The sequence below is a fragment of the Sorex araneus genome, chromosome 5 (assembly GCF_027595985.1).
Source record: "Sorex araneus isolate mSorAra2 chromosome 5, mSorAra2.pri, whole genome shotgun sequence".
NCBI lineage: Eukaryota > Metazoa > Chordata > Mammalia > Eulipotyphla > Soricidae > Sorex > Sorex araneus.
The window spans coordinates 143,116,027-143,187,220 of record NC_073306.1 but is presented as its reverse complement, the minus strand read 5'-3'; the positions used below and the strand labels follow the sequence as shown (position 1 = coordinate 143,187,220).

At 48.0% G+C, this 71,194-nt stretch overlaps 2 protein-coding genes across 8 annotated transcripts; one reads left to right on the top strand and one right to left on the bottom strand.

Moving 5' to 3' along the window:
- Positions 1 to 2,490: 2,490 nt before the first annotated feature.
- On the top strand, positions 2,491 to 4,597 carry TMEM271 (transmembrane protein 271). The gene has a single exon (XM_055139715.1). It carries the CDS (start codon positions 2,626 to 2,628, stop codon positions 3,751 to 3,753), a length of 1,128 nt encoding a protein of 375 aa, XP_054995690.1. The 5' UTR covers positions 2,491 to 2,625; the 3' UTR covers positions 3,754 to 4,597.
- Positions 4,598 to 18,870: 14,273 nt separating this feature from the next.
- Positions 18,871 to 55,392, bottom strand: PIGG (phosphatidylinositol glycan anchor biosynthesis class G). 7 transcript variants are annotated; one of them, XM_055139713.1, is made up of 13 exons: positions 55,029 to 55,385; positions 54,038 to 54,243; positions 51,981 to 52,190; positions 49,535 to 49,723; positions 48,388 to 48,529; positions 41,707 to 41,919; positions 37,104 to 37,321; positions 36,512 to 36,793; positions 33,354 to 33,808; positions 24,962 to 25,153; positions 21,582 to 21,891; positions 20,570 to 20,733; positions 18,871 to 19,540 (listed from the first exon to the last, which is right to left on the bottom strand). In XM_055139713.1, exons 1-13 carry the CDS (start codon positions 55,180 to 55,182, stop codon positions 19,330 to 19,332), a joined length of 2,946 nt encoding a protein of 981 aa, XP_054995688.1. In that variant the 5' UTR covers positions 55,183 to 55,385; the 3' UTR covers positions 18,871 to 19,329. The 7 variants fall into 7 exon arrangements, 3 of the variants coding, with proteins under 3 accessions (XP_054995688.1, XP_004617493.2, XP_054995689.1); XM_004617436.2 differs by having other exon boundaries at positions 18,871 to 19,543; positions 55,029 to 55,380; XR_008630263.1 differs by lacking the exon at positions 21,582 to 21,891 and having other exon boundaries at positions 19,408 to 19,543; positions 55,029 to 55,387.
- Between the last annotated feature and the right edge of the window lie 15,802 nt (positions 55,393 to 71,194).

The following is a 71,194-nucleotide window of genomic DNA, read 5'->3' as shown; positions in this document are numbered from 1 at the left end:
TGCTCATGTGCTCCTGTTCACATGAGTCAGCTGGTGCCAGTGCTGATGGGGAGGGCAAGTCATGCAAGGGCCTGACAGCCAAGCATCATCCATGGGCGGACCTGCAGACACACACCCAAGAGCTGTCCTCTGCCAGGGGCTGGGTAGTCCAGGAGACCTTGGGAAGAAGGGGATGGAAACAGGAGTGTGGAGTGGAGGAAGACTGCGGGGTGGAGGAAGGTAGGGTGCAGAATGTTCCAGCGTTACAGAGGTGGATTCTGAGAGGTGGGGTGCAGGAGGCTGTAGGCATCAACTCCCGTTGGAATCCAGGCTCTATGCCACTGACTGCTCCTCCAGACCTCTCCTCTGGGGCGCGGGGGGCTGGGTAAGAGCACAGTGCAGGGCCCTCTGTGGCCTCCGGAAGATGGTGTGCACTCGGGTGTCAGTGATTACTTACTCGGAAGTAGTTGCTTTGGGGCTGGAGCCCGAATGCAGCCGGTAGGGCGTTTGCCTTGCACACAGCTGACCCAGGTCGTTCCCTGGCACTCCATATGGTCCCCGGAGCACTGCCAGGAGTCATTTCTGAGTGCAGAGTCAGAATAAACTCCACCAGGTGTGTGTCCCTCCCCCCAAGAAAAAATAGCAGCTGCCTCTGAGCAGAGGTTTCAGGTGACTTGTGAGCAGGGATCCGCAGGAACAGGCTTGGGGAAGGTGCAGGGCAGTGAGGACCAGGGAGAGCTCAGAGGACGGTGGGGAGGGATGGGAAGCTGGAGAAGAGTAGGCATATCTCCTGTCAGCTGCCCCCAGTCCAGTCACCTCCGGTCTTGTCCCAGTCGCTTCTGTCTGCGCTAAGAGGGCAGGCATCTGCCTCTGGGGGGTGGGGGGTGGAGGTGGGCCCACAGACTTTGCCTCCTCCAAACCCAATCATCTGGCCATGACGTTTGCAGCGAGGAGCGGCTTCTCTTCCTCCTCCTGGCGGTGGAGGAAACCGTTTCCCTGGAAACGGAACTAATCACCGGCGCGCTCACGAGTGGGAGCCATGACTGTCGCACAAGCTGACTCACACACTGTCCGTTTAAAGGTTGCAGAAGCGGTTATGAGAGCGGTTCCTCTGCTGCTTTCCCGGCGAGGACCCGAGGCTGGGCCTTGCGCACGTGCTAAAAATACAGGGGCGCCTCCGGGCGCTTTCCCAGTCCACCCCCCGTGAGTCCAGGGAGCGCTCCGCGGGCCCTGCGCACCGTCGCCGGGCAGATGGCTTCGTGCAGTGCGGGAGCCCGAGCCCACCCCCACGCCCGCCCAGGCAGCTCTCCACCGTGCCAGCCTGCGGTGTTCACCGGGCGCCCCGGACGCGGCGTCTCTTAGGTGCGGGGGTGTGTCCCGGCCCCAAGTCTCCCGTGGGTGGCAGCAGAGGGGCGCGCCCTCCAAGCACCCACCTCCGCTGCAGCGGGTTCCCTCGCGGCCGCCGCGCAGCACCCAGCACCAAGTTACTTAACGCAACCCCAGCGGCGCGGTGACTCATGCGCTCCGGGCCTGTGGCAGCAGCCACCGCGCCCGTGCAGGAGAACCGGGGCGCAGGCCACCCGAGCCTGGGTCCCTTCAGGTCCTTCTCGGGCCGCCCTTAGCGAAGAGGGTGGAGGGCCCAAAAGCGGGCCCCACCGCAGCCCGCCCCGCCTCCCGGCCGCCCGCCGCTCCCCGGACTCGCTGAGAATGACTCCCCCACCCACTCCTGCCGTCTCCCCGCAAAGGCATCAACCGATGCGGTTAACTCGTGGAAACTCCTGCGTGAACTCAAAGCCCACCGGTGTAAAGCCCAAAGGACTCGATTTCACGCGCTCCCCAGGGCGCCTCCTCTAGCCCGGCGCACGCACGCCACCCACCCGCCGCCGAGCTGGGCCTCCCTCCCCGCAGGGTCTCGTACCCAACCGGCCCCCCGCCGCAGAATCCCGCCCCGCGCCCCAGCAGCCTTCTTTAGGATCCTCCCCTCCGCACCCCGTCTCCCGCACTCTCCTCTGCCCCCACCGCAGCCCTCCCCAGACCCCGGCCCTCCCCGCCCCTCTCCCCGCGCCCCCTGCATCTGGCGTCAACATCCCGGGCTTCCCGGCCCCCAGGAACCCCGGCGGCACAGACTCCAGGGCGCAAGAGGTGGGCGGGGCACAAGGGTGGGGCCTGGAGGGGTGGGGGGCGAGTCTTGGGGGCCTGGTTGGGTTCCCCATGCGGCGGGGAGGGGGCGGCAGCGGCGCGAGGGAGGCGGAGGGGCGCGGCCAGAGGGTATCTTTCCCGGCGGAGGCCGCGGAGGGAAGTCCTAGGGGCTGCGGGGGCCGGAGGGCGGCGCCAGGGTGAGGCGCGCGGGGCGGCGGGCGGGGTGGGGGGGAGCGGCGCGTCCTGGGAGGGGCGCCGGCGGCTGGGGAGGGGGCGCGCGCGCCCTGCGGTCCTCCGCGCCGCATCGGTTCCCGGCGCGGGGCCGCGGCGGCGGCGGGCGGTGGAGGATGCGGGCTCGGGCTGCGGCGGCGCGGGTCCGGGAGGACGCGGGAGGATGAGGAGGAGGCCGGCGGTCCGGCCGCGCGGCGCCGGGAGGAGGCGCAGGCGGCGGGGGCGGCGGCGGGCAGCGGCGGGCGCGCGGGGTGCGGGCCGGCTTGGGCGCGGAGGATGAAGTGGAGCGTCCGCGGGGCCTGCGCCGCGCTCTCCTCCTGCCTGCTGCTCGCCTGCGCGCTCAGCGCCGCCGCCGTCGGCCTCAAGTGCTTCTCGCTGGGCTCGGAGCTGCGCGGGGAGCCGTTCCGGCTGGGGGCGGCCGCCGGCGCCTTCTACTCGGGGCTGCTCCTGGCCGCCGGCCTCTCGCTGCTCGGCGCCGCGCTGCTCTGCTGCGGGCCCCGAGACGCGCCCCTCGCGGGCCCGGGCTCGGGCCCGGCACTCGGAGTCCCCGAGGCCGCGGCGGGGGCCCCCGAGGCGGCGCCGGGCGAGCCGGGGGCCGCGGCCGGGCCCTCGGGGCCGGTGAACAGCCAGAACCTGCTGCTGCTCGGCGTCCTGGTCTTCATGCTGGGGGTGCTCAGCGCCTTCGCGGGCGCCGTGATCGACGGCGACACCGTGTCCCTGGTGGAACGCAAGTACTCCCACTACTGCCTGCCCCCGCGCGCGCCCGCGGCGGCCGCGGGCCCCGCGCCCGCCGGCCCCGGCCCGGCCCCGGCCCCGGGCGCCGCGCGCGCGCGCAGCACCCTGGACAGCGCCACGTCGGCCAAGTGCCGCCAGCTGAAGGACTACCAGCGCGGCCTGGTGCTCTCCACCGTCTTCAACTCGCTCGAGTGCCTGCTGGGCCTGCTCAGCCTCCTGCTGGTCAAGAACTACAAGTCGTCGCAGGCGCGGCGCGGCCGGCGCGGCCGCAGGAGGGGTGGCCGGGCCCTGACGCGGCCCCGCGGCGGCCCCGGGCTCCGCGCGCAGCCGCTCGCCGCCTCCAGGGCGCGGCGGGGCCGGCGGGGCCGGCGGGGCCGGCGGCTGCAGCAGCGGCCGAGCGAGGCTTCCATCCTGTGCCCCGAGGAGTCCGACCTGAGCGCCCCGGGGGACTGCGCGGGCTTCGCGGCGCACCACGCCGTGTCCTACATCAACGTGGGCGTCCTCCGCGCGCTCGACGAGGCGGGCGTGGAGGTGTGCTGCGGCGGGCACCCGTCGGTGGAGCTGCCGGGCTACGCGCCCTCCAACCCGGACCTCGACGCCTCCTACCCCTACTGCTGCCGGCCGCCCTGCGACGCGGCGCGCCCCTGGGAGTCGAGCCGGGCCTGCTGAGCCCGCGCCCCCGCGCCCCTGCGCCGCGGCTCGGGGGGGGGGGGCGCAGAGCAGGCCTGGCCCGCGCCACAGCCGACACTCGCCCTCCAGCGGCGCGGGCCCTGCGTCTGCGAGGCGACTCTCCTCTGTGTCTGTTCGTGTCCGGATTCCATCTTGAAGTTTACAATCAATGGTCCGGGGTGGCTCGCCCCGCCGCACCTCTCCTCGGCAAGCCCGCTTCCTGGGCTGGGGGTCCCGGGGGAGCCCTGCTTGCCCCGCGAGAGGACAGACAAAGCGACTGCAACTTTAGGAGCGAAAGACGTGGAAAAGCACCAACAGCGACACTTTGTACACGGATGTGCCTGCTTTTGTCGATACTTTCTTACTGTAAAGCTCTCCATAAACAGTGAAAATGTTTGGTAAATTTATTGCGATTTGAAATTGGTGAGTTCCTTTATTAAATTAATTGCTATGTTACTGGAAATATACATCACGTTGCAGGTACAGGATGTCTACACACAAATCAGTTTCGGGGCGTGATGGGTGAGTTTCGTCAAATGTTGAATTTGAACAGTTGTATCCTGGTGGCTGGTTGACTAAATCCAGGCTCTTTCAGAAGTTCTTTCTGTGTGTGTAGACTAATGCCGGGTCCCATAGCCCTCCCCTCTTTCTTTTCTTTTTTCTTTACTCGCTCCGAGGTTTCTATCAGCTTAATTTTTGTTAATACATACATATAAACAATCCAATCCTATTTTGGAAAACCAGTTTTTTTTGTGGCAAAGATTATTTTCCTGTTAAATCATTAATTTGGTAAATTCTGACTACTATAGCATCTCATCGAAAATATACTCCTTAAATAGCCTTACATGATGTGAAGGTCATACTTCTAGACTTCTTGGACACACATGTGTGCTGGCTGTGGGCTGCTGGGAGGGATGATCGGGCTCCTGGAGTTGTGGCTCAGGAGAAGGGAACTGCAGACTCTGCATGTGCTCGGGGCAGAGCCACAGCTGCTCCCACGGGGTGGCCTGGGCTGGGTTGACTAGCACAGAAGGTTCCAAGAGCCACTGAGAAAGTCCCTCATCCCTCAGCAAGTGAGGGAGCAGCTCCCAGTAGGTGACAATGCAGGCAGGGGCAGGGCAAGCAGCGTGGGGATGGGAGTTCTCTGTCCTTGGGTGCTTGCTCAGGGTTCTCTAGCCACAGTGACCAAAACCCCACCCCTCAGCATCAGGCCAGGCTATGAAGCTGCCCGAGAGAAGAGCCTGTCTCCAGCCAGAGGGATTCATAACCGGGACACCAAGTCTGCGCTGCTGCTTAGACTATTACAAAGAAGCTTGGGGGTCTCACCAAGGAGGCAGTCGGCCAGTGACCCCCTCCCCTGCTTATTCTGTTGATGCCACTCAAGGGCAAAGGATCTCCTGTGGCCAATTCACTAGGCTCTAAGTCACGGGCCTCTCTGAGACTGGTCCATGTTAGGCCTCAGGACTCGGTGAGATTGAGGGGTTCCCAAACTTATTTGGCCAACCAGCCCTTTTTAAGGGAAAAAAAAATCACTTAGCAGACTTGCTCATTGAATCCATGTTCTCCCTTGAACATGTACTTCCTCTCTTTCTCTCTTCCATCTTTTTTTTTTTTTTTTTTGCTTTTTGGGTCCCACCAGGCAATGCACAGGGGTTACTCCTGGCTCTGCACTCAGGAATTACTCCTGGTGGTGCTTGGGGGACCATATGGGATGCTGGGAATCGAGCCCCGGTTGGCCGCGTGCAAGGCAAACGCCCTACCCGCTGTGCTATCTCTCCAGCCCCTCTCTTCCATCTTTCTAAGCACCTTTAATTCAGTAAAAACTATCTTGCTTCACTTAAAAACAACCACCACCACCACCACTCATAACCTCCCTGAATATCCATTTTCTTTAAGTGAACAGATAGTACCCCCACCCCACATTGCTCCAGGATACAGATGCTCCCCCAGACCGACAGTTCCTGTGGGGAGTACTGTCACCCCCTTTGAGAGACACTGATTTAACCCAGCCAGTCTTGCTCCTCTCCTGCCCCCATACCACCAGGGCACAAGCCACAAAACTGGGCAAAATATGTGATACATGTAGCAAACACGCTTTTTAGACAAGTTCCCTGCCCATCACAGTCAAATCAGAAAAGTGGTTCCAGGTGTTTCCCCTTCCCCAAGTCCAGCTCTTCTCTCGGAGAGTAGAGACCTCCCACACAATGGTGAGACCACCCAGAGCTACATGCAGGCCGGTGTGTGTGCAAGGGTTGAGCACAGAACTGCTCCTATAGAGAGGGGCCTGTCTGCTGAGAACAAACATGCTCACAGCACTGATACAAGCCCCTGGAGGAGCTCACAGGACACCATTTGTGTAGCTTATTGTGCTATACATGGTCTATCAGTACTTCAAAATTGTTGCCAGAATCAGTGCCCTCTCTAAAGTTTCAGACTTTCCTTGATATAGAACAGAGGCAGAAGGCAAGCAGAAGGGAGCATCCACTCTAGTCAGAGAGTGGGGGAGGGCAGGGAGCAGGGAAGCATCTGGGTCTTGCCCCTGACCCAGTGGACACAAGCTCAATCTCTTCCAACCAAATGCCAATTTGGTGAGGTTTTTAAGTGAGTGTTTGGGATTGGGGGGATAGCTCATTCTTTGTGTAGAGGAGCCCCGGGTTCAATCCCAAAGCACCGGTGGGAGTAAACCCCAAGCACTGAGCCAGAGTGTGGCCCTAAAACCAAGACAAAAAAAGTGAGTGTTCCAAACCCTAGGAATACTGTTAACTTTGTTTTGGATATTTAATAATGTGGGGCACCAGGATTTTACTTTCTAAAGCTTACTAGAGGGAGTGAAATGAATTTTTATTCCCAGTACCTCTAAATTCATAGTTCCAGAAACACAAAGCTGCCTCCTAACTAGATGACTTCCTGCTGACCTTCCAGCTTCAGTCATACAGTCCTGGAGGACAGACAGCTCATAGTAGCACTTTGTGGAAGTTTTAAGCTTTGCCTGAACAGATTGATTTTTATGTTCCTAGGAAATTAACATCGGCTTTTGTACTTTCTAGTGGTCCTCAAGACTTACTCCTGCCCCGGGTTCAGGGATCACTACTGGTGAGCTTGAGGGGCCACATGGGGTTCTGGGAACTGAACCCAGGTTGTCTGTGTTCAAGGGGAGTCCCTACTTGCTGTCTACAGCTCTGGCCTCCAAGGTTTTGCCCTTTCAATGAGCCTTATTTTTGCTTTTTTCAGACTCATGATGAACTATGAAACTATAATGGCTTGTTAAGAGTCCAGATCAGGAGTTTATTATGACAAATTATTATGACAAGACATCAAATTAAACATATTCTAGCCTTATGTTCCTTAATTCTGATTTGTAAGTTATTATTTTACTACTCCTGTTATTATTATTATTTTGGATTGGGGGTCACATGTGGGGGTGTTCAGGAGGGTTACTCCTGACTCCATTTAGTGGTCACTAATGATGGTGTGTGGGGGACCATATGCCATGCCAGGGATCAAACCAGAGTTGGCTGCATGAAAGCAAGCGATTTAACCCCTATTCTCTCTCTAATCCCTGTTTTAAAGGGAACAATTAAGTTACGAGAACACATGAAAGAGTCAGTGATGTGGCTAAGAGGTAGAGCACATGCCTTGCTTGTATGAGGCCCTGGGTTTGATCCCAGTGTGCAGATTAAAAAAAAGTATAACACATGATATGGTTACCAAACATGCTATGCTGTCTTAGCATGATGAGCAGGCATCCTCAGGCTTCAGGTTTGGGGATACAAGCTTTCCCTTTGTCAGAAGGAGTGCTCTGCCCAGCAGCCCTCTGATCAGCACAACTGAATGTGGACTTAATTCAATTAAACAGGCATTTAATTTAAAACAAATCTGTCCGGTGGTGTTTGTGGTAAAAGTTAAACTACTGATGATTAAACGATTTTTTAAATTTCTTTTTGTCACACCCAGTGTGTTTGGAAGCCACTAGGGGGCGATGTGCTGCTGGGATGGAAACCCAGGCTCCTGAATGTTGAGGGGGAAATCCGGCCTGTGAGTAGGGGCTTTGCTCTTGATGGTGTAATAACATGGGGTAGGCAGAACCCTCAAAAGTGCTTACACACACACACACACACACACACACACATGCACATGTGTATACACATATAGCTGTGTGTATGTATATATGCACACATCCAAAGTTCACGCACAAAGCCCAGTCTCCTGAGTGGTGTCTGAAGGCTGGGCCAACAACTCACATGGAGTATCCAGGACGCTACGTGGAGCCTGTCCTGGGTGGGATGACCTGGCTGTGGACTGCGGCATTGGAGGATGTGTGGGTGGGCCGTTAGTCCGGAGGAATCCAGGCTTCTCAGAGGCTGGCACACTCTGTCCCGTTCAGGGAAGCAGGATGGTGGAGTGGCCTCAGCTGGATACCAGTAAAGCACCCCCCCGCACCCTCACCCCCCGCCCTGCCGTGGCCCAACTGATGCTGACCCCTTCCGTTATCTGGTTATCTGTGTGTACTGGCTCCTTCGAGCAAGGTTGTGTGTGACCACACTTTCTCCAGTGCCCTTGAGGGGCATTGCTTGAGGGGCATTACTGAAAAGCACTGTTTCCTCACTAACATGTGAAAGGAAACTAAATGCCAGAGACTTTAAGAAAAGGAATGTTTGGCATAGGAATAGTATAAACTGTTTAGTTGGTCCCTATTTTCTAGTGGCAGAGGAAGCAACTTAATGTTAGCTGCTATTGAATTTGCTTCCTCCTAACACAGTAACTGACAGGAGCAAAATATGATGGGAATAAATGATTTTTCTTAGGGAAATGGTGTGCTCTTGTTCCAGTTAGGGCCCTTATAAGCGTTTTCCAGGAAAAAACTGATGGTTACCTCCAGAGTCGGGCTCATACCCGTTTCTCAAGCTTCCTGTTGGGGTGGTTTTTCTCTAGAGAAATTCTGGGCTCCAGTCTGCCTGACACCCTCAAAGTTCTATTTTTTGAGTATGAAATCTGACAGTAAGGTCTGAGAGATAGTACAGTGGGTAAGGCATTTTTTTTTTGTTTTGTTTTTTTGGGTCACACCCGGCGATGCACAGGGGTTACTCCTGGCTCTTCACTCAGGAATTACCCCTGGCGGTGCTCAGGGGACCATATGGGATGCTGGGATTAGAACCCGGGTCGGCCGCGTGCAAGGCAAACGCCCTACCCACTGTGCTATCGCTCCAGCCCCGGGTAAGGCATTTTCCTTGTTAGTGGCTGACCTGAGTTTGATCCCTGCCATCCTAAACGGTCCCCCGAGCCAGCCAGGAGTGCAGAACCAGGAGTAAGCCCTGAGCATTGCTAGGTCTGACCCCAAAACAAAAACAAAAACAAAAACCTCAAACCAAAATGACTGTAGAGCCAGCCAAATCCGTGTGAATGCACAAGAAATCCGTAAATGAGCCCTTTGCTCTCGTATTTCTGTGTATCTCCTGATCCTAACAAGCCCCACGTGAGGCAGATCAACTCGGAAGATCCAGGATATAACCCTGGTATGGGTCAGCTCAGGCCCTGTGCTGTCTCGCCTCACGTAATTACGCATGCATGCTGGGCCCCTCACCCCACACCTGCTGCTCTTCCTTTCTACCTTCACCCTACACCTGCGGGCCACCTCTGTGCCTTGCTCATTTATCCCTCCCAAAAATTTTTGTGCTGTTTTCTGCCAACCCATTATTTCCTTTGACACTATTTTCTTTTTATGAGGGTGGGGTGTCACTCCTGAAGGAACTTGGGGACTTTCCTGGCTCTGTGCAGCGGGGTCGCTCCTTGTGTTGCTCAGGGAAGTGTGGTGCTCTGAGTCAAACCTGGGCTTCCCACACCCCAAACTTCTACTCACCCTATTATCCCTCAGCCGGTCTGCACTCCTTCTAAGTTGTCATCTGAAGCCTCCCTTCAGTGCTCCCGGTGCTCTTTCTGAGAAACCTTTAAGAGCTTCCCTTTTCCCTAACATATGTCAAAGCTGTGGACCTGACCTAGCCTGACCCTTCAGCCTCTGTAACCAGTGAAAGCTGGGACAGACCAAGAGGGCTCGCTTCCTGCTGTGGCCACAGGTAAACAGATGTGCAGAGGGGCCGGTGCTCCTGGGCAGCAGAAACCTGTGTGCACTGGAGCACCATGCCCTGTGTGGTGTGATGCAGCCAGAGAGAGGCTGGGGGCTGGGATAGATCTGTGGAGCGAGATGTTCCAGAGGGGCGAGCCTGGGCCGGGAGGGACCTCTGCTGCCTGAGGCCTGAACTGTCTGAGGGAGCCTACTGCTACACTCCCCCTAACTTGGGACTTGCTACCTCAGGGATGTGAACTCTTTCAGATCTAGTTACTCAGAGCCCAGGCTACACAGGGCCTAGCTGCTCTGTGCTCCTATCCTGGTGCCACCCTATCCCTTTGCAGCCCATCCCCCGCCACTCCTGGGCAACAAGGCAATATAGCCTCTGACACCCTTGCTGCCTAATCAGAAAGCTTAAAGGGGGTCATGCTGGTGGGACTCCACAGGGAGCCTACCTGCACGCCATTCTGTGCACATCACCACCACCATGGAGCTGTGTCTCAGGGCCATTATGCACCCTGCACTGGGGGTTATGGCGCCCTAAACACGGGAGGCAGTCAGTACCAGCTTGACCAAGGCTGAGAGGACACTTTTTTGTTTTGTTTTGGGTCACACCCAGCAGGGCCCAGGTACTCATATTCCTGGTTCTACAATCAGGGGACCCTCCTGGGGGGGTCTTGGGACCACTGGGATGCCAGGGATTGACCCTAAGGTCCACTGCATGCAGGCAAACACCCTACATACTGCACTGTTGCTTCAGCACGAGTAAGAGAACACTTCTGTGCCCATGAGCTGTGGTCGAAGGCTGGGTACTTCTGTGTCCATGAGCTGTGGTCTAAGGCTGGGTATTTCATGATTTTAAAACTCTGGTTGTGGGCCGGGAAAACAGCTCAAAGGGCTGGACAAATAGTTATGAGCAGGAACCCCAAGATTGACCCCCAGCACCACCTGTGAGCACTGCTGTATGTGCCTCCCAAACACAAAACAACAGAATTATGGAAGTGTTTTTGCTTAAGCCACATCTCCAGTTTGAACTAAACTTACTTCAGATGTTTGTTATGTGGTCTCACATGAAACTGTCACGTTCCCTACATGCTTCTTTTACCTTGGACATCAAGTACTGCACTCATCTTCCATGCATGTTCCCATTACAGTCATCCAAACTGACACAATTAAAACACTCTCCCCCACAGTGTTGATCCCCATGTCTGTGATTTTAAAGCATTTACTGTTCCAGGAACTGCTGAGGCTTCCCTGGTCCTTCCCCTGCCACCTCTGGTCACAACTCACCTAAACGGGATGTTGCTCATCCCAGAGAGGGTTTGTGTCTGCATCACAGAAGCATGTGCCACACCTGTCATGCAGCAATTTGCCTGTTTATTTATTTATTTATTTATTTTTGGTTTTTGGGTCACACCCGGCGATGCACAGGGATTGCTCCTAGCTCTTCACTCAGGAATTACCCCTGGCGGTGCTCAGGGGACCATATGGGATGCTGGGATTAGAACCCGGGTCGGCCGCGTGCAAGGCAAACGCCCTACCCGCTGTGCTATTGCTCCAGTCCCTGTTTTTTTAATTTTACAACCATGGTATTCAACTATATTTAATCTTTATGAAGCAATGTTTCTTTTCCCCCTTCAACAAAATTCTGAGACTGTCATGGTGAGCGCCTAGCAAATCTGTCTCATTTATTCTGATGTTATATTTCATAAGCCACTAATAACACGGCCCCACTAAGGTATTCCTACATCCCTGACATAGTTTTGCTTGTTTCCCCAGCCCTCTCCGTGTTTTCTGGCCTTCAGGCTTCTGGCAAAGCTCCCCCGCGTGCTTGAGAAGAGGGGGACAAGCACCTCCTCATTTCTGACTTGAATCAGTAGGTCTGTTTTTTTTGCTGTGGATAATGGTGGATCCTTTTCAATACACTAATTAGTTTTTTTTTTTTAAACTTTAGAGGGGGCACACCAGCGATACTCAGGGGTTACTCCTGGCTCTGCACTCCTGGTGGTGCTTAGGGGATGGGGTGCTGGAGATGGAATCTGGGCTGGCTGTCTGCAAGGCAAACACTCTACTGGCTGTACTATCCCTCTGGCCTGTGAAGTTTCTACTTTAGTTTGCCAAAAGTGTTTTTTTGGGAGGTGATATTTTGGGGTAAACCCTATTGATATATATTTTCATCTATTATTATGATCTTGCTGTGCAGGCGCAATACTCTCAGTAGCTGGCCAGGCTCTCCGAGAGGGGCAAAGGAATCGAACACAGGTCGGCCGCGTGAAAGGCGAAGGCCCTACCACTGTGCCATCGCTCCAGCCCTGGTGCCTGCTCGAACAAATCGATGATTAACGGGATGACAGTGACAGTGACAAATTATGATCATGTTTTATCCGTATTAATCTGTTAATGTGATAAATTAGTGTAGGCTTCTTTTTAATTTTGTAGTGTTAGGGATTGAGTCCTGGATCCCATCCTGCAAAGCATGTACTCAGCCCTTTAAGCAGTCTACCCTGGTTTTATTTTTCAGAGTTCTGAAAACTTTCTGGACTATTCCATAATAGTGGCTATACGTCACTGGACTTTTCTCAGAAACAGAGAATCTGAAAATACTTAAATATGATGCACTTAATGAGCCTCACACTATAGCTAACAATAATGTATCACTCTGGCTCAGGAGCTGTTTGTCAAACTCATGTAATAATAACAGAGGAAAAACACGGTCTCCCTCTAAATCGTCCTACACCTTCAATTACTTTATTTATTTTATTATTATTATTTTTTTGCTTTTTGGGTCACACCTGGCTATGCACAGGGGTTACTCCTGGCTCTGCACTCAGGAATTACTCCTGGCGGTGCTCAGGGGACCATATGGGATGCTGGGATTTGAACCCGGGTCGGCCGCGTGCAAGGCAAACGCCCTACCCGCTGTGCTATCGCTCCAGCCCCCACCTTCAATTACTTTAAAAGATAAAGTCTTAATTTTAAAGTGGTGAGCATAATAAGGAATACTGTTACATTAATCCAAAGAAGGAAGGAAAACCTGAGCAATGAACAAAAAAACAAACATAAAAGGCTCTAAAAATAATATTGCCAGTATTATATTAACAGTAAATGAACTATTTTAACTTAGAAGCAGATCATCTACCTGAGCAGGAAAGTCAGGACCCAAGTCTGAGCTTACAAGGGTTTTACTTTAAAATGCTGACCTCACAAGCTGAAATGGAAAGGATGGAAAAAGATACATGCATGGGCCAAAGAGACGGTACAGGTGCCAAAGCACTTGCCCAACACACGGCTGAATCTAGCTGAGTCTTTGGCACCACATATGGCCTACTGGGCACCGCCAGGAGTTAGTCCTGAGCAAGGCATACTTTGCCAGCAGTTCCAGGAGGGACCCCTAAGCACCATGTTGGGGGGAGCTCCTAAGCACATTGAGTTAGGCCCCCCATAAACAAGAAAGTTGGAGTGACAGTCTTAGCAGGGGAAATGGGTTTTTTGGTTATTGTTTTTGGACCACACCTAGTGGTGCTCAGGGTGACCACATGAGGTGCAGGGGATCAAACCAGGGTCAGAAGCATATAAGGCATTTTTGCTTATAGTATATATAAATATACTGTATATTTTGCATATAAGGCAGGCTTTTTAAAAGAAGGTCTACATAACCAGAAATAAAGTGACATTTTATGCTGCTCAAAACCAGGCGAGAGTTGCTCAGGAAGACTGAAGCCCCTTCCACATCTGTCCTGAGTGCCCTCTGCCTCCTCACGTGCTGCCCACAGCCCCAAACACAGAGCGTGCCATTCCCTTCCAGCCCCCACTGGGCTTGTGCTCCCAGCAGCAGGTAGCACCCAGACCATGAGGCCGTCACCAGGGTAGGCTCTGAGCTGAAAAGAGTCCCTCATGGAACACCGTTTTCACTGAAACACCAACTAGCTCATTTAAATTTGGGCACGTGGCAGCTATTCCCCAGCAATAAACACAGTAAGACTGTTTCAGGAAAGACAGCTCAGCAGGCGAAGTACAGGCTTGGCATGCGCTCCCAGCAACGCACGGCCACCTGAGATCAGCCATTAGTGACCTCAGCACTAAGCTGAGCAACCACTGGGTGTGAACCAAAAACTGAAAATAAATAAAAAGGAAAAAAAGGAAAATAAATAAAAATAAAAAGGAAAAAAAAACAGTATTTGCTGTCCATCATAAACATTTTAGTTAAAGAGTCTAGAAAAATTTGCTGGGGCTGGAATGATAGCACAGCGGGTGGGGCGTTCACCTTGCATGCACTGACCCAGGTTCAATTCCCAGCATCCCATATGGTCCCCCAAGCACCACTAGGAGTAATTCCTGAGTGCAGAGCCAGGAGTAACCCCTGTGCATCGCCAGGTGTGACCCAAAAAGCAAAGAAAAAAAAAAGAAAAACAAAAAACTTGCTGGCCTCTGAGCTTTCAGTATCTAAAGAAATCTTCTGATGAGACTTGGCACTATAACAAGTACTTTTTGGTATGGAATAATGCACTGTGTCAACATGTAGAAGATCTATGTAATTCACTAAATCATTATTTTCCAAACAAAGCTGCTGTCACAGAACCACACCTAGACAAAGATTCATTCAGATCAATAGATTTTAATAAAAGTAAAGAAGCTCACTTAGTCTTTACTAAGCTCACTTAGAAAAGATTTCACATTGCAACCACCATTTAAAAAAAAATAATTTTGGGGGGTGGGGGGATGGTTGGACCATACCTGACAATATTCAGGGTTACTCCTGGATCTACACTCAGAAACCACTCCTGGCAGTGCTCGGGGGACCATCTGGAGTACCAGGGATCGTACCTGGGTTGGCCACTTGCAAGGCAAATGCCCGACCCTCTGTACTATCCTTCTAACCCCCCCAAAAAATTATTTACTATGAAAGTTTGTGTCTTACAAGAAGCTGCCAATGTGACAGAGTTCCCATTATATACTACCTTCTAAAACCCGAACCCAGCATCCAAAGCAGGAAGCTGATGGTGATGCAGAGCTGTGAACCCAGCCGCATGCCCTCAGAGGGTAGAACCAGCTTCCATCACAACTTCGTTTTCCCTTTGCCCTTAAAACAGTCTTTAAGAAACTTATCATCTGGCCAGGAATGTGGCTCAGTGGTAGAGCACGGAATCCTGGCAGGCAAAAAAACCTAAATTCAAACAAAAGTTCATTTAAAGGCCCTGGAGATGACTCAAAAGGATGAATGCCTGATTTGCATGTGGGAGGCTCAGGTGTGACTCCTGGTGTCACATGGTTCCTTAAGAGCATACCCGGCCCCCAAAATCTGGGTGACTCCTTCAACAACATATACTTATTTCAACTGACTAAATGCATTGTCCAACTACCTTCAATTAAGCCAGAATTTAAAATATTTACAAAAAATGTAAAACAATGCCAATCTTAAGGCTAAATGCACTTTATTTTGAAAGCTGTCATTTTCTTAAAAATAAGCTATAGTTGCAAAAAAAAAAAAAAAAACAACCAAAAGCACAGCAGGTAAGGCATTTGCCTTACACACAGCTGACCTGGGTTCGATTCCCAGCATCCCATATGGTTCCCTGAGCACTGCCAGGATGGGTGCATGAGCCAGAAGTGACCCCTGTGCACTGCTGGGTTTGACCCAAAAGAAAAAAAATCTACAGAAATATGCAATAGGTATATATCTTTATTACTGTCTTTGGCAGTGTTTTTGGGCCGTGCCTAGTGGTGCTGAGTCTACTCACTGCTCAGTGCCCTGAGGACCACGGTACTGCAGGCACTGAGCCTGGGCAGAGCAGGCGCTCCAGCCCTTTAAACTACCTCCCCACCCTGCATCCTTGTTCTAAATACATTGTTCTTAAAACGTCTTATTTTTTATTCAAACGCCATAAGCACTGACAGTGCAGCCTACATCACCACACCTCCGTGGGATCCCACCTCCTTGTGGAAAGGGTTCGCAGGGGCCTGGGTCAGTCCACCCTGGCAGCAGGGGACCCTCCTGCTGGGAGCTGCTGGGCTCGCCGAGAATCACACACACACATCGAGGCAAAGCTGGAGCCTCTGCTCATTTACATCTTTTTTTTTGCTTTTTGGGTCACACCTGGCGATGCACAGGGGTCACTCCTGGCTCTGCACTCAGGAATCACCCCTGGTGGTGCTCAGGGGACCATATGGGATGCTGGGAATTGAACCCAGGTCGGCCGCGTACAAGGCAAACACCCTCCCCACTGTGCTTTGGCTCCAGCCCCTCACTTACACTTTTATTAAAGCCTCTTACATCATATCTGGAGTAGGGTTTAACATTTCTACTGATGACCCTTTAGTTCCTGAGAAATGCAACACAGGTTAGAGCTGCCAGAAGCACCATACAATTGTTACATGGCTGGTTTTGAACTTCTTCTCACTGTATGTTCAGAGCCTCCTCGTGACTGCCAATTTGCTTTTGTTGTTAGGTTATATCTGGCTGTGCTCAGGGTTTACTCCTGGTTCTGTGCTCAGGGGTCACTCACAGTGATGCTCATGATGACCGTATGTGGAGCTGGGGATAGAACCGGGTCAGCTGTGTTGCAAAGCAAGCATCTTGCTCACTGTACTATCTCTCTGGCCCATTTTGTTAAATTTTTGGTGACACCCTTCCTTGCCACCCTCCACCCCATCCTCCAACAAGGTTACACAACCATATATGGGGCTTAGGAAGTTAGGAATTAGAGAACATTAAAAGCTCTGAAGCTTCTGGAGAGTGACTTTCAACATGGTGCTATAATTCATATTTATTACTGCTAAACATTCATTTCCTTTTAGCCTTGGCATCTCCCTATGAGTCATATTTAAACTAAGTATTTTATTTTATTTTTTTTTTTTCTTTTTTTTTTTATTTTTTTTATTTTTTTATTTATTTATTTTTTTTATTGAATCACCAAGTGGAGGGTTACAAAGTTCTCAGGATTATGTCAGTTATACAATATTCAAATACCCCTTCCTTCACCAGTGTCCATCTTACATTCCCAACCCCCCCAGTCTATCTGCCGCCCCCTCCCACCTCCCTAGTCCCCACCCTTATACGTGATAGGTTTCACTTCATTTGCGCTTATCTCGATTACATTCCATGTTTCAACACACAACTCACTACCGTTGCTGGGGTTTCCCCCCAAAAAGAAAAAGACAGTCCTATTGCCAATGAGGCATTTGATAATTCTCCATTACTAAGCATATAGAGATATTAAGTCCTGCTGTTTGTTACATAACTTTTCTTTTTCCCCCTTGCCCCGCGCCACCGAGTTCACGCCTGTTTAGTAATCGCCACGCTGTCTGACAAAGGGAAAAAAAACCGAAGAGGATGGTTATTTCCCGTCATCAGCCGGCGTGGGGCTCTGGCTTAGTTGATACTCTAGTAGAGTGTCTGGAAGCAGTTTCTGGAACCAAAGCTCTTGCGCTGATATCGGCTCCGGCTCGAGATACCACCAGCGTCCCGCTGGTCCATGTACCTAATTTTTCCCCTTATTTCCCATTCCCACGCCACCAGGTCTGTTTGCTTAATGGACATCACACTATGTTTGACACCACGCCACGTTTCTTCCCGAGAAAGAAGGATATTTCTTCTCAGCCAGCGTGGGGATATAGCTTAGTTCAGTCTAGAGAGATGGCTACCATTTTGATTGCCTTCAATATTTCAACAAAATACTTACTATTCTTGTTAGGAACACCCACAAAAGTCCGACCCATTAAGAAGGAACCATTACATACTGCTGATACTAAGATGACATTAGGTCATCTTAGTATCATCTTATCTTATAGGTTTTGGGTTTCTGTCTAAAGTCCAGGGAGAAAGTTGAAGGAGAGAGAGAGAGAGATTTCCACACGGGGGACCTGGCGGAAACTCTCAAGTCACATACTGCAGGTTGCTGGTGGGCTGCCGGTGTCCCAAGCAGCTCCGTCCTCTTCGTCAGTCATTCTGGGGGTGCGGGCGCGGAGAAATGGGAAAGCCCACGTGGCTGCACTCTCTTTAAGTGTCCGATGTGGGCGGAGACCGGTACTTCCCCGCCCTCGATCCCCCGCCAGCCGCGCCGCGCACTTGGGTGGGTCTCTCCATTTTGTGCTCAGAAGTGGGATAGATGCTGTGCTGTGCCCAGAGGTTGAGGGGAAGAGAGATAGATTAAAGAAAAAAAAAAAGAGAAACGCCAGGCCCCCGCTCGGGGGACCTGGCGGAAACTCTCAAGTCACATACTGCAGGTTGCTGGTGGGCTGCCGGTGTCCCAAGCAGCTCCGTCCTCTTCGTCAGTCATTCTGGGGGTGCGGGCGCGGAGAAATGGGAAAGCCCACGTGGCTGCACTCTCTTTAAGTGTCCGATGTGGGCGGAGACCGGTACTTCCCCGCCCTCGATCCCCCGCCAGCCGCGCCGCGCACTTGGGTGCGTCTCTCCATTTTGTGCTCGGAAGTGGGATAGATGCTGTGCTGTGCCCAGAGGTTGAGGGGAAGAGAGATAGATTAAAGAAAAAAAAAAAAAAGAGAAACGCCAGGCCCCCGCTCGGGGGACCTGGCGGAAACTCTCAAGTCACATACTGCAGGTTGCTGGTGGGCTGCCGGTGTCCCAAGCAGCTCCGTCCTCTTCGTCAGTCATTCTGGGGGTGCGGGCGCGGAGAAATGGGAAAGCCCACGTGGCTGCACTCTCTTTAAGTGTCCGATGTGGGCGGAGACCGGTACTTCCCCGCCCTCGATCCCCCGCCAGCCGCGCCGCGCACTTGGGTGCGTCTCTCCATTTTGTGCTCAGAAGTGGGATAGATGCTGTGCTGTGCCCAGAGGTTGAGGGGAAGAGAGATAGATTAAAGAAAAAAAAAAAAGAGAAACGCCAGGCCCCCGCTCGGGGGACCTGGCGGAAACTCTCAAGTCACATACTGCAGGTTGCTGGTGGGCTGCCGGTGTCCCAAGCAGCTCCGTCCTCTTCGTCAGTCATTCTGGGGGTGCGGGCGCGGAGAAATGGGCTAAACTAAGTATTTTAAAGTGATCTTTTATTGAATCGCTATTTAATCTAAATTCAAGTACAACAATAAAAAACAAGGATATTCATAAACAGTAAAATTTGTATTTTTTTAAAAAATGATTTTGTATCTAAAGACTTTACATTACTTGAATGAATTAGTGAAGGAAACAGTGGACTTTAAGAATAGTTCTTTTTTTTTTTGCGGGGGAGGGAGGGAGGGCAGCCATACCCTAAAGTGCTCAGGGCTTATTCCTGGTTCTGCGCTCAGAGATCACTCCTCTTGGGGAAACCATATGGGGTCCTGGGCATTGAACACGGATCAGTCGCATCAAGGCAAATGCCCTACCTGCAGAGACTGTACACCAGGTAGGGCAACTGCCTTGCATGCAGCTGACCTGGGTTCAATCCCCAGCACCATATATGGTCTTCCAAATCCTGCCAGGAGTGATCCCTGAGTGCAGATCCAGAAGACAGACCTGAGTATCACCAGTGGCACAAACGCCCCCCACCCCCCAAATCATTTCCCCAGTGTTCCAGTAGTTTAAGATTTTATGTTGGTCTGATGCACAATTGCAAAGAACACACAGACAGCAGCTGTTATCAGTAGATGCATCCCCTCATAAAGAAGTTTTGGGGAAAACACACTCCATATAAATAAATGGTAACGCAGGGATGTCACTAAAATGATGTATGTGGAAACAGGAAAGGAACAAATCAGTGCGTAGCAGAAGCAAGCATGACTCGGTGCGGAACTGCTGTCAATGGAAAGGGAAACACGTGTTAGTATCGGCCATTTCTGTGTCACGGGGGAGCGTGTGTCTGTTGTTTCTCCTCTCGCTCCTCTCACTCTCTCCCTCTCCCTCTCTCTCATACTGAGGAGCCAGTGGAAGGCCTATTTTCCCTACTGCTTTTTTACAGTCTCTGAAACATTTTTATTTTTGTTTTGGGTCACACTGGTGACGCTCATGGGTTACTCCTGGCTCTGCACTCAAGGAATTACTCCTGGTAGTCCTTGGGGGACCATACATATGAGGTGCAGGGGATGGGGTGGGGATTGAAACCAGGTTGGCCATGTACAATCTGAAACATTTTTGAAGACTGTATCCTCAGATGTTGCACTTTATACATTTATTTAATAAATACCAGCATGGTCTACCATACTAATAATATGTCAAGTGTATCAAAGGAGGAGACACGTTTCTAACTCTCCTCATCCTTTCTGATGGAGCATGAAGCTTGTTTATTCTGCTTGTTTGATAAACTGGCTCCCAAGTACCAGGAAAACTGAAAAAGCAAGCCGTAAACAGGGACAACTTGCCCCAAATTATGGCAGTGTCCTCCCTGTGGTGACAGGCAACTGTGTCATGAAGACAGTCTGAGTTTAAGGCAACCACTAGGCTCCGTGACCAACTCTAAGTCACTGAGGTCTGCATCCCCTCTCACTTCTACACTCACCCCTTAGGATCCTAAAGATCAGGGGCCTGAGTCCTTTCTCTGCCTCCCTCTAACCAACACTGTGCCGAGTCTCTGAGTGGCCTCTTTGGGGTGACTCCATGCCACATACTTCTGCTGCCCTCACTCCATGCAATATCTTCCCCATTGTGTATGATCCTGACCCTGACTCAATCCCCAGCACCACATAAGGTGCCCCAAGTCCTGCCAGAAATGGTATCTGGGCACAGTCAGAAGCAAGCCTTGAGCACTTCTGGGTATGGCCCAAAGCACAGGGGAAAAGGAATTAAGCTTCTATCAGTTTTTGTGCTGAAGGAGAGGGGACTCACCTGCTGATTTCTGAACTCAGGAAGCTCACTAAATGAACGGCCCAGAGCACAGGCCCCGAGTATGTGGCAAATGCTGTCAGGAGCACAGCTGGGATCTCCACGTAACTGTCCAGACCCACGAAGCCCACGGAGATGTCCACCGTGGAGATGCTGTTGGAGTTCCCCTGGAAGACGGAGAGACGTGCTGACTAGTTCTCACGACAGCCAAATGGACAGAAAGGTGTCCCCGTGCCCAGCCTCTGCTGTGTCCTGCCAGCAAGGAGCATGAAGCATCTTGCACCTCTGAAGAGACACACAAATCTGAGGTCTGCACCCCTCACGTGAGTCTGCTCGTGAGCAGCGGGGACTCCAGCACTGGCCCACGTCTCTCTGCAGACCCCCCACAGACCACCCCCAGGCCTCCTCCTTGGAATATGCTGCTGGCCCCTGAGAGGCAGAGCAGCTGCTGGGGGTGGGAAACTGGAGGTCTGGCTTCTCAGTCCTTTCCTTGGTGTCAGTTCCTGTATTCCCACTCAGCGACTTGTGTCTGAGATGGAGTGAGGCCACTGGTAGCTGTCTGAGGAGAGATGGCACCCACTGGGGAACTGCCTTCTTATCACCTGTGTTGGCCACACTCTGTACTAGGCATCCCTGTGTCGCTACCAGGGAAATTTACCTTGCAGAACTCAATGTATCTGATAAATACATAATAAGTCAAGCACAATTCACCATGTTATACTCACATGGTTCTATGAAGAAATATTTTAACTTTCCAATTTATAAATAAGCAAAATTTTCTCAAGGAAGAGCTAAAGGACAGCCAACATATACAAAGTTTATATGCAGGGGCCATCGCTTGGGTCTCCAAAACTCTTTGGAGACCTGAGAAATAGCTTAATAGGCTGAGCACATGCTCAATCCTGAGGACCAAGCCAGGAGTGGCCCCTGAGCAGAACCAGGTTTGGCACAAAGAAACAAAAAACAAAATTAGAAGTGAACAGTCTTCCACCCCACATTAACAATGGGACCTTACCTGGAAGTAGAAGAAGGCTTGGCCGAACCAGTAATGCATGATGGTGACCTCTGCTGCATCATGCCCCAGGGGCTTCCAGATAAAGGTGGTCAAGATGGTCTGAATCAAGAGACTGAACACTAGGACGGGAAGGTTATGTGGCCGCAAGAGCAGTGCTGCTAGCAGGGCTAATCCACTATAGATCTCCCACAGACCCACAGTCTTGGCCCTGACGTCTGCAGCAACCATCTGGTATTTAAGTAAGCTTCTGGTGCCCATGAATAGAATACCAAGGACAAAGGCATAAACAAGACGAGCCTCGATGATTCCCCTGGGGGTGGGGGGAAAAAGGAACTTGAGTTTATTAGTCCCAGCCAGAAACATTTAAGTATTGCTTTCCCCTTAGAGGTACTTGTCTAGGCTGAGTAAACAAGCCACAAAACCCCTTCCCAGGTAACCGCACCCACGTAGGAGCGTCTGCTTCTGCACATCAGCCTCCAGGAGCCCTCACAGTTTAAGACCAATCGTCACGGTGTGAATGAGCCAGAAAAAACATTTCTTGCTTCTATGATGAGAGTAAACACACTGCAGCAGGGTCATGTCCAGCTCTGACCAATTTCCCTAAGTCCACAAATGCTAATCAAGCAGGTCAAGGCTGATTTATAAGACCTTGCATAGGTACATATATGCATGCCATTAATTAAGTTAATTAAGATTTCCAATGACCAGCCTGATTAACCACAAAATTAAGAAAAAATGGAAATTACAACTCAAAAGGCTGCTCTTGAATTAAACAAGAAAAGCTGTGTAACGTTTTTAGCACATGAAACTTGTCAGCACTTCATTTACAATCATTTATAAAGAATGCAATTTATGACACTACTAGGAATTTCATTTTATATAAAACACATGTTCCTAAGACATACTCTTAATACATTTCATAAATCACATTCCATTAGCCTAGAAAAGTCAACTCTAAGCAAACAAATTTTAAAAGAAATAATCTGTTTTGAAAAACTGAGCTTTCCTTTCTCACCTTTCCTTAGAAAGGGTTACATATCTTTAGGAAAACGGGCTGGGCACTCTGCCCAAGATAATAGGGCAGGCTGGATGGTGAGCAGAGAGGACCTTCACAGCCACCTCCCGTCCTAACCATGTGTCACTTTGCACACTCAGGACCATGGTAGCACCACTCCCTTCCAGTTCTGGGCTTCTAAGTGGAGAAGCAGAAGGGGTCAAATGGAAAGGTGGGTTTCAAAGTGTCGATGGATAGCAGCACTGGGGGCTGTAAAGAGAAAAGCAGCTGTTAGGGCAGTCTAGATTCAGGGAGAATCTAGAATCAGGGAAAAACAGGGTGAGTTGGAAAACAGGATGAATTGGAGCGGGGAACAAAAGCATTTTACAAGAAATGTGAACCAAGTAGCACAGTATGACAGGGCACCAGTCTGTACTTTGGACACTAACGATGTTTGAGTGCTTACAGTCACAACAGGTATTTTAAGTGGCCTTGAAGTGAGTGATATGAAATTAGGTGTATGGATCTGGGAGGGGATAAGCGGCTTTTCACCTTTTGTTTGGTTTTATTTGGGGGCCATGTCTGGTGATTCTCAGGTTAGTCCTGGTTCTTCTGCACTCAAGAATCACTACTGGTAGCTTGGGGGACCATACGGGAAGCCAGGGACTGAACCTGGGTCATCTACCACAGCAAGCGCCCTGCCCTCTGTACGACCTCTCTGTCCCCATTTATCACATTTTGACCCTTCTGTTTAACTCCCCACTGAATCTCCTAGCCTTGCATAAAACCCTGTTATGCTATCATCAGTCTGACCAGGCCATTGGAATCACCCTGATTCTCCACAACAGTTTCTGCTTTGAGGCAGGCCCCACCCCATGTCACTTACTGACCACAGTACTCAGCTTTCACTTCAACTTGGTCACCACAAATGGTATTTGCTTTGCATTCTCTGGTTAGAAAAGCAATAAAGGGCACAGTATGTGCCTTGCATGTATGAGGGTCCCACCAAATGGTTCCTGAGCAATGCCTGGCATGGTCTTGGAGACCCACTCTTCCTCCTGCAGCCCCACTCCCACCAGCACCACCATGGGCCCTGGGAACAGCAAGAACAAAAAAAAAAGCAATATAGAGGGGGCCAGCGCGACAGTATAGTGGGTAGGGTGTTTGCTTTGCAAGCGGCTGACCCTGGTTTGATCCCCGGTAATTCTGGAGTACAGAGCCAGGAGTAACCCCTGAACATCCCCTGATGTGACCCAAAAAACTATACATATGTATATGTATGAGAGGGAGGGGGGAGAGAAAGGGTAACAACTTACCTATGATCCCATGACAAAATATGTCCACTTTGTGTAAGTTCAAGTACATGGTGACATTCTATGGGATTTTTTTGGTTCGTTTTAAATTTTTGTTTTTGATCAACACCCACCAGTACTCAGGTTTACTCTGGGCTTCATGCTTTGGGATTGCTCTCAGGGGTGCTCAGGGGACCATGCAGTGCTGGGAACAGAACCAGTGTTGGCTGCATGCAAGACATGTGCCTTAACCGCTGTACTATCTCTCTCGGACCTGGTTTCATAGCCTATTTTCTTGCATCCTTATGAGTTCAATGAAAACAGAATACTAACCACCTCTTAATGGTTACAAAATGTTAGTAGAGCTTTACTCTAACTCAGATGTGTATCTCATGGCGGTTGGCCACTCTGGCTTTAAAATTAGATTTAAATTTTTTATTTTTTTACCATTTGCAGCTATAAGCAGTACTTTAGATTGCTGCCTGCATCCCATTCTGAAGCCTCATATCTAGTTGTATTCGAGATGAATTCTGCTGAGAATGCCAAGTCAGAGAGATGTACACAAAGTTCATGCCTTATAAAGGGCCTCAGGAACCACTCTGCTGAACCCACCATAGAACCTTTAAAAACAGGCGATGTCACTATGATGTGGAGAAGTGGTATACGTGACAAAACCCTTACTCAGTCGGAGTTTTTCTTGGAGCTTCTGGAAATTAGGAGAAAGCTTCACTTTCGTCACACTTTGTTTTCGAGTACTATGAATCATGCATTCATTGTTATTATCAAACATGGGGCGATCACATGTAAAACATGTGTCCAGCCTGTTGAGCTATTTCTCCTGGTTCAAGATCCTCTTATTACAAAAATCTAAACCTCACTCCAAAGTTAAGTGGGTAGGAGATCTCCTACCAAAACATAGAAGGCAATGGAATCAGTTCATTGAGAACTGCTCTCAATTGTCAGGCTTTAGGAACTATTGATGGAATAAGTTAACAATGACCAGACTCCAACCCAAGTTCTAGAAGGTGCACGGAACTTTTCAAACCGGAACACTATAAGAGATCTAAAAGCAGATTTATGTCTGTAGCACTTACTGTGAAAGGGCCTTGTTGTCCTGTTGCCACGGTAACAATACATTTCCTATGGCTGCCCTGTAGCAGTAGACACTGAGCAGGCCCAGGACCATGGCTACTTTGGAAATTGGGGAGCACTTCCTTTGAACCAACACAAAGATCATGACGAGGGAAAGGGCAGACAGAACGGAGAGTGCAGCTTTATGATCAGAGCTGAAACAAAATGGAAAATGCCGAACATTAGAAGTTGGTCTCACAAGTGATGTAATGAATCTAAGCCAAGTGGCTTTCTAAGAACTTTAACTGCTGATTCTGAGAACGGCCAGCTCCTTCCAGGCCTGCTTTCCCGAGTCAGGACTATATTGTGGATTTGACCCTTGGCATGGCTCACAAACGCCAGGCCGCATTCCAGCCTCCAACAAAGAAATCAAGGTTCCCTGCTGCTCTCAAGATGGAGGAAGGTTCAAACTCTCTGGATTTGAAGAAGGGAGAGAAAGAGCAGCAAGAAGCAATTGAACATATTGAAGAAGTACAAAATGAAATAGACAGACTTAATGAACAAGCTAGTGAAGAGATTTTAAAAATAGAACAGAAATATAACAAACTCTACCAACCATTCCTTCAGAAGAGGTCGGAAGTGATTGCCAAAATCCCCAAATTTTGGGTAACAACACTTGTCAACCATCCACAAGTGTCAGCACTGCTTGGGGAGGAGGATGAGGAGGCGTTGCGTTATTTGACAACAGTTGAGGTAACGGAATTTGAAGATATTAAATCAGGTTACAGAATAGACTTCTATTTTGATGAAAACCCTTACTTCGAAAATCAAGTTCTTTCTAAGGAATTTCATCTGAATGTGAGTGGCAATCCATCTTCAAAGTCCACTGAAATCAAATGGAAATCTGGAAAGGATCTGACGAAATGTTCAAGTCAAACGCAGAACAAGGCTGGCAGGAAGAGACAGCATGAGGAACCAGAGGGCTTCTTCACTTGGCTCACTGGCCATTCAGATGCACGTTCGGAGGAGCTAGGCGAGGTCATCAGAGATGATATTTGGTCAAATCCATTACAATACTACTTGGTTCTTGACATAAATGGTGACAGAGGATTGGAAGACATAGATAAACAAAGGGATGAGGATGAAGGTGAAGATGAAGACGACGATGAGGGAAAAGGAGAGAAAGGAAGAAATGACTAATGGAACACCAATGGATTCCAATCTTCCATTTTACATTTTCTCCAGTTCCTGGGAGTAAGTTCATCTTTTTTCTTTTCGTCCCTTTTGTCCCCTACCTGCCCCCTTGCCTGGCACTGTGTGTTCAGTTTTTGATGTCTCTCTTTACATTATCGTTCTCATCTTAATTTTGGGGAAATACCTTTAACAGAATGCAATAGGGAAAGAATTTCTTTCTGCTCCAAACTCATTTTTATCGCTTCTCATTTCAACAGGAACTTTATGGAATCAACACAACCATGCTATGTGGGAATGAAAGAAAACCTGCTTCCTTAGCTCTGCTGAAAGCTGGTGGGTGCGTGCACCATGCAGGAGACCATAGAATTCCGGCCTCTTTCCTCCTTCGAAATCTGAATAATGGGCTCAGCTATTATACTGTGCCTCTATGTGAAAATGGAAAAAGAAGAAAAATGTTTTTTAAATGAGGTTATTTAAAGCCATCCAAGGGTGGTTTTGAGATGCTTAATTAGGTTAAATGGAAGCCTGACAACACGGCTCCCGTGGCAAGTTTCAACGTTACCGACATCCTTGCAGTTTAAGATGCACTTAAACTTCTCTGCCTATGATGACCTGAGCCCTGTCATATGGGAAAATCAGCAGAACCTGTAGGATTTTATTTAGAAGTGACATTCTCTGTTGCAATCTTGTTCCTGTTTACTCTTAAATTTTCTTTTTGTTTCAGTCAAGTAGAAAGACACTCAGTTTTAAATGCCAGAACATTAAAGCTGCTTGTTGCTTTGTTACAACAAAACTAAACATATAATCTCTCTCTATATACACATAAATATAATAAAAGCTGAGTTTTCTGAAACAAAAATAAATGAAGTAAAGAAAACTGTTATTTAAATTCAAAGGTTCTTAAAATAAAGTGCTGCTAAACTGAGCTCTCATTTCTTCCACAAATGGTGCCTCGCCTCAGCTCTGCATGGCTGAGGGCTGAGGAGGCGGCTCGAGGGGCTGCGGCACAGGCCCTGTCTGGTGAGGGCTGGGTCTCACGCCAGCGTCACGTGGGCCCCAGGTACTGCTGGCCCCAAGCGCCGCCCAGGTGTGCCCTGTCTCCTGGCTCCCTCTAGCCTCGCCCAGACACGATGACTGTCAGGGCACACCCTATTCCTGGGCCCTGCATGTCTCCCTTGAGCAGACGGATTCCCTGCAGGGTGGGAAGACGGTGCAGAGCAGCAGGCAGCTGTCCTAGGGCGGAGAAAAGGAGGGGTTTTCTGTTCACATCGGTCATCCTCTCAAAGGCCGACACAGAGTCAAAGGTACGAGTAGCTGTCTGCCAAGGTCTACACTCATGAACAAAAAATGGAAGATGTGGCCGGTATTTCTACATGGGTCCTTCAGCCATGAGGTGGCCGTGGTTGGCAAACTAAGCCAGGTACTGCATTAGTTCTCACTCTGGGAAGTCCTTCGTTATTGCCCTTTTATTCACTTACTTACTTTTTGGCTGTTTGGGTCACACCTGGCAATACTCTGGTGTTACTTCCAGCTGTGACTCAGAAATTACTCCTGGAGGTGCTCGGGGGACCATATGGGATGTCGGGGATCAAACCCAGGTTGGCAAACATCCTACCCACTGTACTATGGCTCCAGTCCCCGTTATTGCTTTATTTATTTATTTATTTGCTTTTTGGGTCACACCTGGCTCTGCACTCAGGAATTACTCCTAGTGGTGCTCAGGGGACCATATGGATGCTGGGAATTGAACCAGGGTTTGCTGCAGGCAAGGCAAACACCCTACCCACTGTGTTATCGCTCCAGCCTCAGAATGAGACACTGTTAAAGGGTCTTTACCAACTATATCAGAAAAATCAAGATAAGGAAGGAAGGAAGGGCTGTTGTTGGATTATAGTTCTAAGTATTTCAGGTTTAACATTGGGTTGTCCTTGCTCCTCCTGCAGGGAGCTTAGGTAATTAAGTTATACCCACCACAATGCTCTTGAGGCAGACCCAGTTCCACCAGGGCACTCTCAATCCTCTGTGTTTATCTTTAACTTCTCCTTTGTGCTCTTCTTCACCTATCTGTTAGTCACAAATATCTCCAAATCAGGCACTGTACCTTATAAAGTCAAACCTTCTTATGGCTCTGGATTTTATACATGTAAGTGAAATATTGCTTTTCTCTTTCCTTTGTTCTTTGCATTGCTTACTTTAGAGCAATGTCCTTTTTATATAGACACAGAAAAACAGTTAATGCTATGCTTTTGTAACATGGGAGTTAACTGACTCCAAATAATATTTACTCCTGGGCATCCACCATATTTACTTGACTAAAGCCTCAGCTGCCCTTAGTTCCTAACATCCCGAAAGGTAGGTCAGGCTGAGGGACTGGATGGACCCAGGGCAAGCCATAAGCTATCCTGGCTTTGAGAAGGGATAGTCTAAGTGCCACAAAAAGTATGATAAATTAAGAGCATGGTCATGGAACAAACTCTGTCATAATCCAAAAAAGAATTAACTGAATAAAGGCCCTGTTAAAGGTGAGGAAAAACTAACCTGGCCTGAGGACTGTAATCTGGGCAGTATAGCAAGATGTCCCCAAGAAAAGCCACCTTTTAAATTTAATCTTGGTGCTGATCGACCATGATCCGGAGGCCAGCTAGACTACTTGTGGTACCAGCAGCTGCTCGTAGAAATGTCTCTAGACTGTGAACTAAGCCATAGTCCCACGCTGGCCAAGGAGGGGAAAGGTCTTTCTTTCTCAGCTTTTTGTCCCCTTTTCGGGGAAATGGCGTGGCATTCGCCATTTTATAAGGACCATTAAGGAGGTATGAACTTGGTGGCTTGGGAAAAAAAGAGGTATGAATTTGCAACAGCGGGATGCGGGCTTGATCTCGGGACGGGGGCGATACCGGTGTGCTCTCTGCCGAGATGTGATCCGGGCAGCCACACGTCTGTGTGGTCGCTCTGATGCTGATCGACCACGATCTGGAGGCCAGCTAGACTACTTTTGATACCAGCAGCTGCTTGCAGAAATGTCTCTTGACTGTGAACTAAGCCATAGCCCCATGCTGCCCCAGGAAGGGAAATGATGCAATTCCTAATATAAATCTCCCTGGACTTAGTTACTAAAATACTAAAATACAGAACTCCCAAACCTATTGCTATTGCGGCCGCGCGACTTCATATCTCTTCATTCTCAGGAATGGAAAACTAATTATCAAATGCTTCCTTGTTAGCAGGGCTTTTTTTTTTCGGGGGAAACTCCAACAATAATGAGTTTGTGTTGAAATATGGAATGTAATCAAGGTAAAGAGAAAATGAAGTGAAATTTATCAGCTACGCAGGTGGGGTGGGGGGGTGGGAGGTATACTGGGATTTTTGGTGGTGGAATATGGGCACTGGTGAAGGGACGGGTGTTTGAGCATTGTATAACTGAGACATAAACCTGAAAGCTTTGTAACTTTCCACATGGTGATTCAATAAAATAAATTAATTAAAAATACATAAATCTTGGGTATAAAGTCTGTATCTGTGTTCATGCAAAATGACTAGAAATATTAAGCAAATTTAATATGATGGTTTAAATAGATTACCAGCAAAGGAAAGGAGAAAGCAATACACCCTTAGTTAGAATTACACCCTTGGGCAAATCTAGCAGAAATCTAGAATGCTGGAACCCTCAGATGATATTCTGTCCTTGGGTGGATCTCCTAGAATTTCCCCTGAAGGAAGAGCTTCCCATCTGTTCACCGTTTATGTTAATGTTCAACCATACCTATGTGTAACAGGTGTTTCTCTATAATTAATGCTCAGAGATTTAAATAAATGCCACTGATTACCAACCAGCCCTGTGGCCCCCATTCCTTCATCCATTGGCAAGGGGGAGGGACAGTCATAGGCCTCAAATGCACCAGGGGACCTTAGGTCACCACGGGACAGTGACTCAGAATAATGACTGGCTGGGTCCAGTGTAGCAGTGGTGGGCTCAGTGGACATAGTCACCCCCTCAAGAGGAGCAGAGTTTGGTGGGTGTCAGCAAATTCTCCTGAAGGGAATAATTAAAAATAAATAAATAAATAAAAATAAAATAGAGGAACCAGAAAGAAAGTATAGAGTAGTGTGCCTGCCTTGCATATAACCTGGGTTTGATCCACAGCACTGCATAAGGGGCCGTAAGCACTGCAAAAAGTGATCCCAGGGCGAATAGTCAGGAGGAAGTTTTTGTTAAGTTCAAACAAAACCTAAAACAACAAGAAGAAAGAGAAATGAGGCCATTGTGCAGTCCAATAATCCACTTTCCCGAGTCAGGCTCTGGTCCTAACTCTGGCAGAGCCTCGTCTCGGCTCCGGGCTGGCCAGCATCCTCTCTTCAGGCACTTTAGCTGTGAGAATGGAAACACGGAGCCAAATGATGGTATATAGTGAGTAAGGCGCTTGCCCTGCACAAGGTCAACTTGGGTTCCGTCCTTGGCATCTCATATGGTGGAGCACCACCAGGAGTGATTCCTGAATATAGAGCCAGAAGTGACTGCTGAGCTCCACTGGATGTGGCCCCCAAACAAAATAAAAGCCAAAAAAAAAAAAAAAAAAAGGGGGCAGAGACATACTAGACACCCAAAACTGTGAACTGTGACTACTGGAGCTGTCAAGGGTTCATGAATGCCATCAACACTAGGGAAGCATTTTCTACCAGAATAATTTGGTCAAATTATTACTTGAAATAAGTAATTTTATATCCTCTGATGGGCTGGAGAGATAGCACAGCGGTAGGGCGTTCACCTTGCACGTGGCCGACCCAGGTTCGATTCTTCCGCCCCTCTCGGAGGGCCTGACAAACTACCGATAGTATCCCGCCCACACGGCAGAGCCTGGCAAGCTACCCGTGGTTTATTTGATATGCCAAAAACAGTAACAATAAGTCTCACAATGAAACGTTACTGATGCCCGCTCGAGGAAATCGATGAGCAATGGGATGACAGTGACAGTGACTGTGATAGCGTCTGATACATATTTCCAGGCACCTTCCAAAAGGACTATGCTGGCCTGAGGGTCTGGAAGCAGCCCCCTGCCACCCCGAGTTTTTCCTCTACCTTTTATTTCTCTACTATATTTGGTTTAAAATCATACTCTGGGGGGCTGGAGTAATAGCACAGCGGGTAGGGCGTTTGCCTTGCACGCGGTCGACCTGGGTTCGATTCCCAGCATCCCATATGGTCCCCTGAGCACCACCAGGAGTGATTCCTGAGTGCAGAGCCAGGAGTAACCCCTGTGCATCGCCGGGTGTGACCCAAAAAAAAGCAAAAAAATAAAAAATAATAAAAAAATAAAATCATACTCTGTTCACTTGAATTCCTCCAATACTATTAGAAATAAGTATTGCCTTTTCCTGTTACTGAATTTACTCCTTTAAAGATGCATAATCTGACCCAGCAATTCCAGTCTTGGCATCTTTCCCAACGACATTAAAACTCTATTCAGAAGACATTTGTGCGACTATGTTGCATCACTGTTCACAGATCTAAAATCCGAAAACAATCCAAATGCCAAGGACATATGATAATTTCTTTAAAAAAACAATGGTGCTCATACACAATTGTCCTCATACACACTTGGCTACAAGAAATGATAAAATTATGAAATTTGCTGCTACATGGATGGATCTAGAGTACCACGCTGAGTGAATTTAGAGAGGGACAGACACAGAATAATCTTTCTCATATTCAGGATACAAGCAAACACAGTAGGGGAATAAAAAAAATGCCCCAAAGCAACATAAACCAAGAACTGGTCTTCACTAGGCATCTGACGGCAAGGCAACGGTGGGGGTGGTGACGAGGAAAGTGAATCGAGGGAGCACTGGGGCCATGATGGAGGGAAGCGGACACATGGGAGGAGGGTGTGGTGCTAGAATCTTTTATGCATAAAACCATACATTAACAGTTCTGTAAATCTTGGTGCCTAAAATAATAGTTTAAAAAAGCAAGAGGGGCCAGAGCGATAGCACAGCAGGTAGGGCGTTTGCCTTGCACGCGGCCAACCTGGGTTTAACCCCCAGCATTCCATATGGTTCCCTGAGCACCATCAGGAATGATTCTTGAGTGCAGATCCAGGGGTTACGGTGGGGCCCCAAACTCAAAGAACCCAAAACAAACAAAATATGAAAAAAATTGGCACTAGTTAAAAAAAAAAGTTGGGTATTGGTGGTATGGGGAAAAAAGGACTCATGGGGTTGGAGGCTTCTCATGTAGGAGTTCTGGGTTGGAACCCCAGTACCACATGGTCCCAAGTATCAATGGAAATAGACCTCCAGGAGCTGGAGCAATAGCACAGCGAGTAGGGCGTTTGCTTTGCACGTGGCCGACCCGGGCTCGATTCCCAGCATCCCATATGGTCCCCTGAGCACCGCCAGGGGTAATTCCACAGTGCAGAGCCAGGAGTAACCCCTGTGCATCGCTGGGTGTGATCCAAAAAGCAAAAAAAAAAAAAAAAAAAAAAGGAAATAGACCTCCAGTTGTGGCCCATAAACAAAAACAAACATAAACCCCCACAGGTAAGAATGTATGCCACTGTCCTGAGCCCAACTCACTGCTGGAATCACTACACGGAGACTAGACAGCCACCTTCGACGGTGTCGCTCGCAGGACCCTCGCATCTGCCATTCTCCCTTTTCTAAGTCTGCGCTGACTTAATGACTAAAATGACCACTTTGTCTCTGTCCTAGTTCTCTCTGCTGACTCCCACTCTCTTTACCTGCAATGCTCCCTACCAAGTCCCTGGCCACCTGTGATAGGACTCACCCGCCACTGCCCCCGCCTCGCCCCCAGGTTCCAAGGTATATAGCTGCCTCTTCAATGGGAGGCAGAGAGAAGAGGGAGGATGAGAAGGGAGACGCACAAAAGGCCAAGCCAACTCCTAGGGAATCCTAACCGTATGCCCCTCTCAGCCCTGGCCCAAGCGTGAGGTGGCAGAAAAAGAAAACTCCGTATCTGCTATAATTATAATGAAAAAACACACAGGCCTCAAAACACAAACAACTGCAGTGACTCAGCAATAAAAATCCCAAGCAATAGGCTATCGCCAATTCACATCCATGTAGGGGTTACTGCATATTTCTTGATTTCTTCAGATCTCCAATATAATTTCTATCTGAATAGGAAAGGTAAATCTAAACTCTGAAAAAGCCAATTCTGCACATGAATGGTCAGCGGTGGAGCATGGCCTAAGGTCACGCTCTTACCTGGTGAGCCAATGTCCCACGTCAGGCCGGTGGGCCCACTGCACACCAGTCTGGTTGAGCGATCGCAGCAGCCGGCAGCAAGTGAGTATCACCCACGGGCTCGCCAACACCATCCACTTCTCATAACCTCTGAGTGAATCCAAGGGCGAGGGACTCTGGTGCACCTTGTGGAGTATCAACTTGTCACACCTGGTGTCCTGGCTCTGCAGAGCTGGCACGGCACTCTGCAATTCTTCCCGGTGTGAGTGGCAGGGAGGTTCACAGTGGTCACCCGGGAAGCAGTTTCGATAGATTTCATGACACAACACTAGACAGAGGGTATTGACAAGGAAGTACCAGGTCTGGTGCTCTTCCTCGATGAAGCTGCTCGCACCCAGGCTAAAGACATGGCCCGCAGTCCCCAGTAGGATGAGAAGATCTAACTCTGACCACCGTGAGCTGGAATGAGCTGAATTCTGTAAAAGAGAAAACTTATTTTATAAGGGAAAACTCAAAACATTTTTATGTGTCTTGGTGTATGTCCCTAAATTCCTTCTCACAAGATCTGATGTATGGCAGGTAACAGGTAACAGACGCTTCTCAGGACCTCTCCCCTTTGCCTGCGGGACAAGCCAGCCACCTAGGCACTGTCAGGGGATTAGCATAGAGTCTTTAGTCTAGACTGCAAGTCAGAGCTGACGGCAAGATCATGGATGTGTAGACCAAACCACTGCGGCTGTGCTGGCGCTTGGAAAGCTTCCAACAACAGTTCCAGGAAGAGCAAACTCATGCCCCTTCCCTGCCTTCTGGAATCCTGGGTTTTAGTTGGTTCTACTTAAAACCACAGAATGCCCAGGACAGAACCTACCAGACTAGTCTTCCAGAAATCCAGAAAGCTTCCACCGAAATAGTTGGACACAGTATTATATTAGTCTCCCTTAAAGAAACTAGCTTAAAATACTTAAAGTTAAAAATGAGGACTCGGGGCTGGAGCGATAGCACAGCGGGTAGGGCGTTTGCCTTGCACGCGGCCGACCTGGGTTCAATTCCCAGCATCCCATATGGTCCCCTGAGCACCGCCAGGGATAGTTCCTGAGTGCAGAGCCAGGAGTAACTCCTGTGCAGAGCCATGTGTGACCCCCCCCCAAAAAAAAATGGGGACTCAAGGCTAGGGATGTGGCTCAGTGTAAAGCGCAGACTTCCTCTGTGGAAGAACCTGGGTTAAATCACTAGTGTCTCAAAATAAAAACAAGGACACAATCACTACCACTTGCTACCATGTGGTAAATACTGGAGCATTGTGTTCAGTGAGGGTACAACAGAAAGAGGCCCCTGGGGCTGCCTCCCACGGCTTCCTTTTGCTCTGCCTGGAATGTGACTCTCCTTTTTGAAACGTCTTTTCTTCTCCTGCAGTGCAGGCGCCCTGCTGAGAGAGCATTTGCTATAGCTAGGTGCCTATTAGTCTGTGATCAGCATCTCTGTACAGCCTCTTGTTACAGTCCCCATGGCCTGTCACATCATTTTTTTTTTCTTTTTGGGTCACACCTGGTGACGCTCAGGGGTTACTCCTGGCTCTGCACTCAGGAATTACTCCTGGCAGTGCTCAGGGGACCATATGGGCTGCTGGAAATCGAACCCGGGTTGGCTGTGTGCAAGGCAAACGCCCTACCCGCTGTACTATCGCTCCAGCCCCTCTTTTTGGCATTTTGGGACACACTAGTAGTGTTCATGGTTTAATCACTCCTGGCACTGTGCTCTGGGATCACTTCTTTTTTTAAAAAAAAAAAATAATAATAAAATAAATTTTTTTAAAAAAGTCATTGAGGAGAGGGGCCTTGAGCATGGCTGTGACTAGGTTCCAGTGGTCTTTGGCCGCCAGGAGCTCTGCTCGGGGTGGGGAGGGAAGCTGGAGCCCATCCCCTCTGAGGGGCCCTGGGGAAGACAGCCAGGCGTGCGGGCAAGAGACTCGGAGGGGATGGGCTCCAGCTTCCCTCCCTGCCCCAAGCAGAGCTCCTGGCAGCAAAGACCACCAGAACCTAGTCACAGCCATGCTGAAGGCCCCTCTCCACACATTCGGACAAGCCTCACACATGAAGGTACCAGGAGAGGAACCCAGGTGTGTGTAATCCCATCAACGGCCAACATCCAGAGACTTAAAAGCAAGCTCCCAGAAGCGATATCTTATAACCTACTTGTCCCTCTGGGAGAAACTGGCAAGCTACTGAGAGTTTCCTGCCCACATGGGACAGCCTCGCAAGCTTCCCATGGTGTATTCACATGCTAAAGCCAGTAACAGGTGGATCTCATTCCCCTGACCCTGAAAGAGCCTCCAGTGCTCTTTCATTATTGGGAGGGCCAAGTCGAGAGAGACTTCTAAGATCTCAGGGAAAGGGTGAATGGAGAGGTTACTGAGCCCGCTCGAGAAATCGACGATCAACGGGATTTCATAATTTGTAATTCGTGATTTAAAGTCACCATAAATTTTAAAAAATTATTCCTGGTTGGGTTTTAGGCACACAGTGTTTTAACACTGATCCTGTTACTGCATCCCTTCCCTGGAGCAATGCGCCCCTCCCTCACTTGTCTCCCCCAGTCTGCTTCTACAAGATGCTCACTCTGCTTTTCTTTTTTAAAATATATGTGTTTGCACTTATACCTGGTTTGCAGTACTGTTACTGACGTGGTTTCATACACGGCACTTTACCCCTCTCAGCACCACCTCCTCCTCCCCGACCCACGCTTCCCTCCACCACAGGCGCTACTCCCTTCCTATCCCAAACCTCAGGCCCCGAAAGTGCCAACTTTCCTACTGAATTTTTCTCCTGCAGTGCATGTTCTCTGTTTCCACTGTATTTGGGTCTTCATTAGGACAGGAATCATTCCTGCTGGGGTTAGAGGAATCATATGGGTGCCGGGGATTGAACCTAAGCCGCCTCAAAGCAAGGCAAGTACCGTACCTGCTGTACTGTATCTCCAGTCCCAGACATCTTCCCAACTAAGGGGCCACACCTGTAATCTAACAATACATATCTGAGTATCGGAGGCAATATGCTCGGGAGTCCGGAGCGGTGTTCCTTTCTTCTGTACCTGGTCTACAAAGGGTTCACCCACTGTCTGGTAGGTGAAAGACTAGCTGAAACAACAGGAAATAATGTCAGGCCCCTAGGCAGCAGCCTTACCTTCCTCAGAAGCTGTCCACTGGCAAACATCTTGGTGAGAGCAGACACCACCGCACAGAGCAGAGCGGAAATCAACAGCATCACTCCCGCTGCTGTCAGCCAAGAAAGACTACAGAAATAGCAGGAACTCTCAGCTGAGGTGCACACAATGACATGAACAGCCAGAAAAAACAGGAACATCAAGTAAAAGAGAAGAGAAAACACGGGGGACAGGAGAGGGACTTCGACATCAGCCCTGGTGCTCAGTGCTTGTGGCACACTGAGCAAGAGCAGGATCAGAGTCTGGAACAGAAAACAAAAGTGGTGTCAGCAGTGCTGGGCTGGGGGACTTTCCTGAAAACAGCCTGTCTCCACATCTCAGGGGAGGAAAGGGAAGGGCCAATGCTTACTAGAGCATGTGCTAGTTCAACGCCAAGAAGGCACTTCTGCAGCAATGCAGACTGAAGCCTCTGACAATACTATCGAACACTGGCGGACTCAGGACTAACACTCATTCACTCAGGCCAACACTATTTTACATGCTCAAAGATGTACTTTTCTCAGTTAGCAGTCACGTGGGCTGCTCAGCCACATCTCCCTTCTACCAACTTACCTCCAAAATCATGACTGTGCCCACCATCATCGAGTACAGGTCGTACTGGGCCACCTGTCTGCTCAGGGACAGGCTCAGGGTCTTCAGAGCCGCCAGGTACTGCCGGCGAACCTTGCTTCCCAGGCTGGAAAGGACTTCTGAGTTATTCTCCTCCAAGAACAGTCTGATCCAGTTCCCATGCAACCTTTCTGACATTTTAAACTGCTCAAATCCAGGCTCTAACAAGAGGAAAAGGTTAAACAGATGTATCATGGATATGCATATCTACAATCATGTCAAAGTATTCAGGTATTGAAGAATCGCTAGAGCGCCAGTACCGTGGGTAAGGTGTTGGCCTTGCAGGGGGCTGCGTTCAACAAACCATCCAAACCAAACCTTCCCTCAACAACCCAAACATTCATGAATGGCATGTGGTAATGCTTGACAGCTGATGATGAGACACTACTCCTGAGGGAGGATCCTTCAGTCAAGAGCTCCTCTGTCTGGCTGACGATGCTGGTGCTGGCACGGAAACTCAGCAGCCTCCACCTCTGCCCAGCCCTGTACTCACAGCTGCATGGTCAAGTTCCTTTCCCTACTCCTGTGAGAGTTGCAAATCTACTCTCTCTACACTCACTTTCCATTCCAGCCAGGCTTTCTCCCAGCATTCTTCATGCTATGCTCCTGAAAAAGCTGCCAATAATATCACATGTGACACGCACAGTCAGTATTTTTTTCCTGGGGTGGTGGTAGTGGGTAGCATATACCCAGTGGTGTGCAGTGATCACTCCTGACAGTGCTCAGGGACCATATGCAGCATCAGGGATCAAACCAGGGCCAGCTGCACACAAGACGAGCACATTAACCACCGTGCCATCTTTTGGGGCAGATCAGTCAATTCTTCATTCTTCATTTAATTTCACCTTGAGCAGAATTAACAGAGCTACTCACTCTTTCCACCTCGTCATTCTTGTTTGGTTATTCTTGGCTGCAGAATCTCAGGCAGTGGGACTCTCAGGGTCCCCTCAGCGCAGCGGTAGCACCTGGGATCCATCTCGCTTGCACACTTGTCCTGGTACTTTCTATGCCACTGAGCCACCTGCAGGGCCCTTACCCTTGGAAGCCCAAGAGCGAGGGACCATGGTTGCCTCAGGTGTGCAGGGCAGCACCAGGGTTGAGGCTTGCAGCCTCAGGCTGGGCAGAAGGTATGTATGCCACTGGGCCAATGTCCAGATCCCTGAAACTCCTTTACATGGCTTCCTTGAAATCAATCCTACCTTCTTGAGGCCCATCTGACAACTCTGCTCCTCCTCCCACAACTATCCCCACTTCCATTCTTTCATGTTCAGTGGAGAACTCGGTGTCTTTGATTCACTCTTACATATACTGTGCACACAAGCCACATCCCTACTGCTAACTGTATCCAGAATGGACCTATCTGTCCTTACTCCATGACTACAGTTTGGCCCTCAGCTCCAGACTAACTGCTTTCCTCCTACTGCACAAGCAGAAGCCGCCACACAGGTGTCTGCTACAGTCCTTGAAAGTGAAGATTCTAGGCCTTGTAGGAAGCCTTACTACAAATCCTCACATGATCCTGAAAGAAAGGGACACCAAAGCTGAAAAGCACTCACAGCTCCCTGCCTCCACCTCCAGGGTTCTGGGTTACCCCAGTTCTTTGTTTCAGCTACTCTGGCCTCTAGTCCTTCACGCAATGTACAGACACTTCCCTACGGAAAGGCCAGGTCTGCCCCAACGCCCTTGCCACCTGCACTCACCATCCCCTAGTTCACCCTTTTCCTCATGACCGACTGATATTCCCCCCCACCCCTTTTGTTTGTTTGGTCCATATGTGTTTGTCTCAGGGCTTACTCCTGGCTCTGTGTTCAGGAGTACTCCCTGCAGGTGGGCTCTGTAGGCCGTACGGGATGCCGGGGATCCAGCCTAGGCTGACCACCTGCACGGTAAATGCCCAACACCGTACTGTTGCTCTGGCCCCTCCCCCCGCCTTTGGAAGGAAAGCCTCCTGAGGTAGATGCTTTGTACTCCTGTCTCTCCAAGTGCTCTGAGCAGTTCCTGGCCATATAGAAACTTAAAAAAGAGTCTGACTTAGAGAACTGCCACTGTAATAGTGGAAGAGTTCTAAGAAAGCAGGTATACAATTCGCATAATCAGAAGTGATGTAAAACAGAGGAGAAAAAAAATGAAAAAAGAAAAAAAAAACAACGAGAGAAAAAAGAAGTGATGGAGAGCCAGAGAGTTAGCCCAAAGCACTGAGTAAATGCAGCATGACCCCCAGCACCAGTTCAGTTCTAGGGGCACAGAGCTGAGAGTCACCTAACCATCTCCAGGTATGGCTATCCATTGCCCTCTGCATCTCCCCCGCAAAACAGTGATGTGTACTGCTAGGAAATAGCTCAAAGGATTGCAGGTGAGAGGTCTGGGTTCAAAATTTGGCACTGCACAATCTTCCTGAGAACTAATGGGAGTGACCCCTAGCACAGAGCCAGGACTATCACTGACCACCAACAAATGTGGCCCTGCAACACCCAAAAAAAAGTGAGAAATGCTCACCATGAAAACACACAGAAGGGGCTGGAGCGATAGCACAACGGGTAGGGTGTCTACCTTGCACATAGCCGGCCCAGGTTCGATCCCCAGCATCCTATATCGTCCCATGAGCACCACCAGGAGTAATTCCTGAGTGCACAGCCAGGAATAGGCCCTGAGCATCGCCAGATGTGACCCAAAAAAGACAAAAAAACCCCAAAAAACCCAAACAACAACTACAACAATAACAACAACAACAAAAACCATGCAGAAACACCAAGTAAAAAAGGACTCCAGGGGCTGGAGTGATAGCACAGCGGGTAGAGCGTTTGCCTTGCACGCGGCCGACCCAGGTTCGAATCCCAGCAACCCATATGGTCCCCTGAGCACCGCCAGGGGTAATTCCTGAGTGCATGAGCCAGGAATGACCCCTGTGCATTGCCAAGTATGACCCAAAAAGCAAAATAAATAAATAAATAAATAAATAAATAAATAAATAAGGACTCCAAAGAAGCAGGGCTTAGATCAGGCTGTCTGTCACAAAGGTGGTGAGAAAAAATAAAAAAATCCCTAATCAAACTGGAACAAAAAGACACTATTTGAAGATTCACTGTTATCATATATGTGTGCCTAATGCTTAGTGTCCAAAGAAGAATGAGAATGGCATATGTGAAAAAGATTGGAAACAACCAGAGCTGGCAAAGATGTGGGGAAAAGAGACTATTCACTACTGGCATTCACTATTGGCAGGAAGGTCATACAGTTCTTTCTATGAAAATTATGTGGAGACATCTCCAAAATCTAAGAATTGTGCTTCCATATGACCTAATGATTTTACTTCTTTTTTATTTATTTATTTATTTTTTTTGCTTTTTTGGGTCATACCTGGTGAGGCACAAGGGTTACTCCTGGCTCTGCACTCAGGAATTACTCCGGGTGGTGGTTGGGGGACCATATGGGATGCTGGGACTTGAAGCCAGGTCGGCTACATGCAAGCTGTGTGCAAGGCAAACGCCCTACCTGCTGTGCAACCGCTCCAGCCCCTGATTTCACTTCTTGGCACAAAACATTAGTTCAAAAAGTTATTTTCATTCCTAGGTTCACTGCAATACTACTCACAATAGCTAAGATTGTGTTAATAGCCTAAGAATAGATTAAGTGTATGAAGAAACTGTGGGGTGTATGTAAGTGTATGCGTGTGTGTGTATGTGTGTGTGTGTGTGTGTGTGTGTGTGTTTGTGTGTATAGAATACTACATTACTATGAAAAGATGAAATCCTGAAATCTTCTGCAACTTGGAATGAATTAGAGACTAGCACGCTGAGGGGCTGGCGCAACAGCACAGCGGGTAGGCTGTTTGCCTTGCAAGCAGTTGACCCGGGTTCAATCCCCAGCATTCCATATGGTCCCCGAGCACCGCCAGGAGTTAATTCCCGAGTGCAGAGCCAGGAGTAACACCTGTGTATACCCAGGTGTAACCCCTCCCTCAAAAAAAGAGACTAGCGGGGCTGGAGCGATAGCACAGCGGGTAGGGCGTTTGCCTTGCACGCGGCCGACCCGGGTTCTAATCCCAGCATCCCATATGGTTCCCTGAGCACCGCCAGGGGTAATTCCTGAGTGAAGAGCCAGGAGTAACCCCTGTGCATTGCCGGGTGTGACCCAAAAACCAAAAAAAAAGAACCCCCCCCAAAAAAAAGAGACTAGCATGCTGAGACAAGTGAGTTAAATGGAAAAGAACAAACAATTAATGATCCTACTCATATGTGGAGTATTAAAAATATATAAGGGAATAAACAATGGCTAGTAACAGAAACGAGAGTGTGTCTATATAGCAGTTTGCTAAGTGTAGGGAGGGGAGGTAGGGAGAGGGACCTAGAGACAGTGGTAGAGGGACACGGACACTCTGTTGGTGGGTGTAGTGTATTCCTGAAACATTAATATTTAACAAACTGGAAATCTTAATGCATTAATAAAGAAAAGGAAAATGAAGTTCCCAAGAACCTAGTGACGGTCAGTAAGGAAAAAAATGACTGAGTGTACAGTCTGGTACAGGTAGGAAGCAGAAGTGGCCTACCTTTTTCAAATGACGGCACATTCTCCTGCAGCAATTTGCTAAGCTGCACTGAATTTAAGTGTAAGAGTCTCAGCTGTTCCCTCATTGTTCTTCCTTCAACAACTGGGGATAAGAGTTTGCCAACACTGTTTTCTGGGATTGGCACACCAAGTCCTATTGATAGCGTTGCAGCCAAGTCAGTTTGCTGAACATGTTTTGAATATCTGTTATCACCTAGAAAAAGGAAAAGTGTAAGTGACAGTCTCCTAAGCAAGTTTAGGATAGCAGTTATTTTCCAATTTGACCTTTTACAACAAATGTACATAAAATTATCCATCTTTTCAGACCCTGATAGTATCACCTCTTTGCTTTTTTGTGCTGCGGATTACTAAACTCAGGGTCCACTCATGCAAAGTAAATGCTCTACCAGTTAGCCATATCCTGGTCTCATCGTTTTATATGTCACTAAAGTTACTTTTCGATGTATAATTCTATGTTTTCCCTCAATAAATGCAGAATACATGGGGGAGATACTAATACAAGAAACACAGTTGTGCCAGAAAAATTGTACAGCACGAGGGTGCTTGACTGCATGCAGTCACCCCAGGTTTGATTCCCAACACCACATATGGTCTGTCTGCCTAGCACTGCCAGGAGTGACCCCTGAGCGCAGAGCCAGAAGAAAGTCCTAACCACTGCTGGGCATGGCTGTCCACAAGTCCAAACAACAGAATAAAAGAGAAACAGAGGCAGTGTGTAATGTGGAGAGTAGGCGCAGAGATCACAGGTATCTTGGCAGATGCCAAGGGATAGTCACATCTATAAGGAATAGATCCTGAGTGAGGTAAGGATCCTGTCCATCTGTGTGCAGGGCAGTCCAGGCAGCCCTACTGAAAAGCTGACACGGACTCTCAGCTGTTCTCATGTGCCACTACTGGGTAAGTCACCAAAAAAAAAAAAAAGCTGGAGGAGACAGAGCTTGACATGCTGAGCACATGAGTACAGATTTTTTCCATGTAGGAGGCCAAAGTTTCATCTTTAGCACCTCATGGTCTTGGATAGTGCTGGGTGATATCCCAAGACCCAACTCCTCCTCTAAAACAGGTAGGAAAAATTAAAAAAAGAAACATCGGGGCTGGAGCAATAGCACAGCGGGTAGGGCGTTTGCCTTGCACACAGCCGACCCGGGTTCGATTCCCAGCATCCCATATGGTCCCCTGAGCGCCGCCAGGGGTGATTCCTGAGTGCATAGCCAGGAGTAACCCCTGTGCATCACCAGGTGTGACCCAAAAAGAAAAAAAAGAAAAAAGAAACATCAAATGGAAACCATTTTTGAAAATATAGTCACTGAAATATTTTCACTATAGAAGCTCACCCGCAGATCTGTATAAGCATAAAAATCAGACTGATAGAAATTACTTAATCTGCAAAACAAATGAATATCTGATGAAAAGTGTTGATGCTGGACTGGCAGTGCAGTGAGTAGGGAGCTTGCCTTGCTTGTGGCTGACCTGGGTTCAATCCCTGGCATCCAATATGGTCCCCCCAGCCCCTCAAGCAGTGAGTGATTCCTGAGCACAGAGCCAGGACTAAGTCTGAGTACCTCTGGGTGTGACAAAAAAACAAACAAAAAAGGAAAACAACAGCAACAGCAAGAGTTAATCTACATATCCAAGAAGCTCACTAGACTTCAAGCTGAATAAATACAAAATCCAGACACACTGTAATAACAATGCTGACAGAGAAGGGATTCCTGACTAGATTAGAAGGGAGGGTGGGTTGGACAGAAAGCAGAACAGGAACTTCATCTAATAATTTTATACTTTGCAAGTGTTGCTTGAAAATGGAGGCAAACTAAAGACATTCAAAGTTTAAAGAAAAATAAGACATTCTCAGCAATCTAACAAAAAATAACAATGTTAACTGGCCTAAAAGAGAGTCTAGACTTTGACCACCAAAAAAGAGCAAAGAGCAAGCCAGGGAAACAGCACAGGGATTATGACGCTTGCTGTGCATGTGGCTGACCCTAGTCCAATCCCTGGCATCACAGTTCTCTAGTATGACCCCCAAGCAGAGCCAAGAATAATTTCTGAACACCACCAGGTATGGCCCAACTCCACCGACCCCCAAAAGCAGAGTGCCAAAAAAGACAGTATGATAATTACAAAAGAGGATAAAAACAGGTTTCTCTTCATTAATTTGAAAAGTTATTATATAAAACTGTATGTACAGAATTACATTGTCAGTCAATAATAGAAATATTGTGTATGTGAGAAAATGATGAGGTGGTGAGGAAGAAAATGACAGCATATGAAAGTAAATGTGCATACAGAATCTGAGCACATCACGACAACTGAAAGTGGGTACCAGCTACAGGAATGGGTATGGAAATACGTGGATCCACCTGATGCGATATGAACAACTGAGAAGACAGAGGGGTGAGATATGCTACGTATGGATGTGCCTGAAAACACTGTCCTGAGTAAAGGGAGTCAAGCACGGACGTGTCCTCAGGCTCTATCCATTTATAGTAAATGTGCACAGGGGCAAACTGCACAAAGATTCGTATTTCGTATTAGCTGGGGAGGTAAGAAGTGGGATCCCCTAAGCATCTCTGTGGTGGTACTGGTAGTCCCTGGCACTGTGGGATCCAAGCAGCACCGTGTCCCCCGAAGGCACTAGCACTGCATCACCAGCCCAGCTGGCCCACTACCCCCAAGCCCACTGAACACTGCTTAGATCAGGCAACCCTCCTCCCAGAAAGACAGGATTATTGGGTGGCGTTTTATAGGGTGACTATTAAAGAGAATGGGCTTATTTATTTATTTATTTATTTATTTTTTGCTTTTTGGGTCACATCCGGCAATGCACAGGGGTTACTCCTGGCTCTGCACTCAGGAATTACTCCTGGTGGTGCTCGGGGGACCATATGGGATGCTGGGAATCGAACCCGGGTGGGCCACGTGCAAGGCAAACACCCTACTGCTGTGCTATTGCTCCAGCCCCAAGAATGGGGTTACTTTTATGTGGTGATAAAAATGTCTGAAACTGAGGCTGGTCATGATTGTTCAACTCTGAGAGAAAGAAGCCAAAGGAGGGCAGTTCTGGCTCATAAAGTGTGTGCGTTCCCCCGGAGATCTCTCCGGCCCGCGGAGAGACAACAGTGGAAAGCGCTCCTAATTGGGTGGATTCTATGAGCGGTCCCGATCTGAAATAAAACTCCCCAACAAAAGTGAGCAGTGGAGAATAGGGGACGTATTATTCTTATAGCAAACAAGCAAACTGTAAAAACTGAAGACAGTCATCCAAGCCAGCAGCCATTCAGGACCGACGAACACTGGCTGCCTCTCATTGCTGTGGAGATACAATCAAGTCTCCTAGGGTAGAGATTCACAAATAGTCTATTAGAGAAAGAACAGCAGCACATTAAATGGTAATTTGAACATCCCTACAATTAAAAACACCAGCTTGGGGCCAGAGACTTTGCATAGAAGTCAAGGTACTACCCTCGCATGTGGCAATGACAGACAATGGCCTGAATCCACACACTATCCCCCTGCTAGGTGTATACCCTACCACCAAACAAACATAAAACACCAGCTTGGTCTAGAGAGGGAGTTCAGTGGGTAAGAGCATAATTTCCATGCAGACGGCCCGAGTTGGATTTCCAGCACCATGTGAACTCCCGAGATATGCCAAGAATGACCCCTGAACACACAACACACAGCCACAGAAGCCCCTGAGCACCACTGGATATGGACCCTAAAATAATAACAAACAAAACACTACCACTACCTTAGTTCTCTCTATTCCTCCTCAGACCAAAAGTGCCCCGAGGCTGACGGTTGTCTATGTTACTTAGCACTGAGCCTGGTGCTCACAGACCTATGCTGAATGAAGAGGTAAGAGGGTGGATGGGCAAATGGATGAATGGATGGATACAAGATGGATGGATACAGGTATGGAGAGAGAAAGGGATGAAAGATGGATGGAGAGAAGTTATGCAGAGAGAGGGAGGCACGCATAGAGGAAAGACAGATGGACAGGGGCCTGAATGGATCAAAAGGGTATTTCAGACATGCGGGTCGCAATCAAGGAGGTGAGCTACACACAGACTTGGCTGTGGCAATGCATGTGGAAGGCTGGTTGCTCTGCTGGATGCTGGGGGTTCACAGGGAGGAAGGCTCTCGGCAGATACCCAGAAAGATTATGAGTTCAGTGACATTTATCAGGAGGTCAGACACGTAAGAGGAAATACTGTAAAGAGAAAAAGAACTAGGTAGAGAATCTTTCCTATCAGTCCCCACTTGTAAAAAATACAAGTGCGCATGTGCAGAAGGGGGTGATGTGTGTGTTGTTCATGGACTCTTGGGGTGACGCTCTCTCTCTCTTTCTCTCTCCCCCCGCTCTCATTCGGTGCTCTTGAGTCGCTGTGTATGGACCAGATCGGGACGGCTCCTCCTTGTGCTCTGCTTCTGTGTGTGATGCTGTGCTCTCTTCTGTCTGTCTCTCTATCTCTGTCTCTGTAGTCTCTCCTCTGGTCTCTTCCAACCTCTGTCTGCCTCTGTCATCTCTCCTCTGGCTCTTCCGATCTTTCTCTGGAGCCCTTTTGCTTCAGTCTCTGGATTCTCATTTGCTCTCACTTCTGACTCTAATTTTCATTCTCACTTGCTTTGTGCTCTTTCTTTCCCCTGCTTCTGGCTCTGATGACTCCCTGATTCTCTTTCGCTCTGTGCTCTGCTTCTCTATCTTCTCTCCGCTTCTGTGTCTTCTCCCCTGCTTCTGTCTCTTCTCTCTCACTTCTCTTACAGTCTCAGTTTATATAGCAATCACATAGGGTGGTAACACAAAGATAGGTTGAACATTAACAAATCAACAAAGAGGGGTAAGACCACTCCTCTAGGAGATTAACAAAATCTCATCTAAGGAGATTACTCCAGATTACTAGGAGATCCACTTAAGGGCAGGATCTCATCCAGGATGTGTTGCTTTCTTCTTTCCTCAGCTAGTAATCCACTTAATTAGTTGTAGTAAATCTACTTCTAATATTTCTAGCAATGTCATTCTGTATGAGCACAGTAAGAGATTATCAAACTCAAAGTTTGGTTCTTCCTGAGGATATCTCTCTGTATTTTCTAGACCACAGTCCTCAGGTCAGGTTAGTCTTCCTAACCCCAGCAGGGTCCTAGTCTCGTCGTTACTTTTGGATCATGACAACATTTGTCTATGACCATGCTCTCATCTTATAGTTGAGTATTGTGATGCTTTCGCCTGGTCCATTTCGATGCCAGGGTAGCTGACAGCTTGCCCTGGGTCCATTCTGTCCCTCATTGGGACCCTGCATTTGGGGTACTAGGAACTAAGTGCAACTCAGTTGAGAAAGCAGATGCCTAAGAGTAACTATTATTGGAGTCAATCAGCTCCCAAGTTACGAAGTATACTATTAACTGTTCTCCTGTGTCCATACAGAAAAGACACTGCTTTAAGGTAAACTAAGTTTCCTGTGGCAAGGCTAAAAGGACAGACCCAATGTTATCCTACTAAGTGGAAGATTCACTTATTTCACAAATATTTTGGCACCTATTACACTCCAAGAAATGTTAAAACTCAAGGCACACAGTGATGAAGAGAACAGTGGGCCACGAGGAGGCAGAAGTCACATGGATCACACAATCAGGTGTGTGATCATGCCTTAAACTTGGAATGCGGGCAGAGAGCACAGGGTGCCAAAAAAGACTAACAGAAAAGCACAGGGGCTGAGTTGGGGCATATAAGGAAGAACCTGCCACTCAAGAGGCCAGTCATGTGAGTAACATGGCTCAAATACAGCCACAAAGCTTTTCATGTAGGAGTTTGGCTTTATCCCGAGTTATTCTAGAAGATCAAGAGTGACAAACTTTCAACCCAAAGAACCATGTGATAGGTGCTATCTGCTGACAGGGAAGTAAGGGAAAGGACAAAGGCTGGGTACCGTGAAGATGTGTTTGCTGCATCCCTGAGAACCGAACAACAGTGGCAGACAGGCTGTCTTGAGGCCTCTACAGAGGTGACTCTTACAGAGGCAAGCGCATTCCTGCCACAGGAAGGTATAGAAGCAGATGAGACCATCTCAGGGAAACAATGTGAGTCCAGAAAACAGAAAGATCATGAAGAGGAAGCTAAGCCAGTGAAGAGGACTTGAGGGTACAGTGGGAAATTGCAGGAAGACAAGATAAACGTGGGGGTCTAGAATTTAGGATCAGGAGGGCCATGTGAGAGAAAGGAGCAGGGATTTACAGCTGGGATCTGGCTTAAAGAATTCGCGTATTGCCACCACCAGGAGTGATCCCGATCACAGAGTAAGGAGTAAGCCCTGAGCACTGCCAGGTATGGCCTAAAACAAAACAAACAAAAAAAATTATAATCAGGTGTCAGGGAGATGACTAATGGGCTAATGCACATATTGTGCCCATAGGAAGCAAGCTCAGATTCGATCCCTAGCTCCACACAGTCCCCTGAGCACTGCCATGTATTGTTCTAAAACAACAACAAGCCCCCAAACAAAAAACAAAATCCCAGAATTAAAATAAAGTCACACAAAGCAGAAATAGGGACTAGGGATATACTCCTACGGGATGGAGAGCACTGCTGAGAGAACCCTTTCCTCATTGAAAATATAAAATACAACTTGTTAACGCATATTAACCCTTCTTCAGTTCTCACCAGGTTTCCTTTCAAAGGAGGAACTAATCAGCACCAGAGGAGTGCTCACTTCTTCTTTGGAAGAGGCCCCATGGCTTCCTGTTTCAGACATCCCATGATCACCACAGAGGACCAGCAAACTGGTTAAAAGAGTCTCCTTCTCCTGGGAGGCAAAGGAAAAAAATGTTTGAACTGTAGCCAGATGAAGGAACATGAAGAACTGTGATAAGAAAACCACTCCACAGAGTAGCTTTATGAAAAACAGCTCTTGCATGCTTTACATGCAGAAACCTCAGGTTCCATCCCTTGGACCACTCAGTCCTCTGCAAAGAGACCGACCCCGGAACACTATCCCGGGCTCCAAACCAATATAATGAAAAAACAGGTATTTCTGGGGGCTGGAGAGATAGTACAGCGGGTAGGGCGCTTGCCTTCCAAGCGGCTGACCTGGACTTGATCCCCGACACCCCATGTGTTCCCTCGAGCTTACCAGGAGTGATCCCTTGAGCACAGAGTCAGGAGTAAGCCCTTAGGAGGATATGGCCCAAAAACAAACATACAAGACAAAAAACCAAAACCAGGTATTTCTATATGAATCTTGCCCCACTTAAAAAAAAAAATTCTAGAGTTTAAAGCCATATCTAAAGGTTAAAGTAGTGCCACATATGAAAAGAATAATGAGGTCACAGAATAAGAGAGTCGTCTTTAGGGCCCCCAGTTCTGAGGGAGGAGGTTCTGGTTTCTTTGCCATTTCCATACTGACAGCTGAGGCACACGACTCCGCTTACCTCAGTGCGGCCATCATCAAAGCGACCCTGAAATCCTAAAGAAGCCTGGAACACAATTGCACAGACAGTCAAGTTCAATCTCCTCCTTTCTGACTTCTGTGCAGGGGCTCGAGATGAGGCTCAGAGACAAAGCACTTGCCTTGCGTATGTGGGGAGGCCCTGGGTCTGATTCCTAGTACCAAGTACTCCCCTCAGCATGGAGTAAGCCCTGAGGGCGGCTGGGTGTGCCCCCTCCCACACAAACAACCAAAGCAGCATGTTAAGAAAGCTGCCCAAGTTAACCAGTATGATGTTAGTCTCTGAGCTCTATTCAGGAGCCTCCTTTCCTCTAGCCACGGCTGCACAGGAAGCACTCAGGCACACTGCTCACCACTGCTCACCTTCGAAAGCAGGGCAGTGTGAATCTTCATCAGGATACCGTCCATCTCACTGAGCTTCTGCCCAATCAGGGGGCTGCTGGGTCCAAAAACATGGCCAATATGGTCCAGCCCGAGGTAGTGGAGGATCAGCATGTCCCAATCCCCTCTCTGTAATACTTTATCCAGATGCCTTGTGACATTATTATCCACCTTTAAAGGGTGAAACATGCATAGGATTAACTCCTTAAATTTCCTTTAATTACCTTCCCAAGAAAATGTGACACTGTCCTTTAAATCTAGGCCCAGGATAGTGGTTAGGATGCATAAAACTGACACTGGTCTTTTGTTTTTGTTTTGAGAAGGCATTTGTCCTGCATGTGGCTGTGGAGACTGTGACCCTGGTTTGGATACCTGACGACACCTGATTCCCTGAGCAGCAACAGGGGTCACTCCTGCACACAGAGCCACGAACAGCCCCTGAGCACCAACGAACAAGCAAACAAAAAGTAAAAAGCCAGAGAACAAACTCTCATAAATTAACAGATTAACCCTTCAGAAACAGTTTCTTAGTTTCACTGACAGTTAAAGTGAGCAAGCTTGTCTGACAAAAATGTTGTGGGTCAGATACTGGCTTAACTAGAGTAGAGCAGATGCCCAAGTTCTACAGGCGCCAAGTTGTTCAAGGTAATTAAGGGTAATAAGAGTAAAATCAGGGGCCGGAGCGATAGCACAGCGGGTAGGGCGTTTGCCTTGCACGCGGCCGACCCGGGTTCGATCCCCGGCATCCCATATGGTCCCCCGAGCACCGCCAGGAGTAGTTCCTGAGTGCAAAGCCAGGAGTAATCCCTGAGCATTGCTGGGTGTGACCCAAAAAGCAAAAAAAAAAAAAAAAAGAGTAAAATCAAAGCAGGACCTGAAGCAGAGGCATCTATGTGTACCCCGTGAGAAGACTGGAGGGAAAGACACAGCAAAGCAGTACTGAAAGCCATTGGCTTGGTCAACCTAGCCACCTGGCTGCTCTACTTCCCTCTCACTGAAAAGTTCTCCTATGGGGCCAGGTAGATAGGGTTCAAGAGACTGGAATGCAGGCTCCGCATGAGAGGCCTGAGATCAATTCCAGCACTGCACGGTACCCCCGAGCATGACGGGAGGTAGCCCTCTAATAGGCTCTTCTGGGTATGGCCTAAAAGCAAAGTAAAACAACAAAACTGTTACAAAAACAAGTGTCTGAACGACCATATAGGATTGAGAAGTTGATTTCCTTATACGTCTGCACTCATAAACCTGAGCAAAGGGTCTTCACATGGGAAGGACTGTGTCACGAGGTTAGCACACTGTGAGTTAAGGTGGTACAAGACTGTGCAATCAACAACCAGCTCAGGTCTGTGTGTATGTCTGAACTTTAAGGGCATCTCTCTGCACCCCCACTGTCACCACGCGTCATCTTCCTAACTCTGGGTTTAGTCACGCTTCAGTTCTTACTGGAGACTGCCCCTTCTGCACGGGGCTAACGCCCAGTTCAGACCGGAGTGAGTGTCTCAGCTCACGGGGCTGCTCTCTGGCCCAGTGTCACTTCCCTAACTCTGGGTCTAATAATACTTTGGTTCTTCTGGAAGATGCCCCTAAAGCATGGGGTCAAAAGCCCCGAACGACCAGGCTTTGCCCCCTCACCACTGTCCTCACAGTTTCCCCCTCGGTATTCTCCTGAGGACCCCAAGGACCTCAAGTCAGGACATGGAGTCCTCAGGCTCTGCCTCATACAGATATTGTCTCTACCCACTTTCTTGTCTAATCAGAAAGTCCCTGTTCACTTGTCAAAACTCAGCTGAAATGGGTTCTTGAAGAGAAGTCCTTCCCAGTAACTCACACGGCAGGCCCCCATGTGTTTTAGACTTTGGGCGGCAGAGAACTGTACTCATAACTGCACTAGGGTTTTGTCTTAGGGTTGTGATTATGCCAATAAACAACTTCCTTCCATAATAGCCACATTATCTTTTATGTTTTTTAAATTTTTTTTGGCTTTTTGGGTCACAACCAATGATGCTCAGGGGTTGTTCCTGGCTCTGCACTCAGGAATTACTCCTGGCAGTACTGGGGGACCACTGGGGATGCTGGGGATTGAACCTGGAACCTGGGTTGGCTGCGTGCAAGGCAAACAGCCTACGTACTGTACTACCGCTCTGGCCCCACACAATATATTTTTTTTAAAAAAAGCCACATATGGAGCACCATATCAAGAGAATTAGGTTCCACCTAGTTATTTCTGCTTTTTGAAAAACTGTCTTCTGAGGCTAGAGAAACAGTTCAAAGGGCTGGAGTACATGCCTTGCACATGGCAGGACAGGCAGGGTTCCACCCCAGCACATGGTCTCTGTAGCAGTGCTGGGAGTGAGCCCCAAACAATGAGCAGAAAGCAGCCCCTGAGCACCTTGGTGTTGCTTAAAAAACAAACCTTTTAAAAGCTTACCTCTGTGTAATCTGACACAAAGAATGAGGTTGTTCCATCGTATTCCACAAAATGCTTTGGAAACAATTTCACCCATGTTTCATCTCCATAAAAGATGATCCTTTTCCCGGCTGCTTTTGCCTGACTAATCACACTGTCTTCTAGCAATTCGGGAGAGTTGAGGTTCCTGATGACATCGACAAAGCCAGGGAGGTTTCCTGTCATCAATGCCTGCAGGGAAGTGGTGGAATTAGACAGTGGAACCTAAAGTAGGATCTGGGCATCCCCAATACTGCAGATTGGGTTAATGTCCTGACAAAAGGCATAAGCCACAAACGAACAGTGACCACTGCCACTACTGCTGGCGAGCCTACGTAAAGTACTAAGATCATCAAACTGCACACATGGCATTCCCTCTCTCCCTCTCTCTCTTTCTCTCTCACACACACACACACACAGTGTGCACTATATTATATGTGAACAGTAACTCAGCAAAATTCCTTTTCATAACGTGAATCTCTTGACCCCAAGACTCTACTCCGTGAATGTAACCGATTACTTTGTTATTTGGCTACTACTGTCATACTTTTTCCTGTATATGTAAAATCCAAAATATGTAAGCATACACATCTTTTACCAAAAAGGTAACAAGCTACATTTAAAAAAAAAAACCTGCAATTTTCTTCTGTTTTTCAATTAATAAAAACTCACAAATCTCTTTCTCTAGAAGACATACAGCTATTTCATCCATGAAGTGGGATTTTGACAAAATTGGAGTTGGTTTGCCATTGTCAGCATTTCAGTGGATTATCTACTTTATTAAAAAAAAATTTTTTTTTTTCTTTTTGGGTCACACCTGGCAATGCACAGGGGTTACTCCCGGCTCTGTACTCAGAAATCACTCCTGGCGGTGCTCAGGGGACCATATGGGATGCTGGGAATTGAACCCAGGTCGGCCACGTGCAAGGCAAATACCTTAACTGCTGTGCTATCACTCCAGCCCCTGGATTATCTACTTTAAAAGCTAGGGGCTGGAGTGATAGCACAGCAGGTAAGGCGTTGGTCTTGCATGCGGCTGACCCGGGTTCGATTCCCAGAATCCCATATTGGCCCCCTGAGAACCGCCAGGAGTAATTCCTGAGTGTATGAGCCAGGAGTAACCCCTGTGCATCGCTGCCCCCCCGAACGTCCCCCCACTCCCTAAATCCAAATAAGTATGGAAGAAGCTCATTTGAGCTGACACCTGAAAGGTTGTAGAGATGAGGTAATGTGGGCTTTCTAGGATAAAGGGCCAAGGCAGGGAGAGAACAGATACTTGGGGAAGCAGGCCATGTGATCCATGTGGACCCAATTCAGGACTAGTGAAGAGAATTTAGACAAACACAGTGAGGAAATGTGTCACTGTGTATACCACAATACTGCAAAAGGCATTGAAGTGAGTTTGCATTTTCATTTATAAAGTCTTGAGATAGGACCAGATAATCCTAAAGGCTCTTCCCAAGATTTAAATGACCCACAGATGGCTAAGGAGAAGACAGCAGGTTAGTAAGGAGGATCGAGCTCTAAATCCTTCATGCTGGTGCCATGAAGACAGTTCTAATGGTAAATACTTAGGCTTAGTAAGCCCTGAGGTGATTCCTGGCACTGACCATCCTCTGCCATGTCCTGTCCCACCCAGTCCCCCCACTAGCAATACCAGGTCCAGGTACCACATTGCTAGGTCTGCACCGTCTGGCTAGGGCATTGCAAGGTGCGGTTCCCCTGATGCCCACACAACAAAGAATGTGGCCTTTATTTTTAAAAAATTGACATATTTCCCCCATGAAGCATGAGCTTTGCTTGCCTACTTGATAAAGAACAATGATTGTAAACCTCAGTTTTATCCTATCTGCATTAAATTGCTGATAATTAAAAATGTTTTACTACTAGTCAAGCTGAGAATGACAAACCAATTCCCACTTTGTTAAAATTTGGAACCCAGATCTTCCGATGAGTTCAAACATTTATTGAACTCTTATTTATTGAACATCATGTTCAATTTTATTTATTGAACATTTATTGAACATCAAACTGTTTACCTTGATTCGAGGCATTGTAACTGTAGGCGGCTTTGCTTCAGCTATAAAGCTGTGAGATGCTCCTTTTTCCACAAGATAAGTTGTGTAGGGCATAAATTTCACACCTTTTGACCCAAACACAAAATCATCTCTCAAGGCATCTATCAGCACAATAACAATTTTATTGAAGAGAGGTGGTGGCAGCGTTGTCCAGTTGGAACTGGTTCCTAAGAATTTGAAAAGAAAAGGAACATAAGCTTTATTTTTTGGGGGGGCGGTGAGAGTGGGGTTCAAGCCACACCAGGCGGAGCTCAGGGCTCACTCCCAGAAGTCTCAGAGACCATAGGGGGTGTGCAGGATCGAACGCGGGTTGGCCAAACACGAGGCAAATGCCCTACCCGCTGTCGTTCCAGCCCCAGAAAAGGAACATGAACTTGAGCTCTCTATCGTCATATAATCTCATTTCTGCTCATTCCTCCAGCATGTCTTGCCACACAGGAAAGGCCCGTTCCTGGCAGAGCTGGGGAGGTCGGGCGCGTGATCAAGTGCAGGGGTTCCAGCAGCGAGTGGGGGGCTGCCCTGGCGCGGGGTGCCCGGGCGGGGGAGACCCCGCTGAGGGCTCTGGACGGGGGGCTGGTGCGGCGGGACCTGGTCCCGCACAGCGGGCTTCAGTACATCACTGCGGAGGAGGACGGCCGGGACGCGGTCCGTGCAGGAGCGGTACCGGGCAAAGGGGCCTCGGGAATCTAAGCTGCAAGAAACGGGAAGGGGCGAGGCCGGGGCCTCCGTGGGCGGGGAGCCGGGTGCAGGGAGACTGCGGGGCGGGAAGGCAGGAGCGGGGAGGGGCGGAGCTCGGGTGCGGGGAGCCCACCCCGCCGCGCTCCGAGTGGGCGTGGAGGCTGTCCCAGCGTTGGGGAGACGGAAGGAGAGGGGCCCTGCGGGGGGGAAGACCCCTGCAGCCTGGAGGTGGGCCTCGGGTAGGACCGGGCCGCCGCCCCGGAACGCGCCGTACCAGCCGCGGGCTCGGGCGCCGCAGCCTCCGCGCTGTGCTCTCTCCCGGAAGCCGAGCGGACGGGAACCGGGAAGAAGCCCCGAAGGAACACGGCCACCCCGAGCACCTCGATCGCCACGCAGCAGGCGGCGAAGGTCCCGGCGCCGAGCCGCATGGCGCCTGCCCCGGCCCCCGCCCCGGTGAGCACGCAGACGCGGGCGGGGCGGACGCGCGCCCCGCGCCGGAAGTAAACCCCGCGCCGGAAGTACGCCAGGGGAGCGGCCGTGCGCGCCGGAAGAGCCGGGTCTCGTGGTGCTGTGCTCTCTGCCCCACTGCCCGGCGACGCGCCCTCGCGGCCCCCCAACCGCACACCCGCTCGGGCCAGGGGCCAGGCCCACCGCCCACCAGCAGGCCCTGCCCTCCCGCGCCCGCTGGCCCCGGCCCCCCTCCGTCCCGGGGCACCTCACTGCCCCTCACGGCAGCCGTCTCCGTCCCCAGGCTTGTTCCTTAGGCCGGTCTGCCTGAGGGCTCTGGTTTGCCCTGGGCCTCCCGCCGGGTCTCTGTCTCAGGGCCTGAGCGAGCTTGATCCTCCCGGGGCCTGGGTGTCCCTGTGGGGGACTGGACTCCGCAGCGCTGCGGGGGGCCCGGTGCAGATCTAGTTGGCCGCTCGGCTGTGGGAGGCAGCAGGGTGGTGGGAAATCCTGGGCTCCGGAGGGCTCGTGTCACCTCGCACGTGCCTGCGCTGACGGGGCTGACGGGGGTGAGTGAGGGCGTGAGTGAGGGCCCGCTCTGCCGCGGGGGCCCTCAGAGCACAGGCTCGGACGGACACTAACCCGCAGCCTGGACGGCTCCCCCATCTCTGCTTCCCTCACCGCCCCGCCCTGAGCCTGTTTCGGAGAAGTCTCTTGAACCCGATACTCTGACGCGACTTCTCAGGCTACGCACAAGTGTCTCATATTGCAGATCCGAGGAATCGAGGATTCTGTGGAACGGCCTTGGCCCTAAACCTGACGGATGTGACCGGCTCGGGCTCGTGGTTCCCACCTTTCTGCGCGTGCTGTCCGGTGGGTGGAAAGCACTGTTCTATCTCCTACCAAGCCGCCTCGCCAGCACTCACCCCACGAGTATTCATATCGCACTAAACAACAGCTGGGTTTTATATGATTTATCACCTTTCGCCAAGTCAAGCCCTTAGATATCTTGTGTATGTGTGATTGCCAGGGGTCTAACTCAGGGCCTGACTGACAAGAAAAGTAAGTACTCTACTACGGAGCTACAGCCCTGGCCAAGTTCATGTGCCTTAAGTGATTTATGTGTTTGACCATCACAACAGCCCTTTGAGGTAGAGAGCCTTGTTATATCTTTACTGCAAAGAAATGATGCAAGAGTATAGAAAGTCGGGGCCGGAGCGATAGCACAGCGGGTAGGGCGTTTGCCTTGCACGCGGCCGACCTGGGTTCAATCCCCGGCATCCCGTATGGTCCCCCGAGCATTGCCAGGAGTGATTCCTGAGTGCAAAGCCAGGAGTAACCCCTGAGCATCGCTGGGTGTGACCCAAAAAGCAAAAAAAAAAAGTATAGAAAGTCTCATGTCCACGGTGAAACAACCAGCCAAGAGACCAAGACACAAAGATACTGTCTGATCTGAACCTGTTGCATCACCACACTTTTTTTTAAAAGGTTTTATTATTGAATCACTGTGAGATAGATCTTTACAAAGCTGTTCAAAATTAAGTTTCAGTCATACATGTTCCAACACCCATTCCAATACCCACACTTTTTGATCACTCAGAAAATAAAGTTTATAGCTATTTTAATACAATGTAGGTACTTAAGCATTATCTATAATACACTATTTTTCTTTTACAATATACTATTTTATAGCATGAAGTCATATACGCTTTTTAGGATGTAGCATACTTTTATACTTCATAGTTCTAATTAGAGTTTCCCTTAAGCTAAAAAAGATCTTCTTTCATTTACTAAATTATTTATTTGTATAATTTATCTATTTCACCTAAATTAAAAAATCTTATTAGCATAGAAGTATTTGTACTATTTTTTACAATTGCATGTACCTATTTAAAATATCTATAATATTTGGAAATATTTTGATTAACTTACCACTGATTTACAATTTTATGGAATTTCAGGAGTCTAGTTTGATACATCTATATATGTGTATGTCATCACCTTCACAATAAGTTAAAACAAATTCTTGTCTTTTTTTTTTTTCTTTTTTTGGGTTACATCCCGCAATGCTCAGGGGTTACTCCTGACTCTGCACTCAGGAATTAATCCTGGAAGTGCTTGGGGGGCCATAGAGGATGCCGGGGATCAAATCCAGGTTGTCACATGCAAGGCAAATGCCCTACCTTCTGTACTATCACTCCAGCCTCTAAAACAAATTCTTTCTCAGATGTGGGATATAAAGAGACTTAGTAAGGCAACAACAAATAACCAAAACCACTGGAACTGGTGATTATGTACACAGAACTGAGCTTACATGTGTGTGGAGGGGGTATTGCTGAGAGGGGTCTTTGGGACATTACAGGAAGAAAGAGGGCACTATAATAATGGATGTGGTGTTGGAATGACACATTCACAAAAGTAAAATTAACGGTATTTTAAATCCTGGTACCTCAATAAAAATGGTGGGAAAAAGCCTTTGTTATAAGAGTTTTTATTATAAGGACCAGTTCTGTCCTCTCTGCAAAACTATATGTTGAAGTCCTAAACCCGTTACCATGGATTATAATCCTGTTTGGAGATAGGACTTTAAAAGACATGACTAGGTTTTATATAGGATTAACCTTAAAGTCATAGTTAGGTAATGGTAGAAGTTGAGAAAGAAAGTTAGGATATGTGAATTTTAGTGTATTTGGTAGGGTTAGACCAAGGCTAGGGTATGGTTTAAGCCTTTTGATAGGGTTAGAGTTAGTGTTACGGTTAGTTAATGGTAGAAGTTGTGTATAGAAGTTAGGATGAGGGTGAATGTTAGGTTTAGTGTAATAGGTATGGTTAAGGCAAGGCTTGGATAAGGAATAGGCCTCTGGATAGAGTTAGGGTTAAGGTTAGTATTTTGTTGTTTTTTTTTTTTTTTTTTTTTTGCTTCTCGGGTCTCACCCATTGATGCTCAGGGATTATTCCTGACTGCCCTCAGGAATTACTCCTGGAGGTGCTCGGGGACCATCGGGATGCTGGGAATCGAACCTGGGTTGGCTGCATGCAAGGCAAATGCCCTGCCCGCTGTACTATCTCTCCAGCCCAAGGTTAGGGTTTAAGATTACAGTGTAGGATAGGCCGTGATATAAGTTGAGAATAAAAGTGAAATTGTTAATAAAAATTAAAAATAAGAAAAGAAAGTTAGGATGGTGGTGAATGTTAGATTTAATTTGGCCAAGGGTAGAGTAAGGGTTTAATATCTGGATAAGTGTTAGAATTGGGGTTAAGGATAGGGTTAGGTTTAGCATTATTGTTGGGTTTAAGCTGTGGCAGAAATAGAATGAAGTTTAGGGTGAGAGTGAATGTTAGTCTCAGGGTAAATCTGAAGGGTTAGGTTATGGCTATTGTGAGCATTATTTTATTTATGAGTATATGAAGTAAGATAAAGACATAGCTGATCACTTACTTGCTTTAACTTTGTAAGGCCCTGCGTTCTCTTAACACCTGTAAAATAAAATTAATAAAGTGAGGAAAATTAAATATGCTAGGCTAGAGAGACAGTACAGCAGGATTTGATCCCTAGCACCACATATGTTCCCCTGATCATTGCCAGAAGTGATCCCTGAGCACAGAGCCTGAAACTAGTTTTGCCTCAAAAATCTTTAAAAAAAAAGAGAAGAAAAGGAAAAAAGAAACATGTTTTAAAAACGCTGGGCTAGAGTGATAGCACAGTGGTAGAGCATTTGCCTTGCACGAAGCCGACCTGGGTTTCGATTCCTCTGCCCCTCTCGGAGAGCCCAGCAAGCTACAGAGAGTATCTAGCCCGCATGGCAGAGCCTGGCAAGCTACCCGTGGTGTATTTGATATGCAAAAAAACAGTTACAAGTCTCACGATGGAGATGTTACTGGTGTCCGCTTGAGCAAATCGATGAGCAACGGGATGATAGTGACAGTGACAGTGATTGTAGAGAATATAAAGACTTGGCTTTCTACGTACTTTGATACTACCTTATGGTTTTGTTTTTGTTTTGGAGTCACACCTAACTATGCTCATGTCTTACTCCTGACTTCATGCTTAGGGATCATTCCTGGTGCTGCTTTGTGGGACCAAACCCAGGTCGACAGCATGCAAGGCAAATAGCATACACATCATATCATCTCTCTGGCCCTTTCACTATCTTCTGTATAGTGTTCTTCTCATTATGGATGTAACACAAATAATCCAGAGTTTCTATTCTTATTAATGTTTTTATTAATATTTCTCATTCAGCATCTTAGTGGTCTTAAACAGATTATACATATGACACCCTTATTATGAAATATGAAAATTTTGATATTATGAAACAGCAGATACAGTTGTTTCTTTTAAATTTTTTTGTTTTTTGGGTCACACCTGACGATATTCAGGGGTTACTCCTGGTTCTACACTCAAGAATTACTCCTGGCAGTGCTCAGGGGACCATATGGGATTCTGGGGATCAAACCCAGGTCAGCCGCTTGCAAGGCAGATGCCCTACCTGCTGTACTATCATTCTGGACTCACAGTTGTTACTTTTTAAAAAGCATTTAAGATGCCTTGTCATATTATTGTATATTAAATTATATATATGCAAGTTTTGTACTGGTAACAAATCAGTTTTTTGTTGCCAGTTATAAAATCAACATTTGCTTAGGCAAGGGGTGCAAGAGGTCTGTGGGGTTCCCTATATTTCTTGAGAGATTTAAAATTTCTAGTCTTCTTTTTATTTGTTTTTTAATTTATTTTTAATTGCAGCATTTACTAGAGCGATAGCACAGTGGGTAGGGTGTTTACCTTGCATGTGGCCGACTCAGGTTCGATTCCTTTGTCCCTTTCGGAAAGTCTGGCAAGCTACCGAGAGTATCACGCTGCAGAGCCTGGCAAGCTCCCTGTGGTGTATTCAAAAAAGGTAACAACAAGTCTCACAATGGAGACGTTACTGGTGCCCACCCAAGCAAACCGATGAATAGTGGGAAGACAGTGCTACAGTTTAGCATTTATCTTGAGATTTCATCCTAAATAAAATATTTTTTTCCTATTGCACTTTTATTTATTTACTTATTGAATCACTATGAGGACACTTACAAAGCTTTTAGGATTAAGTCTCAGTCATATAATGATAGAACACCCATTCTTTCACCAGTGCACATATTCCACCACCAAAAACCCCGAATTCCCCCCTCCCACACCCTCGCCCTACCTGTGAGGCAGCTGATTTCCACATTGTTCTCTCTCTATTTTGATCACATTCAATATTTCAACACAAGACCCACCATTTTAATTTGGAATTTTACTCCAACACTCAGATCTGCTGAAAAGGCAAAGTTTATTAAGAAAGGCAATAGTTAAATAGAGGCTGAAGGAGAATGCCTACATGCAGTAATAAACAGCTGGCAGGAAGAATCCTGGCCAGTGGGCACTGCAAGCTGGAGAATGCTCCAGAACCCAGACTGGGCCAACAACACCGGGGTGCCCAAGATGGAGAAGGTGCTGAGTCCCTGCCTTCTCCAGATGGAATCCTGGTGGCACTGAGCTTCTACTAACACGGCTCTGGTAAGTCGGGACCTGGGCTATTTTTCCAAACTGCGCGGATGCTTATGTGGCCGAGTGTCCTTTCCTGATATACAGAAAACCACTCAGGAACGGCTCCTCCGCCCCTGAGCGGCCATGATCCCAGAGGAACACAAACCAATCTCGGAATGCAGCGCCTGCTGGCAGAAATACCTTGGGACTTAATTACTAAAATACCAAAATTCCAAAACCGCATGGCCACTTTTATGGCCGTGTGACATCATATGTTCTTTGTTATTAACAATAGAAAACAAATAATCTAATGATGCCTTTTTGGCAGATCTGATTGTTGGGGGGGAAATTCCAAATAATAATAGTGGGTTTTCTGTAGAAAACTGAATGTAATCAAAGTAAAGAGAGAGTAAAGTGAAAATCATCTGCCACTCAGGCAGGGTGGGGAGTGGGAGGTGTATACTGGGGTTCTTGATGGTGGAACATGTGCACTGGTGAAGGGATGGGTGTTGGATCATTGTATGACTGAGGCTTACTCCTGAAAGCTTTGAAACTGTTCTCACAATGATTCAATAAAATAAAATAAAATAAAAACAGCTGGCAGAGGGAGGCAGGGTATTGTTGTGGCTAGGAAGAAATTGTTGAAGCACTGTCGTTGATGCTCTAAGGCAGAGGCAAACTTGAAATATTGCTGACACCCAAAGATAGTCTGTTTCCCACATCTCACGCCACCAGCCACTGGCAAATCAAGGCCAATTAATCTATCCTATTCTTAGAAATGTCAGGTTTCCTTTGCAATAGTTTGGTTCCCAGAGAAGTCAGGACCCGGTGTACTTCCTACAGGCCCAGCGACCTCTAGTGGTTAAGGTGCTGAGCCAGGGAGAACACTTTTTATTTATTTATTTATTTTTTGGGTCACACCTAGCGATAGACAGGGGTTACTCCTGGATCTACACTCAGGAATTACCCCTGGTGGTGCTCAGGGGACCATATGGGATGCTGGGAATCGAACCTGGGTTAGCTGAGTGCAAGGCAAACGCCCAACCCCCTGTGCTATTGCTCCAGCCCCGACAACATTTTTTAATAGTACAAATGTCTTGACTTTTCATAAATAGGCACTGAATTATAGTTAAACTTGAATATGATGAAATATTGTGGTATATCACTGATGGTACTAAAGTTCCAAAATTCTCTGGCTTAGATAAACCAACTACAAATCTGGAATTCAGCACTTAGCAGTGAAGAATCCTGGCCGGTAGGCACCACACACCAGAGAATGCTCCGGACCCCAAACCGAGTTGATAATACTGGGGTGCCCCAGATGGAGAAGGTGCAGTCGCCCCATTCTCTCCAGATGGAATCCTGGTGACACTGAGCTTCTACTAACATGGCTCTGGTATGTGGGGACCAGGACTATTTCTCCAAACCTGATATGCAAAAAACGTTCAGAAGTGGCTCCTTCGCCCCTGAACAGCCATGATCCCAGAGGCACACAACCAATCTCGGAACGCAGCGTTTGCTGACAGAAATGCTCCCGGACTGTGAACTAAGCTATGGTCCCGTGCAGCCCTGGGAGGGGAAGGGTTTTTATCCCTCGACCTTTTCCCCTTTGTGGCAGCATAGTGACCACCACCTTTCAGAGCCAACTGGACAGAGAGGGAGGAGCTTGCAGTGATGGGGAGCTTGCATGGGAAATCTCGTGATGGGGGAGCGGAACCGGCCCTGCTCCCACACCCAAACGGGATCCCGAGCGGCCGCCCACGAACAGCTCCTCTGCTCCTGAACAGCCATGATCCCAGAGGCACACAAACCAATCTCAGAATGCAGCACCTGCTGGCAGAAATACCTCTGGACTTAATTACTAAAATACCAGAATTCCAAAACCGTTCGGCCACTTTTGTGGCTGTGCAACATCATATGCTCTTCATTACCAGCATTAGAAAACAAATGATTTAATGATGACTTTTTGGCAGGTCTGATTGTTGGGGGAATATTCCAAATAATAATAGTGAGTTTTCTGTCGAATATTGAATATAACCAAAGTAAAGAAAAAGTAAAGTGAAAATCATCTGCCACACAGGCAGGATGGAGGGTGGGATGGGGGTGTATACTGGGGTTCTTGGTGGTGGAACATGTGCACTGGTGAAAGGATGGGTGTTTGATTATTGTATGACTGAAACTTAAACCTGAAAGCTTTGTACCTGTTTCACGGTGATTCAATAAAAAACAAAAACAAAACAAATCTGGGGGGCCGGAGCGATAGCACAGCGGGTAGGGCGTTTGCCTTGCACGCGGCCAACCCGGGTTCGATCCCCGGCATCCCATATGGTCCCCCGAGCACCGCCAGGAGTAATTCCTGAGTGCAAAGCCAGGAGTAACCCCTGAGCATCGCTGGGTGTGACCCAAAAAAAAAAAGCAAAAAAAAAAAAAACAAATCTGGAATTCAATATATCTGCTTCTAGGGCCCAGAGAGAGAGAGAGAGTATAGGGGTAAGGCACTTCGTTTGCATGCAGTTGACCAGGGTTTGATTCAGTATTCCCTCTCCCCATGGACACCTGGGCCTTGGGAGAATTGGGATGTATGGACTAGTCCCTGCTTCATGATTGCCAATTGCTACTGGTAGTACCTAGGGTACTATGTGGTGCCAGGGACTGAGCCAAGGTATCCTGCATGCAAAGCATGTCATCAGTCTACCAGCTGATGGTTTGGTATTTATTTATTTAGTTTTTTTTTTGCCACACCCACTGGTGCTGCAGGCTTACTCCTGGCTCTGGGCTTAAGTACCACTCATGGTGTGGTTTAGGGAACCATATAGGTGCCAGGGACTGAACCTGGGTTGGTGTGTGTTAGGTAAGTGCCTCACACTGTGCTATCTCTCCAGCCTATGTGTTTTGGTTTAAAAAGATCAAATTTATAGTTATATTTTAGGAAAAATTTAACTATAACTCACTATAAATCATAGTGCCTTGATGTTTAAAAATCTTTAATGTAAAAACATAAATGATTCAATTTATTATTTTCCCTTTTTTGGGCCACACTTTGTCGTGTTCAGGGACTTTTCCTGGCTTAGTACTTGGGGAGACAATTCTGGCAGTGCTCTAGATTATTGAGATATCTATCCAGCCTTGGTTTGGAGTTTCTGCATTTTTGTTTGTTTTGGAAGCACATCTGATGATACTCAGGAGTCACTCCTGGTGGGGCTTGGGGGTCCTTTGGGGTGTTGAGGTGGTCTATGTGCAAGGCAAGTCCTCTACCTGCTGTACTATCTCTCCAGTGCCTAAGTTTTGAGGTTTAAATGACTCTAGACTAAGACATGTAGATGTATAGTAAACCATGGTGTATCTTTTTTTTTTTTTTGATAAAATCACCATGAGATAGAGTTACAAAGCTTTCATGTTTGAGATTCAGCCACACAATGATTCAACACCCATCCCTCCCCCAGTGCACATTTTCCACCACCAATGTTCCCAGTATTCCCCCCCACCCCATCCCAGTCCTAACCCTGCCTCTATGGCAGATAACTTCCCCAATACTCTCTCTGTACTTCTGGGCATTATGTTTTGCTTGAATTTTCCCACCACCATTCAAGCCTATCTGCCAGGGGCAGATGCTAGATAATTTCTTTTCTTTCTTTCTTTTTTTTTTTTTGGCTTTTTGGGTCACACCCAGCCGTGCACAGGGATTACTCCTGGCTATGCACTCAGGAATTACTCCTGGCAGTGCTGGGGGACCATATGGGATGCTGGGAATCGAACCTGGGTCGGCCGTGTGCGAGGCAAACGCCCTACCCGCTGTGCTATCGCTCCAGCCCCCTAGGTAATTTATTTTCCATTGCTCATTTTTAATATCATCAGAGCTCACGTGGTTACTTTTGTGGCTGTGAGCTTCTGGAATTCTATATTGTAAATGGTTGGGTTCCAGAGACATCTCTGTAGGGCACTAATTCATCTTGGGGTTCAATTGGAAGTCTCTGGACCAGGGCTATTGGTGCACTAAGATGGTGGCTGGAGGCAGATTGTGGGCATGACAGTCAGGATGCTGACAGGGCAGGGAGGGACAGCCTGGCACCTCTGCCGCTACTCGGCCTGGAGATTTGATCCTGGAACCCGCAGACCTGGGCCTTGCTTGTGGAAGCTCTCGGTCACCAGGATTCCATCTGGAGTAGAAGGGTACATGTTTTCTATGGAGACTCTTCTGCAGATAGTCACGCATTGGGTTTTCAGATATCTTATACTGCATTTAACAGTTGTAGAAATCAGAAATACAAAGATAAAGAAATCATAGTCCTCACTTAAGTTTCTCTTTCCAATTTAGATGGATTGATTCCTATACATTCCTGTCTGAGCAGGAGAAAATATTGTACTTAATTTTCTAAATATTGTACTTAATTTTATTTACCTGCTGCTTTGTCTGTTAAGTGACATTTGTGAAATGTCAGTGAAACTATAGTGCTCTCTCAAACCCTCTTTGGAAATCAAAACAAAGAATCACATTCATCTGGAGACAAGAATATCATGTAGTATGATTGAATACATGTAAATTATGTATCTTTACATCATATATTAATAATTTCCCCTCCTGAAATATTTACTCCTATATCAAAACTACTATGACATGACTGTTAGAAAGTCCTGTGGTAGATTTACAACTTAAGATTTCTTTAATCTTACTTTCATTAATGAATGCTATTTAATATTTAGCAAACACAATCTTTAAAAATTATATGTTGCACTGTTTATAAAAATAATCTTATAGTGTATAGGGTAAGGTAATGCCTTGAATGAATCTGACCTATACTCAATATCTAGCACACATTTAGTTCCTCAAGACCTGCCAGGAATGATGGATCCCTGAACACAGAGACAGGACTAAGGCCTGAGCATCACTGGGTGTGGCCCAAAAATATAAAAACAAGCAAATACACAAACAATCGAAGGTGCATTCTTTGTAGTGGGAGGTATGGGTTAAGTCCTGGCACAGCATGGTTCCCCTGAGCCTCACCAGCACTGTAGCACTACAGCACTGTGGTCCCGTTGTTCACCGATTTGCTCGAGTGAGCACAAGTCTCCATTGTGAGCCTTGTTGTTACTGTTTTTGGCATATCAAATATGCCAGGGGTAGCTTGCCAGCTCTGCCGTTCGGGCTTGCCGGGCTCTCTGAGATGAATGGAGGAATCAAACCCAGGTTGGCTGCATGCAAGGCAAACGCCCTACCTGCTATGATATCACTCCAGCCAGAGTGACTCCAAAATACAGTTGAGGGGCGGGGGCGGCGACCCCCGCCCACAGCAGATAGATACTTAAACCCACCTCCCCCACGTGTGCTTCCCTTTGGACCCTGCTGTGGAGCGAGCATGATGGAAGAGCCCAAGGAAGCGCCCTTGGACTCCAAACAGCCCACTGAACTAATTCCGGCATGGGACCAGAGACCCCACGGTGCGCTGAAACAGTGGGAACCGGGCATCCCCCAATTCTTTTAACCTCTCTCTCTCTCCACTCCTCCCTCCTGAGCACAGCGCAGGATTCGCGGTTTTCCTGAGCGCAAAATGGAGACGCTGAGCCTCTCTCTAGGCTTCTCCATCTTATGAGCACCATAAAAGGGTAAAAGTTTGTAGTGATGTTATTTCTGGTTGTACTTTCCCTGGACTTTATACAGAAACCCAAACCCTAATGTCATCTTAGCATCAGCAATATGTAATATGTCCCTTTTTAATGGGTCGGACTTTTGTGGGAGATCCTAACAAGAATAGTAAGTCTGTTGCTGAAATATTGAAGGCAATCAAAGTGGTAGCCATCTCTCTAGACTGAACTAAGCTATATCCCCACGCTGGCTGAGAAGAAATTTTCTTCTTTCTCGGGAAGAAACGCGGCGTGTCGTCAACTACAGTGTGATGTCCATTAAGCAAACAGACCTGGTGGTGTGGGAATGGGATATAAGGGGAAAAATTATGTACATGGAACAGTGGGACGCTGGTGGAATCTCGAGCCGGAGCCGATACCAGCGCAAGCCCTTCGGTTCCAGAAACTGCTTGCAGACACTCTACTAGTCTATCAACTAAGCCAGAGCCCCACGCCTGCCGATGACGGGAAATAACCATCCTTTTCGGTTTTTTTTTTTTCCCTTGTCAGGCAGCGTGGCGATTACTAAACAGGCATGAACTCGGTGGCGCGGGGCAAGGGGGAAAAAGAAAAGTTATGTAACAAACAGCGGGACTTAATATCTTTATATTCTTAGCAGTGGAGAACTATCAAATGCCTCCTTGGCAATAGGACTGCTTTCCTTTTTTGGGGGAAACCCCAACAAAGGTAGTGAGTTGTGTGTTGAAACATGGAATGTAATCGAGATAAGGCATAAACGAAGTGAAACTTATCATGTACAAGGGTGGGGACTGGGGAGGTGGGAGGGGGCGGCAGGTATACTGGGGGGGTTGGTGATGGGAGATGGGCACTGGTGAAGGGAAGGGTGTTTGAGAATTGTATAACCGACATAATCCTGAGAACTATGTAACCCTCCACATGGTGATTCAATAAAATAAAAAAAAAAACAACAAAAAAAACCAAAATACAGTTGAGAAGTAGCCTCAAGCACCACCAGGTGTGTCCTCAAACAAAAAAATAAGTAAATAAGAAAAAAATTAATACAATGTGCAAAACTATAAAAATATAGAGAAATAGGTGCCAGTGTGACAGTACAATGGGTTGGGTGCTTGCATACAGCTGACCTGAATTTGATCCCTGACACCCCATGTGGTCCCCTGCATTTACCAAGAGTGATCCTTGAGTACTGCAATAGGAAGAAGCCCTGAGCAATCACTGGGTGTGCCCCCCAAAAAACACAAAAGAAAAAAAACTACAAACAAAACACAAAGCCACATGCCAATTCTTTCTTTTTGGATAATTATTCTTAGAATGGTGCAACTTACTCACTGTCTTATTTTCATATGTGAATGCATACTAATGTACCCACAATATTAATTTATATAAAGTAATATTTAAACGTAGGACTGGGTATGTAGCTCAGTGGTCATGCATGTGTTTTCTTGGTCTTTGGGTTCAATTTTCAATACCCTAAAGAACTAGCTATGAATAATAATGTTTTTATTTAATCACATAAAATAAACAATATTTTAAATAATTTAAATTTTTGTATGGGATATTATCTATTTATGTATCTTGGATCATTCTATTTTGGGAAAACACTCTTATTTTTAGCAGTGCTAAGATCCAGCTGAAATCTAAACTTAAACCAAGTCAGTTTCAGGAAGACAGTTTTGAGCCCTCTGGCTCCCTCACCTGCTGCTCCAGTGTCTGTTCTTCATCAGACTTTCATCAGTGTCATCTACCTGAGGCTTGATGGCTGCTTCAGTGACTCATGAACACTGGACAAGATGCTCTGAGACTTGGAAATAAGAAAAGTATTTGTCTAGAACAAAGCGAAAATTGTCTAGCAGCCTCACACATCGAAGCACAAAATCCCCCTTTACATCTGTCTCCACACTGAAGGGAGCAGCCATAGAGAGTGCTAAACTAATGCAGGGCTTGAAAACGCATTCTTCCAGGCTCCAGCAGTCAGTGCTCCCTGACTATAGCTATAAAGTCCTTGTAGTTTCTCTTCACATTCCTGTGCCAAACTTTCTCCCAGTCTCCCATCTGTCCATTTTTTCCTTGAAAAAAAGCACATAGAAATGTCTTTAAAACCATCTTTGGTCTAGAGAAAATATAGATTCTATTAGAATCCCAAACTTTATGCAGGGCTACTTCACCTTGTCTTCTGGGTGCAACCGGAGGCCTCTGGAAGGGTTCTGTGAAGCAAACGCCAAGTGTCCTGAAGAATGGGGCATTTCCCTACCTAGCTGATGCTTACATTGTGTCCAGTTCTCCTTCCACACCTGGCGTAATCAAGTGACCCCCACCCCCGTGTATACATTTAGAGAGGTCACTGCTCTCTGTCACCAGGACTGTTCCCCATCCTTTCCACCACCCAACTGGGAGACTGCCCCGCCCCTGCCACTTGTCCTTCACAGTGGGTTTCAACACCTCTCTGCCTGCTTCTTCCTTGGGGTTGCCTAGATGACCTGTCCATGGTGCCGGGACCACTCTCTGTGAGACTGGCTAGGCTCCCAGTCTCAGTCCCAAATATATCTGCCTGCAGAAGGCGAGGGTCTCAAGGTGTGTAGCCCCGGGTACTTCCTAGAGCCATAACTCTTTAGGCCTGAGTAGGAAGAGGGACTCCAAGTGGGCTAGAGAATGAGGGGAAATGCCTATCGGGTATCAATTATTGATTCCTCAACCAAGACAGACCAGCCTGGTGTTAATTAAATTTTGCTTCTTTAGTTCCCACCAATCTGAGGAAGCAGTCAGAGGGGGTTTCTGGGTTTGGGTATGTGAAGGAGGCCCAGAGGTGCAGTGCAGGAGCAGGCGTGGTGGCCTCTGGCTGATGTGAAAACAGGACTCCCTGCAAGAGGACATGGATGGACTCGGAAGGGTATCTCCACCTGGGAATTCTAAAAAGATCTGCCCATAAAAATGACCTCAACAAGGAATGATGCAATTGATGATAAAGAGAGAGACCCCTGCCTGTATTTCAAATAGGCTCACTTCAAGCTCCTCCATGGTGCAGAGAACAAGTATCTATTTACATCTAAACCACTAGATCCAATCTACCTTAAGCAGAGTCAACTACATTCCATCCTAGGCATCCAATATGGTACCCCCAGCACCACCAGGAATAACTCCTGAGTTTAGAGCCAGGTGTAACCGCTGAGCATCGCAGGGTGCGTCCCCAAGTCAAAGAAACAAAAATCTATTTTTCAAGGAGTCAGGCTGGGGGTGGGGGGTGGGAAGGAATCTGGGTAAGTGGTGGAGGGATGGGGATAGTAGGTAGCAGGATTGGAGTGGGAACATTGTATACCTGAAAACCCCTTGCAAACAACTATGGAAAACATGTGTCTAAATAAAAGAAAAACAATTTCAGGTGTCAGTACAGACTTTGCATGTAGAAGTCCAGTTCCCTTAGTGGGCAGCAGCAACCCCTGAGCTCAGTCTGGAGTAGCCTCTGAGCACTGGCCAACTTTGCCCTCCCTCCTCTTCTTCCTCCCCGCAAAAAAAAAAAAAGAGGCAAAGAAAGTGGGTGGATATGCAGCTCATTTAAATAGCACTCAACATGAGGTTCTATGTCTCCACCTATGTCTCCACAAGTTACTCGGGCTGGTCTTTGAGACCAGCAGGCAAAGAAGTTAGGGGGTCCTTCCTCAGGGGCCTTCAGTCTCCTGACTTTGCCGTTAGAGCTGGTTTCTGAAGTGACGAAATTGGAGTTCCCATTCTCCACGGCCCTGAGGTTGGTGAGCTCTGATCTCTATGGATACTGCATTTAGGGTTTTCTGATGAGAGTTTCCGGGTGCCAAAGGCCAAGGGGAATGGGTATTACTTGAGGTATATATTTTTGGGGGTCTATGCATTAGATTTGCGGTTTCCCTTTGGGGGTTCTTTGAAGCTGTGGTGCTCTGGGGTCACCTTCTGAGAGGATTCCCCATCCTCACTCTCATGCATACCCCCATGCCAGGTTTGCGGATCCTTTGAGATTGAGGGGACCTGGGTCTTTTCAGGGTGGAGGGATCTGGGGTCTCTAGGCAGGAACTAAAAGGTCATGGAGCTCGTGAGCATTTTGCCTAGCTAACCCCCTACTGTCAACCCTCATCCCATCCTGCATCGTGGAGCTAGGATGCGGGAGCGAGTGTCCTGTCAATTGACTCTCAGGAAAGGCGAAGTGGGTGGAGAGTATGGCGGATCCTTGCCTGTCAGTCTACAGAGATTTCCCGCCCTCCCAGAAGTCCTACCAGCCAACCATCGACAGCTTTGCGTTCTGCACGTCTGTCAAGCCTTTTCCTCCAAATGAAGGGCTGGGTACTGGAGGCACAGACTCCGCTGGGGCAGCGCTAACCTGCAGGGTGACCTTTGTTCTAACAGATTTCAGTCTGGCTGCTCAGTCAGCTCAATGTTCTAGGCCCTTCTGTGCCGGTCCTTGTAAAATGAGAGGAACTTTTAGAATTTAGGTCTGGAATTTGGACCTTAATAGGGTGAGCACGCAGGAGGCCCTGACTCAGCTCCCACACCAGTGATCATCTGAGCACTTCCAATAGAGATCCCAGCAACGGTTGATGTGGCCCAACCTTTCCCAGGCCCCCCAAAAAACAAACAAACAAATCCGAAAACCAAAGTTTGATTTTCTTGTGCTCTGGGAGAGCTAACTTATGGCTTTCTATAAAGCTTGTCTTAGGATAACATTAGTTTGTCCATTCTTCTCTGTCTTTCTCTCTTGCTGCAAGGAGCTTAGGTTTATTGAGCTACACCCATCACAGTGCTCTTTAGGCACTCCCACTCCTCTGTGTTAATCTTTAACTTTTCCTTTGTGCTCTGCTTCCTCTATCTGTTAATCGCCTATATCCCCAAATCAGACCCTGTGACTTGTACGGTCAGATTGT

What these genes read in the sequence shown, in the direction of transcription:
- TMEM271 (XM_055139715.1), top strand. Translation starts at nt 2,626, where the DNA reads ATGAAGTGGAGCGTCCGCGGGGCCTGCGCCGCGCTCTCCTCCTGCCTG.
- PIGG (XM_004617436.2), bottom strand. Translation starts at nt 55,182, where the DNA reads ATGCGGCTCGGCGCCGGGACCTTCGCCGCCTGCTGCGTGGCGATCGAG. An exon ending in TTACAATGCCTCGAATCAAG is followed by an intron (nt 52,191 to 54,037) that starts GTAAACAGTTTG and finishes ACTTCCCTGCAG; the next exon opens with GCATTGATGACAGGAAACCT. An exon ending in GTGGACAGCTTCTGAGGAAG is followed by an intron (nt 33,809 to 36,511) that starts GTAAGGCTGCTG and finishes TCTCTTTTACAG; the next exon opens with AATTCAGCTCATTCCAGCTC.